The 61,558-nt window shown below is 47.8% G+C and overlaps 4 protein-coding genes across 4 annotated transcripts in view; 1 reads left to right on the top strand and 3 right to left on the bottom strand.

Annotated features, from left to right (window-relative positions):
- Positions 1-676: 676 nt before the first annotated feature.
- ITPRIPL2 (ITPRIP like 2) lies at positions 677-2,759 on the bottom strand. The gene has a single exon (XM_060261035.1). It carries the CDS (start codon positions 2,757-2,759, stop codon positions 1,347-1,349), a length of 1,413 nt encoding a protein of 470 aa, XP_060117018.1. The 3' UTR covers positions 677-1,346.
- An 11,478-nt stretch (positions 2,760-14,237) lies between these two features.
- On the bottom strand, positions 14,238-37,775 carry LOC132588602 (carboxylesterase notum2-like). The gene is made up of 12 exons (XM_060261033.1): positions 37,468-37,775; positions 32,963-33,077; positions 32,006-32,120; positions 28,699-28,794; positions 28,553-28,613; positions 27,994-28,052; positions 27,816-27,918; positions 22,848-23,042; positions 21,817-21,917; positions 17,764-17,911; positions 16,671-16,718; positions 14,238-14,448 (listed from the first exon to the last, which is right to left on the bottom strand). Exons 1-12 carry the CDS (start codon positions 37,773-37,775, stop codon positions 14,238-14,240), a joined length of 1,560 nt encoding a protein of 519 aa, XP_060117016.1.
- Positions 37,776-46,588: 8,813 nt separating this feature from the next.
- On the bottom strand, positions 46,589-57,400 carry COQ7 (coenzyme Q7, hydroxylase). Its single transcript, XM_060260886.1, has 6 exons — positions 57,239-57,400; positions 53,870-54,069; positions 51,712-51,826; positions 51,471-51,610; positions 49,963-50,031; positions 46,589-46,735 (listed from the first exon to the last, which is right to left on the bottom strand). The coding sequence occupies exons 1-6, from the start codon at positions 57,309-57,311 to the stop codon at positions 46,658-46,660; spliced, it is 675 nt and encodes a 224-aa protein (XP_060116869.1). The 5' UTR covers positions 57,312-57,400; the 3' UTR covers positions 46,589-46,657.
- A 1,036-nt stretch (positions 57,401-58,436) lies between these two features.
- LOC132588601 (uncharacterized) overlaps positions 58,437-61,558 on the top strand; it is a 10,337-nt gene continuing 7,215 nt past the window's right edge. Inside the window, exons 1-3 of the mRNA XM_060261032.1 lie at positions 58,437-58,510; positions 60,701-60,791; positions 61,382-61,558. The exon at positions 61,382-61,558 is cut by the window's right edge and continues 3 nt beyond it. Of these exons, the coding sequence (XP_060117015.1) occupies positions 58,440-58,510; positions 60,701-60,791; positions 61,382-61,558 (339 nt within the window). The 5' untranslated portion in view covers positions 58,437-58,439. The remainder of the gene's footprint in view (positions 58,511-60,700; positions 60,792-61,381) is intronic.

Genomic DNA, 61,558 nt, shown 5'->3' with positions numbered 1-61,558 from the left:
TTAGAATCAAGATGCAGGGCTAAATATCCCCCCCTTCAGGGGTGGACTTCTAGCAGGAGCTCCTTTGCATATTAGGCCACACACCCCGATGTAGCCAATCCTCCAAGAGCTTACAAAAAAAGAGCCTTGAATTGGCTACATCAGGGGTGTGTGGCCTAATATGCAAAGGAGCTTCTGCTAGAATTCCACCCCTGCTCCCCTCCCTTATGGGTACTGCTCCAGTGAGGAATTCAGATTAGCTCTGCATAGACTGGATGCGACAACACTCACCATCGCCACATTCCAAAGCAAGTTTGAATGATAAGAAGGGCTCAAGACCTTCTAAGTTTCTTCTGAGATTTATTTTAATATGCAACCTCTGGATAGCTTGATCAAGGAGACTAGACTGGTGGGGGAAGAGAGGGAAGGCCTCCCTGCAGTTTTCTTACTGGACAAGCCTCCCCTGAGCTGGTTTTACCCCACTGAGGGGGGGATATAAAAAAGAACTGGTTTTTCAAGCAAGAAAAGAGCAGGGGAAGATAGGGTTAAACTTCTTCCTCCCTCATTGTTCTATTCCTTAAAGCAGAAGTTGCAAGCTGTAAGGAGGGGACACATGGAAGGAATTATAATGTGCTAAAGCCACACGCAACAGCTGTACCACAACTGGCAGGCTACGTCACCTGCTCTTTCCTCCATAATACCTTCATGAGACCACTTATCAGACAAGAAATATCCAAGCAGAAAGCACATATGAAGGTACAAACTTATGATGGTTAAGGCCACAGCTTCCCACAGGTTAATCAACTGGATGAAATAAATTGACAAAAACCATTCTGATCAACGAGGAAGATGCCCTGAGACTGGATTCCCACAAAAATCCATTTTTAACTTATAAAAATATGGCGGACTGCTGCTGAAAAGAGGCATTCTCTGAGAGAGAGAGAGAGAGAGAGAGAGAGAGAACAAGGCGTGCCTCTTGCGCTTACTGCAGTTGCAAAACAAATGTCTCTTTCTTCCTTTGGAACTATTCTTGACTTTTACACAAATGGATGGAAACAGTGCAAAAGCAACACATGACAAATCACACCTGGGAAGAAGCATTTCCTCCTGGGTGGGAGAACAAAGATTGCCTCTTCCCATGTAATCCTTGCTCCAAAGAAGTGCATTCATCTTCTAAAGAGTATATTTTTGAAACTACTCTTCTGATATGTAAACTATGTAGGATTAAGAACAGATTAGAACAGGTACAACAAACCCACAGAAGGTCAACTATGTGAATGTGAGAGCTCTTCTATATATGAACATTATTCTTTCAAATAAAGCTACGGGCTTCTATTCAGTTGTACCCAAGAGTCCAGGCCACGGTTTCAGACCGGATGAGTCCTCCTGTACCTGTGGCCGCTGTACATGCTGATGATTTGAGGCGCATGTTGCCAGGTATTCAGGAGATGGGCGGCCACCTTGTCTAAGGTGGGCCCCTCAAAGTCAGCCAGCAGATTGACTGGAGCCGCTTCCTTGACAAACTTGGGGAGGCTGACAGCTTCGGGGAGGGCCGGGTTGCCCAGGAAGACGTGCCGCAAGAGGCGCCTCCGCAGGCTCTGGGCCAGGAAGAGGATCAAGTCCTCCAGCCTCTCCACCAAGAACTGGTCGGCCCAGGCCTCCAAGGGTCCCCGCAGGAGGAGGACAAAGATGGCCGTCTTGAGGACATAGGAGGAGAGGACGCGGCCCCACTGGGAAGCCAGGGGTTGTTCCAGATCCCGGCCCCCCAGGTCGCGTAGGCCCTTGAGGATCTGCAGGCCCCGAAGATGGCAGGAGTCGGCGGGGCTCTGCTCCTTGAGCCAGGCGAGCAGGCGCTGCTCCAGCTTGGACACGTCGAGGGTCCAGAAGGCAGGCAGCTTGCCCGGGGAAGTAGGCCGGGCGGTGAGGAAGAGGGTCTCTCCAAAGGGGACAGCCGGGACGAGGCGGACGGTCAGCGAGAGGTGGCAGCAGACGTAGTCGGAGCGCGGCACGACGTGCAGAGCCAGGGGGCGCCCGGGCCCGACGGCCAGGGTGACCCGGACGCGCTCTTGCAGGCGGGAGCGCACGGGGCCCAGGCAGCGCTGCACGTGGCCTTGGAACCAGCGCAGCAGCAGGGCGGCAGACAGGTGGCGCCCGCCCCCCTCTTCCTCGACGCACAGCGCCTCGCTCAGCCCGCCAGGCGCCGCCACCTGCAGGGCGCACACGAAGGCCCCCCGCCTGCCAGCCGAGCGCGGCTCCACCCGCACAGCCAGGCCGGGCGGCAGGCGCAGGGGCACCAGCACGTCGAAGGCGTCGGGGCTGCGCACCTTGTGTTGCTCGTAGGCGCTGCCCACTTGCACGAAGTCCCCGCGCAGGGCCAGCCGGCCGGCCGCCTTGCCGGCGCGCACCAGCTCTCCAACCACCAGGCTGACGTGCGCTTTGCTGTGGCCCAGCACGTGGGGCGAGAGGCGCAGTTGGCGCTCGTAGAAGTCCTCCAGCAGGGCCCGGCGGCGGCGGCGAGGCTCCTGCCCGGCCCGGGGCTCCCCCACGGGGCTCTCCTGTTGCGGGCTCGGCGGGCTGCGGCGACGGGGAGGGCGGCAGCGCAGCGCCAAGCAGGCCAGCAGCACCAGCGCCAGCAGTGCGCCACGCAGCAGCGCCGCGGGGGCGCCATCCCAGGCCGCGCCAGCCTTAATCCTCAGCGCCGGCCAGAGGCCCAGCAGCGCCGTGCAGCCGCAGGTCACCAGCGGCCAGAAGACGCGCAGGTTGAGGCGGTAGGCGGTCATGGAGCGCGTTCACACACACATTCACGATATAATCCGGTTTTCATGCAGTTTTTCTATTAGATTTTACTAAGTTAAATGGAAAAATCCACCGACAAGCAGTCTTAGTGTCAACGCGCCTATGGAATGCGCTCATGCACACTCAACAATCCTTTTCAATGCCATTCGCGATTAGATTTTACTATGGAAAAAATTGGAAAATTTTACTATGGAAAAAAATCCACGTACAAACTGTCTTAGTGCGAGCGCGCCTATGGCCCCGCGGGGGGGCCAGCGGGTCTCTGAGCGTGCCGAGAGCGCATCGGAGGAAGCAGCCCGGCACCAAGTTTTCGCGCTCCGTCCCGTCGCCAAAAAACGGCTGGAGGGAAATCTCTGTTCAGCCCATTCTCTGCCAAAGCGAGGGAGGCCGGGGGAAGACCGGGCCCTACTTTCCAGCCTCCCGCCGCCGGCCGGGATCTCTTCGCCTCCTTCTGGAGCCGCTCCTGGTTGTCCCGCTGTCCCTCCTCGGGCCTCTCCCCAAAGCCGGTGCGATTTCCCCGCCTTGCTTGGGATTCTTCTGCTGGACGGAGGGCGGCACCTTCCTGCCCGCTTCTCCTCCCACCCCGGCCCGGGACAGGCTAGCGCGCCGCCCCCCTCGCCGCGCTCCTCCAGCTGCGCCCCCAAGGCGGGCTCGCCCGGCCCCCCTCGGAGGCGCCTTCCTACCCCCGGCAGTTACTTCGAAGTTCAAGCCCAGCTTCTTCCTTCCCCTTCCGAGCAGGGCGGGGGGAGGAAGGCAGGAGCCCGCCCCACTCCCTCGCTCTGTGAGCTCAGAGGAAATGCCAGAGCCCGGCATGGGAGAAGGAGGGGAGGAACGTTTGGGGAACTGGCTCAGAGGCCTTTCCATACTGGGTGGGAGGGAAAGGGGGGAGAGCAACGTGGGAAAGGAAGTCAGTCAATCAGGGGTAAAATTGCACTTGATTTTAGCTCTTTCCCCTCCCCCCATAGGAAGCAAGCCCCTGCATTTAAATTAAAAAGTTGCAATGGGTTTTAGTTAATTTGCCTGTTTGTTCTTTTCCACCAAGAACCAACATCTTCCTGTTTAAAACACTTCTATCGAAAGACGTTTGCTTGCACACGAAAGCTGTCCCCATAATTTAACTTTGTTGGTCTTAAAGGTGCTGCTGGAGTCTAACTTGCTTCAAGCCAGGGTGGCCAAACTGTGGCTCAGGAGCGGCATGTGGTTCTTTCACACATATTGTGTGGCTCTTGAGACCTCCGCCAACCCATTGGCTGGCTTGGAGAACTCATTTGTCTCTTTAAATCGCTTCTCCAACGGCTTGGAGAATGCATTTAAAGTTGTTTTCTTTCTACCTCCTCCCTCCCCTATCTTCCATCCTTCCTTCCTTGCGACTTTCAAACATCTGACATCTGGTCTATGTTGCTCTTATGTTAAGCAAGTGTGGCCACTCCTGCTTCAGACCAACACAGCTGCCCGCCTGGGTCTACTTAACTGCTGATTCAGGCTTTGGGTGACCTGGGTTTCACGTCACAAACAAGGGGGGTGGCATTGGGCATTTGACACCCAGGGAAATTTATTGGTGGGCCAGTGCCTGAGTAGCAACTTAGCCAGAGGCTACTGGGTGCCAGATATATCAATTGTCCTGTTTGGCCACCCCTGCCCTGAAGCATCCCTTCAGGATTTCTCAAATATGTAGTTGGCTGGCTTGGAGAAGGCATTTCTCTCTTTAAATCACTTCTCCAAGTCAAATCACCTGAGGACTTGAAGAATGCATTTAAAGTTAAAGTTGCTTTCTTTCTGCCTTTCTCTTCTCTCCCTCTCCATCTATTTGTCCTTCCTTCCTTCCTTCCTTCCTTCCTTCCTTCCTTCCTTCCTTCCTTCCTTCCTTCCTTCCTTCCTTCCTTCCTTCCTTCCTTCCTGTTCTTAAACATCTGACATTCATGTCTTGCAGTTCTCAAACATCTGGCTTCTATTTTGTGTGCCTTTTATGTTAAGCAAGTTTGGCCCCACAGCCTCTCAGCTTGGCATAGCCCCACTTTCATTTCCAGTCTGCTTCTGTCTGACACTCAAATTCTGTGGGGAGCGGGGAATCAGAGCACCTTTAAGTACGTGCAAATTTCTTATCCTGGACGTCTGGGTTAACTAGTCCCTCATAATATGCAGTTAACAAATGCAACCATAGCCTAGGCGCCACAGCAGTGTGACACTTTTTATTATTAGGATAGGCCAACATGTCACAAAGCACTGAACATGTTCTCAGATTCCCCAAAAACCTGAAGAGGAATGGATCAAATGATTCAGAGGAAAGCCTGAAGCCTGCAGATGAAGACTGTGCAGGTATAATTAGATTGCGTCAGGCACAAAACAGATTTCAAAGACACAAGAAAACTGGTCTGGGAAAAGGAGCAAAAAAAGACAACTGTCTTGATGAGAATATAAAAGCCGGCAGTGAATCAGGTTCCTCACCAATGCCCTCACCAAATATGTAGTAGGGCTTGGGGAAAAAAGCAGCGGCCTTGCAATTAATGGATTGAACAGTCAATAGAAGCCCCCTCCCAAGAATAGGGTTACAACATGCCAGAACAATAGGGTGGGACCTGGAGATATCCTATAATTATAGCTGATTTCCAGACTACAGAAATCAAGTCCCCTGGAGAAAATGGATGCTTTGGAGGGTGGACTCTATGGCTGAGACCCCTCTTCTCCCTCAAACCCCACCATTCCCAGGCGCCACCCCCAAAATCTCCAGGAATTCCCCACCAGAGCTGGCAACCCTAGTATGCAACATCTCATTGTTGGTACCACCCAAGGACCAACAATGGAGAATGCAGCAGAATGCGGTTCTGGAACCTCCTTGTAGAAACAAAATTCACTAAAAATGTTTATTAAAGGTTCATGAGGGGCACCCATGTGTTTCTCCTTCAATTCCTGTTTTGAGAGTTCCAGAAGGGGGAGGAGCCTTAGCCGATAGAAGGAAGAGAGGCTTGACTCAGCATCTCTGCTGTGTGTTGAGAGAGCCTGGGAAAGCAAACTACACTTGATCTTAGCCAAAAGGCTGAGAAGTGAAACTATTCCTCCCCCCTTCCTTCCCAAGGGAGGAGCCTCAGCCAATGGAGAAAATAGTTGGCAAAGCAAACTATTCCTCCCCCGCTTGACTTCCTTCTTCCTCTCTTGCTTCCTTCTGCATCAGAACTTGCTTTGACAGGCTTGCTCAATTGCACAGGAGCTACAGAGCAAAGTTCCTCCCTTGAGGAGAAAGTGTGGGAAGGAGAGCTACCTTTGCCAGGCTCTCTCAATCGCAGAGCTACTAAGCTAAGCTTCTCTTTCTTTTGTTGAGGCTCAACAAACCAGTGAGGTAGATTAGGCTGAGTGTGTATGTCTGTATTCTTTATAACGTTTATATCTCCCTTGCCTGGCATTACATTTTATGACACACATGGCCCATCCCAACAAGATGAAGATCCGGCCCTCATAACAAATGAATTCGACAACCCTGATTAAGTATTTTAGGCCCTGGCCTGGACAGCCCACGCTAGCCTGATCTTGTCAGATCTCAGAAGCTAAGCAGGGTCGGTCCTGGCTAGTATTTGGATGGGAGACCACCAAGAAAGACCAGGATTGCTGGGCAGATACAGGCAAATGGCAAACCACCTCCATAGTCTCTTGCCTTGAAAACTCTGTCAGGGTACCTCGTCAGCTGGGGCTTGACAGTGCTTTACATACATACAGAAGTTCTGTCAGGTTACGGATCGCAAACACCTTTTGAGAAGCTTTCTCCTGCCCCTCACGGGAGGAAGTCTCTTCTACAGTGATGCCTCTTCTGTTGTGATGGGGTAGGACTAGATGGCCCTGGAGGTCCCTTCCAACTCTGTGATTCTGTGCGTGGGACCTGGCAACAGAAAGTGTTCCTCTTCAGAGCAAGTGTGTATTCATGTGCAGTTTTACTCAGGGCTTTTTTTGAGGAGGAACCCACAGGAACGCAGTTCCGGCTGGCTTGGTGTCAGGGGTGTGGCCCGAAATGCAAATGAGTTCCTGCTGTGTTTCTACAAAACACAACGGTGATGTCAAGGATGTGGCCTAATATGCAAATGAATTCCTGCTGGCCTTTTTCTACAAAAAAAGCACTGTGGAACAATGGTGATGTCAGGAGGTGTGGCCTAATAGGCAAATGAGTCTCTGCTGGGCTTTTTCTACCCAAAAAGCCTTGGTTTTACTGAATTGATTAATAATTTAACTCATCAGGTAATCAACTAAAATTTCATCAGCTGGACAGCAGTTTAAGCTTTGGTTCCGTTCTTCACAGGCTAACAGTTTTCCAAACGGTGTGTTTCTGTCTTTGGACAGAGGTCTGTTACCTGCCTGAGAACTCCCCGGGCTTTGCGCACACTCAACATCTCTTGAGGCTGCCCCTCTAGTCACCACGACCCTTGCAACGAGTGGACCAGCAGAGTACCTTTGTGGGATACCAGGGCTTTTTTTTTTGTCTCAGGAACTCCTTTGCATATTAGGCCACACACCCCGATGCAGCCAATATTCCAAGGGCTTACAGTAGGCCCTGCAATAAAAGCCCTGTAAGCTCTTGGAGGACTGGCCACATTGGGGTGTGTGGCCTAATATGTAAAGGAGTTCCTGCAACACATAAAAGAAAAAAAGCCCTGTAGATCTTGACATCAGAGTATCTCAGTTGGCAAGTGCTGAGAAAAAAATCCTCCTCTGTCTAAACCCCTGGGCAGCCACTGAGAGTCAGAGCAGATAATACTAATTTCAGGAGAGATCCAACGGTCTGCCTTGCTGTACGGCAGCTTTATGTCTTCAGGTTCCGCATGGACGTATCTTGTGCCTTCCAGCCAGGGCTGCACGTCATAAATAATGACAATGTTATCCTGTAGACTCTTCCCCCCCCCTCCAGTATGTCCATATAAAGCTCTAAAACTATCCGTCTCATCCCTCACAACAGACAGACATTTTCACACATGCTTTGGAAATCGCTTTAATTATCACCTTGGGCCCCGCTGCTATTTGCGTTGCCTCAGTTGACAAGTAAAAACTTCTTGTCTACAGAAGATGAAGTAGTGAAATATCAAATAATTAAAAGGGCAATAAATATAAATAAAGAAATACAGATGGATACATGGGAATATTTATGGAAGAACTCTATGAAACTTTCAACATGTCAGAGTATTAAAGAGAACTGTTTTAAAATGATGTATAGATGGTATATGACTCCTAAAAATTGGCAAAGAAGAATAACAAGATGCCAGACAGATGTTGGAAATGTAAAAAACATGAAGCTTCTTTCTACCATATGTGGTGGACTTGTGAAAGAGCAAAAAAGTATTGGCAGATGATCCAACAAGAAATTTCTAGGATCTTGGGATATGAATTCAAGAAAGCTGCAGAGACTTTTCTGTTGGGATTACAAATGGAAAAATTTCCAAAAGAAGATAGAACTATAATTTGGTACTTGCTTTCAGCTGCTAGGACACTATATGCACAGTTATGGAAGCAAGAAAAAATACCAGAAAAATGGGATTGGATTGTAAAAGTTATTACATGGAGTGAGATGGACAAATTAACAAGAACTTTAAGAGATTATGATTTAGAAGATTTTAAAAGGGAATGGAAAAAATTTAGAAGTTATGTAGAAGACGAGTGGAAAATAAAAGGACATTGAACAATTTTTGATAATGATTAAACTTTAGAAGAAAGAAGAATATTAATTTTAGTTCTTAGGAATTAAGGGTACCTTTTAATGTTAGTATTTTGAGTAAATAACACTGGCGGGGGTCAAGTAACGGGGGAAAAGGTGATTAGAAAGAAGCATATGGGATAGATGAAAAGAAGTTATTAATGGAAATTATTACCTTATGTTATCAATAAAATTGTTTAAAAACTAAAACAAGTGAAAACTTCTCCCGCTTTGAAGTTCCTGCTGCCTCTTCCTCTGGCTGCTGTGGGAAAGGATGTACACACTTCTTGCCCCTCACACGCCTTCGCCTAGACCTAAATGTCTACAGTTTTGTGCCAAGAACATTAGATGGAAAACCGGTAATCCAGGTAGAGCACACCTGCTCTCAGGTGACATGATAAATGCATGATTGTTGAAATGGGATAGAAGACATGGTGGTGCTAAGCCATTGAGGATTTTATTGTGCTTAGCCAGAAACAGGAAACTAGTGATCCTTTCACTGTGGGTTGCTGTTTCTGAACCGTCTTTCAAGGACACCCCCACCTCATAACTCAACACACAAAAGTAACCTATGTCAGGGGTGTCAGATGTGTGGCCCAAGGCCTGAATCAGGCCCCTGGATGGCTTCTATCAGGCCCCTGAGCAACTGGCTGCCTCCTGCTTCCTTCTCTCTTGCTTGCTTGTGCATCACAGCTTGCTTTCCCAGGCTTGCTCAACCACAAAGGAGCTACAGAGCAAAGCTTCTATGTTTTCCATTGGCTGACCAGCACGTGAAGGAACTTATGTACAAAAGCTCGCAATGCCCAGCCATTTCATGTTTTCCTCTGGGTCTTAGGCTCAAAGCACTGGCCATGAGATTTCTGCAATGAATGTCAGTAAATCAAAAGTAGGCTTGCAACTTGCAGATACATACCTGAACACAGGGCTATTTCTGTAGGAAAAGCCCAGAAGAAACTCATTTGCATATTAGGCTACACCCCCTGATGTCACCATTGTTCTGCATAGGGCTTTTTTGTAGAGAAGGCCCAGTAGCTCATTTGCCTATCAGGCCACGCCCCCTGCCACCAAGCCAGCCAGAACTTTGTTCCTGTACGTTCCTGTTCAAAAAAAGCCCTGCCTGAACAGCATATTCAAGATTGCTATAGCACATACATTGTCACCAGATTTTGATGCAATAATTCATAGCAAGAGGTGTCAGTTATCAGAAACTGTTAAATAAACAAAATATTGCAAGAGTGCTAATGTTTTAAGCATGTTTTATTTTAAGGTTTTTGTCTGTATCCTTTACAAAGTTTATATCTCTGCTACCTGGCATTATATTTTATGACACACATGGCCCGGCCCAACAAGGTCTCATTTATGTGAGATCCAGCCCTCATAGCAAACGAGTTCGACACCCGTGGCCTAAGCTATCTCGTTAACAAGATGACCCATAGAATAGAAGAGGGGAGTTAACAAATAGCATCCAACTACATGCTGGTTTCCCTCTTCATTCAAGGCAGCCAGTAATTATCCTCCATGCATAAATACTGATTAAGCAGTGGCACGCCTTAACATCGTTCCATAAGATCGCCTTAAGTCTGCTGGCTAGCAATTATGCTTTTTTTGGTGCAAGATGTTAACTGTTTGCCCTGGACAAATAGCACTGTGCAGGCTAATCCCTTAGCCAAGGAAAAAAAAAGATACCCCCCTGCTTTGCTTATTATCTTTGCCACTCCCCTTCCTCCAAGAATGTTTGCAATTATGCGCCAATACCCTGACTTGATTACCCCAAAGATGACAAAATCTGGAAGGCCTTGGAAGCAGCTGATACAGCACATACCCTTAGGGTTGCCAATCCCCAGGTGGGGGCAGGGGATTTCCCGGTTTGGAGGCCCTCCCCCTACTTCAGGGTCATCTGAAAGTGGGGGGAGGAGAGGGGAATGTATGATGGGCACTCCATTATTCCCTATGGAGACTGATTCCCATAGGGCATGATGGAGAATTGATCCGTGGGCTGGGGGAGGGGGCTATTTTTTGAGATTAGAGGCACCAAATTTTCAGCATAGCATCCAGTGCCTCTCCTCAAAACCGCCCCCAGATTTCAAAAAGATTGGACGAGAGGGTCCATACACACACACACACAGCTTGAAGACCAAGGACATACGTTAGAGACCTTCAAGGACCTGATGGGAAAATGGGGATTGCTCCAAGAGCAGTTTTGACAGAAGATGTGCATGAAAGATTGACTTTCAAACAGGTCCCTTCCAGTGTTTCCTCTAAGCTGAATTAGTGCGAGCTAGCTCACAGTTTTTTAGCCTCTGGCTCACACGTTTTTTGTCTTAGCTCAGGAAAAATGGTCCCAGTGCAAACTAATTTATGCAGTAGTTCACAGCTTGAATGCCAGTCACTCACAAAGCAGAATTTTTGCTCACAAGACTCCACAGCTTAGAGGGAGTATTGTCCCACGTTGTTTTTCAGATTTCCATCTGCTTAATTCCAGGGCTGGTGGTGACAGAAGCAGCCTGGATTGAGTGTTACAAAAACCATTGACTTTCAAGTGAGCCACTTCAAGTTAACTTGCCACTGTCCGGTGTATACACAACACATTCCTGGTGCTCATTCCTTTTCAAGTACATCAATAGGGCAATCCTAGGCAGAGTTACTGCAGTCCAAACCCGTGAGTTTGCCCTGACATAAATGGCCTAGGCTAGCCTGATCTCATCAGATCTCAGAAACTCAGCAGGGTCAGCCCTGGTTAGTCTTTGGATGGGAGACCTCCAAGGAAGTCCAGGGTTGCTCTGCAGAGTCAGCCAATGGCAAACCTCCTCTGAACGTCTCTGGCCCTGAAAACCCTACACTGGTGGTGTCAAACATGCGGCCCGAGGGCCAGATCAGGCCCTCAAGGGCTCCTACTAGGCAGTGCCGGATTAAACCCTGTGGAGGCCTCTAGGCAGTTGAAATCTTGGGGGCCCTCTCCCAAATTATTTCAGAGTCTGAGCACCCACCCCACTGCCCATGGCCCCCGCTGCAGCCTGCAGGCACCTTCTCAAAAGTCCCTTTTACTAAGATGTAGAGGAGAGGCAGAGAGAGGCAAACTTGGCAATAGTGCCAGCAGCAGCTGCACCAGACAAGTTGGGAAAACAACAGCTCAGTTGCTGGCTGCATGTGTAGGCTGGGAGAGCTGCAAGCAGGGGGGAAACTGGGGAGTGGGAAGCTGGTCTGGGGCCCTTAAGGCATGGAGGCCCATAGGCCAGTGCCTACTTGGCCTAATTGTTAATCCGGCTGTGCTACCAGGCCCACAAGCAACTTACTGCCATCTGCTTCCTTCTCTCTCTCTTTTGTTTCCTTCTGCATCCCAGCTTGCTTTCCCAGGTTTGCTCAATCACACAGCAGAGCTACAGAACAGAGCCTCTATTTTCTCCATTGGCTGACCAACAAATAAAGCAACAAGTACAAAAGCTCACAATGCCCAGCCTTTTCATGTTTTCCCCGGAGTCTTAGGCTCAAAGCATTGACCATGAGATTTCTGTAATGAATGCCAATAAATCAAAAGTACGTTTGCAACTTGCAGACAAACACCTGAACAATACCTGAACAGCATACTCAAGATTGCAACAGCACAAACATCATCTCCAGAGTTGGATGCAATGATTCAGAGCAAGAGGTGTCAGTTATCAGAAACTATTAAACAAAATATTGCAAGAGTGCTAATATTTTAAGCACCTCTTTTTAAAAAAAAAATATTTAAATCTTTGTGTTTGTGTTTTTTATAACGGGTGGCCAACGGTAGCTCTCCCGATGTTTTTGCCTACAACTCCCATCAGCCCCAGCCATTGGCCATGCTGGCTGGGGCTGATGGGAGTTGTAGGCAAAAAACATCTGGAGAGCTACCGTTGGCCACCCCTGCTTTATAAAGTTTATATCTCCATTACCTGGCATTACATTTTATAACACTCATGTCAGATGCAGCCTTCATAACAAATGGAGTACGACACCCCTGCCCTGCAGTCTACTGCAACTTGTCAGCACTCACCACCACCACCACCAACCCACATGTTCAGCAGCAGCGTGTGAAGTTGTTGTACGAGCTGAGCTCAAAGTCTGGGATAGCAATAGAGGAGACCCAACCTAACAGTCAATTGGCTGCCTTCCCCCGCCATGTCCATCACAAATGAAGACCACCTGTACGTGAGGGGGAAGAAAAGAGTATCTAGTTGGGAGACTTCCCAGGGCTCTGGGAAACCACCATTTTGTAAAATAACCAAAACTAAAACTAAAATAACCAAAATGTTGTTTCACCTGCAGCTACCAGAAGACAGACGCATCATCTGCACATTGTTAAGGGGAGAGATAACGGTGCATAATTTGTGTAAAATACGCTGTCTTGCTGGGTTTGCAAAGCCACAACAGCTTTCCACATGCCCAGCCACATACAGTAGCCTGAGAGCCAAGTCAGGAAAGCACCTGGGAAAGGCTGTGCAGCTGTCCTGGCAGAAAGTCAAAATTCCTGATTCCGGGGACAAAATTTCCTGGCTGATATTTCCCTATGTTCTGGCTAAAAGGCACGCCTTCATCTGTAATGACAATACTTTACATTTATAGAGTGCTTGAGAGAGTTCGGTGCATTTTGCAAGCATTATTCTGGCCATCTTTACAACAACCTAGCAAGGTAGGCCAGTAACAATTTCCATATCGCAGTCAGGAGTGAGCTGAGGCTGGGGAAAAGTTGATTTGCTAATGGCCACCAAGTGGCTGCTGTTAGATTTTAACCATCATCTTTGCAGATCCCACATTTTATGACCATATCACATATGATATAAAACAGAGGTGTCAAACATGGTCCGGGGGCCAAATCAGGCCCCTGGAGGGCTCCTATCAGGCCTGAGAGCAACCCAGTGTTGTCTGCTTTCTTCTCCCTCTCTCTTGCTTCCTTCTGCATCACAGCTTGCTTTGTCAGGCTTGCTCAATCACACAGGAGCAACAGAGCAAAGCTCCTCCCTTGGGGAGGAAGTGGGGGAAGGAGAGCCAGCTTTGCCAGGCTCTCTCAATTGCACAGCAGAACTACTGAGCCAAGCCTCTCTTCCTTCCGTTGGCTGAGGCTCAGCAAGCCAGTGAGGTGGATTAGGCTGACTGTGTGTATTTGTTGGCTCAGTGGCAGAGCATCTGCTTGGGAAGCAGGAGGTCCCAGGTTCAATCCCCGGCATCTCCAAAAAAGGGTCCAGGCAAATAGGCATGAAAAGCCTCAGCTTGAGACCCTGGAGAGCTGCTGCCAGTCTGAGTAGACAATACTGACTTTGATGGACCGAGGGTCTGATTCAGTTTAAGGCAGCTTCATATGTTCATATTTGTCTGTGTCCTTTATAAAGTTTATATCTCCCTGACCTGGCATTACATTTTATGACACACATGGCCCAGCCCGACAAGGTCGAGATCCGCACTCACAGCAAATGAGTTCGCCACCTCTGAGAAGAGTTCCATATTTGGAACCCCAAATGCAGGGCTTTTTTTGTAGCAGGAACTCCTTTGCATATTAGGCCACACCTTCCTGATGTAGCCAATCCTCCTGGAGCTTACACCAGGCCCTGTAAGAAGAACCTTGTAAGCTCTTGGAGCATTGGCTACATCAGGGGGTGTGGTCTAATATGCAAAGGAGTTTCTGCTACAAAAAAAGCCCTGCCCAAATGTATTCTTTGACCTTACAGAAATAGCTGGGGGGAAGGGAATAGTAAGGATTGGAGATGCAGTGCTGGGAAAGAGAGTTGGAACTCCTCCTCAGATGCTGCCCTCCTCCCCCAAATTGCAAACAACAGTTTTAAGCTTCTTGGTCTCCAGCAGGGTCCTGCAGGGCCGGGCAGGTAGGATTGCAGTGTGGCCACAAGCAGCTGTCAATCAAGCGAAAGGGGCAGCTGCTGCTGCTGCGAAGAGGTGCTTTGGGAGGCTGGGCTGCTTTCTGGAGGCTCTTCACCCAGCACTGCAAGGCGCGCGGCAGAGGGACTCCTTTCACTTGGATTTCTGTCCAGTAGCTGAGAGGGTGGGGAAAGAAGACAAGACAGGAGAGGATTGACTGGCAGGTATGAGGACCAATCATGTTGAATTCCCATGGCATTGACCTTCTTCCTCCCCTCACGGCCAGGCCTGCAGGCCCTTCTGGACTAGGGTTGCCAGCCTCCAGGTGGGACCTGGAGATCTCCCGCTTTTACAACTGAGATCAGCTCCCCTGGAGAAAAAGGGCTGCTTTGGAGGGTGGTAAGGTTGCCAATCCCCAGGTGGGGGCAGGGGATCCCCCAGTTTGGATGCCCTCCCCTAGCTTCAGGGTTATCAGAAAGCGGGGGGTGGGGGAAATGTCTGCTGGGTACTCCATTAGTCCCTATAGAGACCAATTCCCATAGGGTATAATGGAGAATTGATCTTCAGGTAACTGGGGCTCGGGAGGGGGCTGTTTATTGCAGCCTAGCATGCAGTGCCTCTTCTCAAAATACCCTCCAAGTTTCAAAAATATTGGACCAGGGGGTCCAATTCTACGAGCCCCCAAAGAAGGTGACCCTCTCCTTCATTATATCCCATGAAGGAAGGCTTTTAAAAGGTGTGCGGTCCCTTTAAATGTGATGGCTAGGACTCCCTTGCCACTACCTTGCTCCTGGCCCCATCCCCAATGTCTCCTGGCTCCACCCCCAAAGTCCCCAGATATTTATTGAATTGGTCTTGGCAACCCTAGCGGGTGGATTCTAGGGCATTGTACCATGCCGAGGCCCCTCCCCTCCTCAAACCCCGCCTTCTCCCAGTTCAGAAGCCCTGCTGGGCAAAAAGCCCCACCCTCTTTCTACTCACAGCCTGAGCCAAGAACGGTGCTGACAGGACCCACGTCTGGGTGGGACCCCTGGATTCTACCCACAGTTAACTAAAATGTTCAGTTTTGCCCTGTTTGCAAGGGGGAAAGAGGCAACGGCTGAATACATATTAAGCAGGGTGGGAACAAAAGCAGTCACACCGCCAGGTTGTGGGAATGGACCTGGAAGTGCCTCTTCTGATGCAAAACATTTCCCACTGTCCAAAAGACCATTTTACACCTTGTGCCAGAAAACTGTGTGATAGGAGTGAAGCCATAACACAGTCTTCCCACCTTGGCCATTAAGAAGAAAAAAAATGGCAGTTATCTTGTCAGGTCTTGTGTAAACCCCGTCCACAGTCATCTGAACTACTATATCTGGACCACTGATTATACTCCAACCACACTATGAGCCCGCCCGCCTTTGTTATACAGTACTGTGTCGTGTTGCTGTTTTAATTGTATTTTATTGGTTTTATTGTATTTGACTGGTTCTATCTGGATGTAACCCGCCCTGAGCCCGTCTGGGAAAGGGCGGAATATAAATTTACTAAAATAAATAAAGCAACATCCCATGAAGAAATCCCAAGGAAAGAACATTTAGTTAAAAGATTAAAAGAGCCCCGTGGCACAGAGGGGTAAGCTGCAGTACTGCAGTCCAAGCTCTGCTCACGACCTGAGTTCGATCCCGGTGGAAGCTGGGTTCAGGTAGCTGTGCATGTTGCGTTTTGCAAAAAACAAGGTTGGATCGAACCAGCTTTTTTTGCTCAGTGTCACTGAATTCTTTTCTTTACTACAGCCCCTGTCCATGTGACTTTTGTAAATTCAAGTCCCGTGATCTTCAGCATAGCCTTTTTTGATGATAAGATTGGGTGAAGAGCCCTGTGGCGCAGAGTGGTAAGCTGCAATATTGCAGTCCAAGCTCTGCTCACGGCCTGAGTTCAATCCCAGCAGAAGCTGGGTTCAGGTTGCTGACTCAAGGTTGACTCAGCCTTCCATCCTTCCGAGTTTGGTAACATGAGTACCCAGCTTGCTGGGGGGTAAGTGTAGATGATTGGGGAAGGCAATGGCCACCCTGTAACAAAAAATCTGCCAACAAAATGTCATGATGTGACGTTACCCTATGGCTCAGTAACAACTTGGTGCTTGCACAGGGGACTAACTTTACCTTTAACAGATGCATGGGTATCTAACCTTCTAGGAACTGACACCCGGCAGCAGAATGTTGGCTGATAAATGAGGGGGTTGGCTGTGCCTTGTGCCCAGAAGGTCCCAGGTTCGATCCCTGACATCTGTTGATCAGAGGATCCAGGGGCATGTGAAAGAAAGACCCTTAAAAGCCTTTGCCAGTTAGAGCAGACAACACCAAATGAAGGTCTGACCGGTAAAAGGCAGCTTGGCGTATGCATTTATACTTACCTTTTAATTACCAGCGTATGAGCCAGACAAGAAGGCGCAAACACAGCACTACAGGAAAGAGAAAAGCACAACATTGCTGCTGTCTGATTTTCCCCACCCTATGTGTTCTCTGATGCAGCGATTTTGAACAGATTTTAAATGAATCAGCTGTGGATTTGATGAGTAAAGAGAACTTTAAATTTTAGAAAATAAGAATGATTGGTAGATTAGTTATGAGTAAGTGATCATGCGTTCACTGTAATTGTAACAATAAGCAAATATGTTTGATTTTGTCACTGAGAAAATTTTTGAAATGTTTAAACATATGTTTTTCAGATTTTCTATTATTGACTGTCTCCTCTTGTCTTATCCAGCAGGGCTACTCTGATGTCCTTGGAAGTTTTTTCTAATCCTCATTCTTCAACAGCCAATGCTGGAAGCTTCTCTCTGCAAACATGATTGCCTACTCAAATGTTTAACTTCAGCATCTGTACTACTTACGGCAGGGGTGGGGAACCTCCATCCCGAGGGCTGTATGCGGCCCTCTAGGTCACTTGGTGTGGACCTCAGGGATTGCTGGGCTGAACCGAGCCTTGTGGCAGCCTCTCTGGGGCCTGGCTGACCAGCGAGGATCGTGGGGCCCAGCCGCGCTGTGCAGCAGCCTCCCCAGGGCCATGCAGAGATCACAGGGCCCAGATGTACTGTGCAGCAGCCTCCCTGGGGCCTGGCTGGCCAGAATTGCTGCAGGGCCTGGAAAAGTTACTGTCACAGTTCAGTTTGCACTTGATTATCCCAGATGGTGTGGCCTACTATGCTAATATTAGGGGATGTGGTCTAATATGCTATTGCATTCCTGCTGGGCTTTTTCTACAAAAAAGCCCTGGACCTATGCATTTTCCTATGGCGGCAGGCCGTGTGTGTGCGTGCCAGATTAGGCTCTCCCCATATGACTTCAAATAGAAAAACAATTATTTGCATTAATTTTGCTGGCCTGAATCATTCTCCCTCAGCGGAGCACTGTTTTTTAAGCTGATAATTTTTTATGGCTCGCAAATGATGTTATAAATATCCATATGGCCCTTGGCAGAAAAAAGGTTCCCCACCCCTGACTTACGGGATGTCACGCAAAGAGCTCTTCAGCTCCCTCCCAAGGTTCTGGATGTCACCGCGTTGGTTTTCCAAAATGCTTGTGCTCCCGAGGCGGACATTTTCTAATTTCAGTTGTTCCTCATCAAACAGCCACTGAACGACAAACACCGGAGCTGCAAAGAGAAGGAAGAAGGCCTCAGCTTAAAGGAAAAAAAAGAATGATTATACATCAGAGGCTGAGAACAGAAGAACAAGGTTGCCAGACTGTGGCCCAGAGATTTCGTTGGACCTTTAATTCCCCTACCGCAGTACAAGCTGCCCCCTGGTAGGGTTGCCAAGTCCAATTCAAGAAATATCTGGGGACTTTGGGGGTGGAGCCAGGAGACACTGGGAGTGGAGTCAAAAGCAAGACTCTGACAAGCATCATTGAACTCCAAAGGGAGTTCTGGCCATCACATTTAAAGGGACTACACACCTTTTAAATGCCTTCCCTCCATTGGAAATAATGAAGGATAGCGGCACCTTCTTTTGGGGTTCATAGAGTTGGATCCCCTGGTCCAATCTTTTTGAAACTTGGAGGATGTTTTGAGGAGAGGTACCAGATCCTATGCTGAAAATGTGGTGCCTCTACCTCAAAAAACAGCCCCACCCCTAGCCCCAGATACTATGGATCAATTCTCCATTATACCCTATGGAAATCGGTCTTCATAGGGCATAATGGAGTGCCCACCAGATGTCTCTGTCCCCCCTCCCCTGTTTTATGATGACCCTGAAGTGGGGGGAGGGCCTCCAAACCAGGGGATTCCCTGCCCCCACCTGGGGATTGGTGACCCTAGTAGCAGAAACCAGGTGGGAGGGGTACAAGCTGCAACTTCTCCCACTCAGTGAAGATTTCTGTGGGTTGCAAACTGTTTTGGAGCCAGCAAACCTTTCTGGAACTTTAAGAAAGTGGAGTGGGTACCACAACAAAATGGTTGCCATGACACACTGCATTTACTTCAAGAAAGAGGTGGAGCCAAACACAAAATGGCTGCCATGGGTGACTGACACACTGCTTTGGAAATCAGATGCTGTTGGACTCCGTGTTCTAGAAAAGGGGGAGGGATTTGCTCCCTGTAAAGTCACAGGGAGTGTGCGGCAACAAAAATGGTTAAAAGGGGTCTTAAGACAGATTGCCAGAGGTATAAGGAAGACCTTGTCTAGGGCCAAGCTGTAATGGACCTGCCTGGAATGATCTCTGCAGTTTGCTCATTAGCAGAGATGGAATTCTAGCAGGAGCTCATTTGTATATTAGGCCACACAGAGCTTTTTTTGTAGAAAAAGCCCAGCAAGAACTCATTTGCATATTAGGCCACACTCCCTGACATAACCATTGTTTTGCACATGGCTTTTTGTAGAAAAGGCTTAACAATAACTCATTTGCATATTAGGCCACACCCCCTGGCCCCAAGCCAGTCGGAACTGCGTTCCTGTGCTTTCCTGCTATTACAAAAAAAAAAAGCCCTGAGGCCACACCTCCCTGATGTAGCCAATCCTCCAAGTGATTACAAGGCTATTTTTTGTAAGCTCTTGGAGGATTGGCTACATCAGGGGTGTGTGGCCTAATATGCAAAGGAGCTCTTGCTAGAATTCCACCCCTGCTCATCAGTCAGCTGGTAGGTAGGGTCTGAACTGAATCATCCTTTCTCCCCCTGCTGTTAAAATTAAAGTTTCTAAAATCAAAACATGAATGAGATCTGGCCTGAGATTCACCTGTCTGTGATAGACAGCAACACGTGCAGTTAAACAGGTCTGAACTAGTTCATTAACTGCGGGGAACGAAATGCCACATGCCTAAGCAACAGCAGAGACCACCAGGTTATTAACCAATCATATGTTTTCCTGCCAAAAGGTCTAGGTTGAAAGTTGTAACAAAGATCCTTTCTTATTTCTATTAATTTATTGTGTAAATGCAAATCAGGGTCCTTGAGCCTGCTTCTCTTGGACCAGTGAGCATAAAAATATATTGTTTTTCTGTTAAAGAGTCTCTGGTTTGGGGTGTGATTCTTTCCAGATTCAAGCTTTAAGGTGACTCAGCGTGTCCAAGAAATCCCAGGACACTGCCCCATTCAGGACTCTTTAGGTCAGAGCTGTCAAACATGCTGCCTGAGGGTCAGAGTGGCCCCCAAGCAACTCACAGTCATCTGCTTCCTTCTCTCTCTCTTGCCTCCTTCTGCATCACAGCTTGCTTTGCTAGGCTTGCTCAGTTGCACAGGAGCTACAGAGCAAAGCCTCTATTTTCTCCATTGGCTGACCAGTACATGAAGCAACTTGTGTACAAAAGCTCACAATGCCCAGCCATTTCATGTTTTCCCCTGGGTCTTAGGCTCAAAGCATTGACCATGAGATTTCTGCAATGAATGCCAATAAATCAAAAGTAGGTTTATAACTTACACAAATATACCTGAACAACGTCTGAACAACATGAATGTTGTCTCCAGATTTTGATGCAATCATTCAGAGCAAGAGATAGTTACCAGAGATTGAACAAACAAAATATTGTAAGAATGCTAACCTTTTAAGCATGTTTTAAGTTTTTTAAAAATCTTGAATTGTGTTTGTCTGTGTCCTTCATAAAGTTTATAAAGCCAGTTTGGTAAAGTGGTTAAGTGTGCAGGCTCTTATCTGGGAGAGCCAGGTTTGATTCCCCACTCCTCCACTTGCAGCTGCTGGAATGGCCTTGGGTCAGCCATAGCTCTCGTACAGCTGTCCTTGAAAGGGCAGCTGCTATGAGAGCCCTCTCAGCCCCACCCACCTCACAGGGTGTCTGTTGTGAGGGGAGAAGATATAGAAGATTGTAAGCTGCTCTGAATCTCTGATTCAGAGAGAAGGGCGGGGTATAAATCTGCAGACTTTTTCTTTTATCTCCTCTACCTGGCATTACGTTTTATGACACCCATGGCCCAGCCCAGTTCTCATTTATGAACTTATGAAGCTGCCTTATACTGAATCAGACCTTTGGTCCATCAAAGTCAGTATTGTCTTCTCAGACTGGCAGCGGCTCTCCAGGGTCTCAAGCTGAGGCTTTTCACACCTATTTGCCTGGACCCTTTTTTGGAGATGCCAGGGATTGAACCTGGGACCTTCTGCTTACCAAGCAGATGCTCTACCACTGAGCCACCGTCCCTCCCCGATTTATGTCAGATCCGGCCCTCACAACAAATTACTTCGACGATCCTGCTTTAGATTTTAGCCCCAGAAAGCACGGGTATCAGGAGGGAAACACGATAGCAGGTGCCATGTCCCCCATGCGTGCCAAATCAGGACTGGTTGGTCTAACAGAAGTAGGGTTGCCAAGTTCAGCTCAAGATTTGGGGGTGGATCCTGGAGCAAGGGTGTGACAAGCATAATTGAACTCCAAAGGGAGTTCTGGCCACCATATTGAAAAGGACTGCACACCTTTTTAAATGCCTTCCACCCATAGGAAATAATGAAGGATAGGGGCATCTTCTTTTGGGGCTCACAGAATTGGACCCCCTGGTTGAATCTTTTTGAAACTTGGGGGGGTATTTTGGGGCGAGGCACTAGATACTATGCCAAAGATTTGGTGCCTCTACCTCAAAAAACAGAGCCCTAGATATCCGCGGATCAATTCTCCATTATTTCCTATGGGAATAAATCTCCATAGGGAATAATGCCCAGCAGACATTTCCCTCCCCTCCCCCCACTTTCCGATGACTCTGAAGTGGGGGGGGGCCTCCAAACTGGGGGATACCCTGCCCCCACCTGGGGATTGGCAACCCTAAACAGAAGAGAAGGAGCATCAAGTATAAGTTGACAGCACAGAATAAACCCAGCAGTAGGGAAAGATCAGATAAGGAATTTAAAAGGTGTTAAACAATCCAACAGTGTTAAAATGCCAGGGGGGAAGAGTGAGGATTTGGACTGGGTGTTGGAAAATCAGCTGGTACCTGGTTGCAGGCAACCCTATACCAACCAGGCTCACAGGAAGAACAATAGCCGCTTGGGTAAAGCTGCTACTGATATCACTGTGGGAAGGAGGCCCTGCAGTTCAGTCTGTGAGTGTGACCTGCCTTACTTTTCAGGGATGAATACAGCTTATGTCCCAGGAAGCATTGCCACTCCTCGCCCCGTTTGAATTGCTGCTTGCATTTCTCTGGAAGGAGTCCGTTCCACATTCTAGAGGGGAGAGAAGGAACACATAACCTTGGCATTTGTCACATGGGAGATCTTTTGATCTTGCTTTGCGTGGGGCCATTTTCTGGAGGATGTCTGGAGCTCCCATCTCACAGGGGCCCCAAAGCTGTTGGGCGTTACATGGGCGCTCGGTTGGACATAACAGAGAATGGAATCCCAAGCATTCACACAACACTAAATAATCCATTTTGCAACTGGATTTTTTTTTTTACTGTGTAAGAATAGCAAAAACCCACTTGCAAAATGCACTGTTTAGTGTAGTGTGAGTGCACCCTTAGGCAGTGGAGTGTTCTCCAGTTGCATCAACACCCAGGGCCGGCCCACCCACTAGGCAAACTAGGCATTTGTTTAGGGTGCTGGCAGGACGGAGGTGCCGAAATCGGCCCTCAACCCCTCCCCGGCCCCTAGGCAAATCCCTATTTGCTCCCCCCCCCCTCACAATTTTAATGCCCGGAAATGGGTGGTGAAGCTCCTGGGGCTCTTTAAAGGCTGCCCCTCCCCCTGCCGATGAGCTAAGTGTCACGGAGGCTGGCAGTTCCTATGCCGGCCTTCTGGTGCGCTCAGGACAATCAGCGCTGGAGCAGCAGTGGCAGGAAGGACGAGCGAGCCACTGAAAAAGCCACTTTACCCACTGATCAGCTGATCAGCAGAGGGAGGGGGCGGCCTTTAAAGAGCCCTGGGAGCGTGGCGCTTCACCGCTCATTCCTGGGCATTAAAATTGTAAGGGAGGGAGGAGGAGGTGCCACCATGGAAAGGGGCAGGGCAAGTTGCAGGGCACAGCACAGGGGCGGTGGGCAGCGAGACTGCCTGGGGCACCATGCACCCTAGGGCCAGCCCTGTCAACACCCATAATCCCCCCTATCTTATGTGTGGGAGGGAGCCCCACTGCCAGGTCAGCAGGTCAAGGTGTACCGGAGCCCTTTCTTGAGAGCATCTGCTGGAGAGCAAGTCAAAGGATCTGAACATCCTGGTGGTCTCGGCCGCTTGGTGCCGATCAGGAACCAGCCGGAGTCGACAAGTCCCTGGACTTGAAGAGCTTCTGCTTTGAGCTCCGCTAAGAGTTCTGCGACCCGATCGATGTTCAACAGGACACCTGTGGCTCCAGCACTGAAAAGGAAAAGGCATCATGGCAGGCCCAGTATCTTCCACACCGGATCTTGGTGTGGTAACTAAATCTATCTACTGACAAGTTTATCTCACTGTTCCTCCAAGGAGCTCAGAATGGCATCCCCCATTTTACCCCCACCTTACAACACCTTACAAAAATAGGGGTTTGCCTGGTGAGGTAGGACAGGCTAAGAGTTGGAGACTGGCCCAAGGGCTCTGACGCTGACTCACTCCAGCTCTGGACCACTAGTTGAGTCACACCACCAGCTCTCCTGCAGAGAATTAATGCAGGAGTAGGGTGAGGCCTTGAAACCTTTTCAAAGAGAAAAGTGAGATAAAAGTATTTCAGGTAACAGTGCAATTCTATGCAGCATCTCTGAGATCTAAGGCTTCTGAAATAAATAAACTACAGTAACTCTGCTTGGGTCAGTGTGGTGTAGGGTTGCCAAATCCAATTCAAGAAATATCTGGGGACTTTGGGGGTGGAGTTCTGGCCATCACATTTAAAGGGACAGCACACCTTTTTTAATGCCTTCCTTCCACAGGAAATAATGAAGAATAGGGGCACCTTCTTTTGGGGCTCATAGAATTGGACCCCCTAGTCCAATCGTTTTGATACTTGGGGGGTACTTTGGGGAGAGGCACTAGATGCTATATTGAAAATTTGGTGCCGCTAACTAAAAAACAGCTCCCCCAGAGCCCCCGAAACCTCCAGATCAATTCCCCATTATACCCTATGAGAATCAATCTCCACATAGGGAATAATGAAGTGCTCAGCAGATGTTTCCCTCCATTTCTGGCGACTCTGAAACAAGGGATTGGCATCTCTACTTACAAGTTGCTGCCAACTTCTTCAAAGTAACACAGACACACCATCCCAAGAGGAAGCCTTTCTCAAGTAGAGACTGAAGCCTCCGGGGCTGGAAAGGCACATGGTACTCTGGGGGCGGGGCTTCCCCCCGCTGGCCAGCTGACTGGGGGCGGGAAGGAGCCTGGGAAAGTGGAAGAACCCCCGCTGGGACCTGGGGATTGGCAAGTCTACTCCACCAGGATATGAAGCAAAAAGGTAAAGACAGGTCTGCTTTTCCAAGGGGTTTTACCACAGCCATCCACCAATGTGGGAAAATGTGCAGGACTACACAAGGCATAAATTGGGACTGTTAGACTTTCTCCTTCCTGGAGACTCTGGCCATAGAAAATCAATCTTGTTCTCCTTTCATTCGGCCTCCTTCTGGGTTGCTTATAACTAAATGGGTCCAGGGTTCCTCCAGGACTAAATTTGCCAGGTCAATAGGCTTCGCAATCCCCAGTTCCCAGTGGGGGATCCCCTGGTTTTGCAGGCTCCTTCCCACCCCCAGTCATCTGGCCGGGAGGGGGGAAGCCCTGCCCCAACAGTCACCACGTGCCTTTCCACGCCAGAAGGCTAGAAACTGCTTGCTTTTTAGAAGGTGTGTGTGTGCCTTTAAATCTGTAGGAGTAAGGCTGAATGGGGGCAGGGTAAGTCAGCAGAACAACATGGCTGCTCCCAGTGAACTGCTAGAAAGGAAGAGGAAACCAGCACAACAAACAGAGGATTGTTCCTTTCAGAAGCTGTTTGCACAGTAAAATAGAGAGTAAAGAGTAAACTAGAACCTTTGGTTGCTCTGTGTTACTCTGAAGAACTTGATTGAATATACAACAGATGGTTACATTCAACAATTCTATGAGTAAATTGCTCCAATAAAATCACAAAAGTGTTTTGGCTGTTCTGTGTGTGTGTGTAAGAGAGAGGGGGGTGGGATATGCAGCTGCTGGGGGATGAAGAAATGAAGACTGTATTCAGGGGAACTGCACTGCTGTATTCTAATTTATTTAAGGGAATGTAAAAGCCTCCTGGGTCTACCCGCAAAGCCCTCAGATATTTTCTGAGTTAGACTTAGTAACTCTGCAGCTCTATGTTGAGAAATACCTGGAAATTTAAAGAGTAGAGCCTGGGGAGGGGGGGCGGGCTTGAGGACTGGAGGCACCTTAGCAGGATACAATGCCATACAGTTCACCCTAGTGTTTTTCTCCAGGAGAACGGATCTCTATTGTCCAGAGATCAGTTGGAATAGCGGGAGATAATTAGGCCCTGCATGGAGGCTGGAAACACTAGCTTTCTTCCACCTGAACTATCTCATTCTTTGAGATCTTCCCCCAACTCTTCAATGTCAAGGGAAGACTACATGGGACAGAGTCTTTTCTGCTGTTGCACCCAAAAGCATGGCACTCCCTTCTTCCTCCAGAGGATTTTCCTCTGCCCCTTTAGCTGGGGACTTGACACAGTGGGCAAATACAGTTTTCTCCCAGAAGCTATTTTCAGGGGTATCGTCATGTTGGACTGCAGTAGACGAGCAACGTTTGAGTCCAGAAACAACGTCAAGCACCTTAAAAAACAGTAAGATTTCCAGGATATAAGATTTTGAGAATCAAAGCCCCTTCATCAGATACTGAATCCTGTTCTTCTCAACTCGAATTTTGCTCTTCTTCCAGAAGGCATTTGGTAAAGTAATTTGGTAAAATATATTTGGTAACACCTGCTTGATTTGCTATTAATTTTGTTTCTTCTGACTGTGCTTTCAGGACCATTATTATATTTTGTTCTTTTATGCTGGAGTTGAATATGTTATTTAAAAGACGGGCTATACCGGGGTGGCCAAACTTGCTTAATGGAGGAGCCACAAGACATAACATCAGATGTTTGAGAGCCGCAAGACGGGGAAAAATATTGCTTACCCTTCAGTGTTGTCATAAGAATTGTAGAAAGATCACATATATTAAGTGCTTGGACCACTGAAACCATTATATCAGTATTATCAACATGGCCCATCTTGCTCAATATTGTGTTTTCTGACTAGGAATGGGTCTGGTCTGGTTTTCTCCCTGACATACTAGTTTTCTATATGCAGGGAATGCTTTCTGAATGGAACAGCATTCAATCGTGTGAACCCCCACTTCAAATGACCTCCATGGAAGTTAAATGTCAGATGCAGCCCTAAGTGTTCAGTGCTGAATGTTGGGGGTCTTGATTCATTTTAAGCTTCCTCCCCCATTCACACTGCACAAATAGCTGGTTCAACACCCCTCCCTCCCCGTACAAGCACACACCCTGAAACTTTCTGTAACGAGAGAGAAAGATCCTTCACTGCAGTCAAGATTGTTTTCTTTGTATTTTAATTTGGGGACTGAGACTGTCCTGCCCCTGCTTTGGAGCAAGGCCCTATTTCAACCCAGGGGCATTTGATAGAGAAAGTTTCCAAGTCTGGTGTAGTGGTTAGAGCAGGGGTGGCCAAACTGTGGCTTGGGAGCCACATGTGGCTCTTTCATACATATTGTGTGGCTCTTGAAGCCCCCACTGCCCCATCAGCTGGCTTGCAGAAGGCATCTGTCTCTTTTTTCTTAAAGCCAAGCCAGCTGATAGCCTGGAGAATGCATTTAAAGTTGTTTTCTTTCCCCCTCCCCTACTCATCTTCCTTCCTTCCTTCCTTCCTTCCTTCCTTCCTTCCTTCCTTCCTTCCTTCCTTCCTTCCTTCCTTCCTTCCTTCCTTCCTTCCTTCCTTCCTTCCTTCCTTCCGGCTTTCAAACATCTGACATTTATTCTATGTGGCTCTTACGTTAAGCAAGTTTGGCCACCCTTGGGTTAGAGCATTGGAGTCCCAGGTTCGAATCCTCATTTTGCCATTGAAGCTGACGTGGTGACCTTGGGCTGGTCACACTCCCTCAGCCTAACCTACTTCACAGAGTTGTTGTGAGGATGAAATGGAGTGATATAAGTTGCTTTGGGTCCCCGCTTTGGTGAGAACTGTGGGGTATAAATGCAATAAATAAATAAACCACAGGATTGCATATAAATATGCAGTGTCAGTAAACTACAGGGGTGGTCAAACTTGTTCAACATAAGAATAAATGTCAGATGTTTGAGAGACACAAGACAAGAACATCAGAAGTTTGAGAGCAGGAAGGAAGGAAGGAAGGAAGGGAGGGAGGGAGGAAGGAAGGAAGGAAGGAAGGAAGGAAGGAAGGAAGGAAGGAAGGAAGGAAGGAAGGAAGGAAGGAAGGAAGGAAGGGGGGAGGGAGGGAGGGAGGAAGGAAGGAAGGAAGGAAGGAAGGAAGGAAGGAAGGAAGGAAGGAAGGAAGGAAGGAAGGAAGGAAATAGATCGGGGAGGGAGAGGTGGAAAGAAAGCAACTTTAACTTTAAATTCATTCTCCAAGCTGCCTGCTGGCTTGGCTTGGAGATGTAATTTATAGAGAGAAATGCCTTCTCCAAGCCAGCTGATTGGGGGAGGGGTTTGGAGAGCCACACAATATGTATGAAAGAGCCACATGTGGCTCCCGAGCTGCAGCTTGGCCACCCCTGGTTTACTGGACTGGCTGGCGGCAGCATCCCAACATCTCAGGTTCTGCCAACTGGACATCCTTTTGAATACAGGGATCAAATCTGGGCTCTTCTGCATACAAAGCTGATGCTCTTCTATTCAACAAAAGTTAGGGCTTTTTTTGTAGCAGGAACACCTTTGCATCTTAGGCCACACACCCCTGATGTAGCCAGTCCTCCAAGATCTTACAATAGGCCCTGTACGAAAAGCCCTGAAGCTATTGGAGGATTGGCTACAGCAGGAGTGTGTGGCCTAAGATGCAAAGGAGTTCCTGCTACCAAAAAGCCCTGAAATCTTCACTCTAACATTAGTAAAGTGGAATCATACCCTTATATCAAATAGATTTAGCCCTCGCAGTTCTCAGGGTCTTTCGGCTTACCTTGAGCCAGCAAGCAAGAGTCCTTTAGCTTGCTTAATTCCTTTGGGGACAAGGTCTTTTATGACTTCCTGGATAATCAAAGAGCCCATGAAAGTATAAGGCACTAGAAGAAATAAGGCAAGGTTGAAAATGACCTGAGATGAAAAGGGGCCAGAAGGTACTGGGAATCGGCGTATACCTTGTCGTGATTTGGGCAGAGTTCCAATCCAAAGGTCACTAGAGCAATAAGGCACAAAGCTGGAGAGAAGCAGCAAAATCATGCAATTAAAACAATTAAGTATTATAAGCTACATTGTACTGAGTAAACAGAAAGCAACAATTGCCATGACATTTGTGTGGTGCTTTTGCTCCCTCCCCCAGCAGAAAATCTGTGGATATCTGCATTAAAAAGAAAAGAAAAGACATATCTTGCTTTTTTACCCTACACAGAATATACAATATAAAAACAGGACTATAATCTACAACAAAATAGCCAGCTAGGTCAGGAAAGAAACATCACCACCATGAAAATCACAAGGCCTGAATGGGTATCCCTGCCTTTGAAACTCCATAGTCCTAATGCCATCACTAAGAAGGCCCTGCCTCATATAGCCCAGGATCTCTGATGGTGCAGGGATATGGAAATGAAGATTTACAGAAGATCTCTGTATGCAGATAGGCTGCTGAAGAAGAATGCAGTCTTTAAGGTGCCCTGCCTTTGGTCTCAGAACATTTAGGGAATGGAAGAAACATCTTACACTGCATTTGCACTCCACCAGTAAGGGTTCTCCTCCATGTGAGCTGACAAAATGCCTGTCCCTAGGACAACAAGCAGAAAAAGAAGACAGTGATGGATGATCGTCCAACAGCTCTTATGCTAGTGTTATCTCTCAAATCTCAGTACCTTTTCTTGTTTGTGGCCACTCCAATGAACTTGTCAAGCGACGACTATTCTTGTGTCTGCTCTCACACGTTTCGGTGTTATAGCAGCACCAGCCACCTGGCAAAGAATGGGAAAGAGGGCATTGACTACAAAGCAAGCAATTGCCTTAAAACTCACACTTGAGGCTGCATTTCAGAGGGGGTGTCTATTTCTCTCCTTGGATCCCTAAGTTTGTTTTTTTAAAAATTCAGAAATGAAGTACAGGGGCAAAAACATTCCACAAATACATAAATATAACATTTTAACAACCAAACATTTAAAATGGTAAAAAAAATCCTTATAAATAGCTCTACAAGGGATTGTTATCATTTTCTGAAAGGCGTTGCAAAATCGGGTACCAGATAGTGGAAAATTTAGTGTGATAATTAGCATTAGAAAGTTATGTCATGTGATCCGCTAACTTAGCCATAATAACATGCTCTGAGACATTTTTGTACCAAAGCTCTATGCTAGGAGCTTTAGGGTTTTCCCAAAATGCTGCCACTGTTAGCTAGGTGGTTGCAATATGGACACAAATGGTTTGGTGTAATGGTTAAGTGCATGGACTGTTATTTGGGAGAACCAGGTTTGATTCCCCACTCCTCCACTTGCACCTGCTTGAATGGTCTTGGGCTAGCCATAGCTCTTGCAGAGTTGTCCTTGAAAGGGCAGCTTCTGGGGGAGCTCTCTCAGCCCCACCTACCTCACAGGGTGTCTGTTGTGGGGGAAGAAGATAAAGGAAATTGTAAGCTGCTCTGAGTCTCTGATTCAAAGAGAAGGGCGAGGTATAAATCTGTAGTTTTCTTCCCGCAGCTGTAAATCTGGCCAATATGTCAATTAAAAATGATTCTAAGAGAAACGGTAAATCTATCCTCATGATATATAATTTCAAACAGTGAAGCCGGCATCAAAAAGATTCAATCACAGGGTATTCCCACCAACAATGTATATAAGAACCAGGGACATTGCTTCCAGCAAAGAGCTGAGCTAGACATGAAAATATGAGAAAAAAGTTTCAGCATCAGGTGCCACCTTGTATACAACTTAAAACATTGCATTATAACCAGAGCTTTTTTTATAGAAGGAACTCCTTTGCATATTAGGCCACACACCTCTGATGTAGCCAATCCTCCTGGAGCTTACAGTAGGCCCTGTAAGAAGAGCCCTGTGAGGTCTTGGAGGATTGGCTACATCAGGGGAGTGTGGCTTAGTATAAAAAGGAATTTCTGCTAAAAAAAAAAAAAAGCCCCAATTTGAACTGAATACTCTTTTTGGATCCCTAAGTTTGTCAAGACTTGGGCCAGACAGAACCCTGTTGCAAATATAAGAGGAAAATTTGGTGCCCTTTGTTCATCGGTTCATAAGTCATGGCCTGAAAAAGGAATTCCAGGCTTTTGCACAGAAGAGACTGCTTTGGCTGTGTGTCAATGGGACACCCCCACAGCCAGCGTTGGGCCTGGTTTGGGGAAAGAGCCCCCTGCAGGACACACAGAGGAACCTTCTGGTCTGGTCATCCAACTATATTCTTACTAGCTTGCAACCAGGAGCTACGTTTGGGCACTCATGAGAGGCCTGAAAGGGACTTCCATTGCTCCTGACTGTATGTGCTTGGAGCTGTCCCGTGTGCTGCCCAGTCCAGCCCAGCCTGCGGAACTCATGAAACAGGTTGGTATTCTGCTGAGAAGATGATTGGATTTATATCTTGCCCTATACTCTGAATCTCAGAGTCTCAGAGTGGTCACAATCTCTTCTACTTTCTCCCCCTCCCCCACAACAGACACCCTGTGAGGTAGGTGGGGCTGAGAGAGCTTTTTACAGCAGCTGCCCTTTCAAGGATAACTCTTATGAAAGCTATGGCTGACCCAAGACCATTCCAGCAGCTGCAAGTGGAGAAGTGGGGAATCAAACCCTGTTCTCCCAGATAAAAGGTCGCGCACTTAACCACTACACCAAACTGGTTCTCAGGTTCTCGGGCTCACAGAGTGTGCCGGAATAAGACAAGGAGCAAAATGCTGCATTTCGATGTGGGAAACCCAGACTGTGAAATACCCCACTAGAGATTAAGTTCCTTAAATGATTTTGAGCAAGTCTCTATCTCTACAGCCAGGCCAAGCTTACCTTGCAGGACTCTTGGGATGCTAAAAAGACACTCTGAACTATTGGAAGAAAAGGTCTGGCACAGTCAGATGTGCTCAAGGAAGAAGGTCTCAGTCTGACAGCCTGACAGATATAACTATAACCCATACATCAATCCTTCCAATTCCTCCAGGAGATACTAAGGTAGTCGTTGTGTATGTTTTGATGCCAGCAAACACAATCCATCTCTCTCTCTGTGATGTATTTAAACTATACCATAAGAACATAAGAGAAGCCATGTTAGATCAGGCCAATGGCCCATCCAGTCCAACATTCTGTGTCACACAGCGGCCAAATATATATATATATATATATATATATACACACACACACACACACACACACACACACACACACTGTGGCTAATAGCCACTGATGGACCTCTGCTCCATATTTTTATCTAACCCCTTCTTGAAGGTGGCTATGCTTGTGGATGCCACCACCTCCTGTGGCAGTGAATTCCACATGTTAATCACCCTTTGGGTGAAGAAGTACTTCCTTTTACCCCAGCATCTCCATAGAAATACTGATGAGACAGTTTACAGCCATGAGAATTCTTTATAAAACAAAATAAAGTGATAAAACAAGTTGCAAACAAGTTGCAAACAAGAACATAACGGAATAAAATGTGTAACAGCAGCAAAACTAGAGAAGGAATGCAAAATATCACCAGATATAAATTTAGTAAGTTCTTGAAATCCTAAAGCAGCCAATATAAAACAAGGGAAAATCAATTTAATGAACTGTTTATTTCATTTAATGTTATTTAAAACATTTTTATGCAGCCTTTCCATCCAGTCAGGGTCTTCAAGGCAGAGATTAAAAAAACAGGACAAACAAGTAATGAAAGTGCGGGGGGGTGGGGGAGGTTGTGGAATCTGAAAAATCTTGGAGAATAAAAGCAACTTTGCTTGGTATCTGAAAGCCTATAAATTCGGCGCTGAGGAGCTTCTATAGGGAAGCCACTCTGACGCTTGGGTGCCACCACAAAAAAGGCCCTGCACTCACCTCCTCATCCCAGCCTGTGAAAGTGCAGACTCACAGAGCAAGAGTCCCTGAAGAAAATATCAGGCTCATACTTGATCGATGAGAGATTCAAAAAATAGACAGCTTCAGTTCATTGTTGTAAGAGGCGATTTTTCCTCTTACTTACCTTCTAAGAAAACAATCCACCTCTTGCTATTTCTCTGCTCCCTTATGTAGTATCTGCAACGAAAGAGGAGGGAGTATTGAATACATTTCTTCTCTTCCAACACTAATTCCAAATTCTTCAAATGGGGACTCACAAAGACGGACAGCAAATTCTCATGCATGCCCCTCTAGCTCTGTTCTTCTTCACCCTTGCTGTCGCTCCCCCCCACCACCACCTCCAGCTCTTCTTGATGCTGGCACCTCTATTCAGGGGTCATTTTGTAGAAAAATAGGTGGTGGAGCTCATCCAGGCATTGTTATGCAGCTGCACCTACTGTTCAATGGACAAGGTGGGGGAATCCTCAGAAAGGTTCAGGAGCTGCGCTCTTGTGAGCTCCTGCTGAATCGGAGGCCTGCCCCTACTTCAATGCCAGGCGCAAGACATCCCCCTCTCCCTCCCTACAGTCCGTATATGTGATCAAATAGAGATTAATTGACATGGAGATTAAAGACCTTAGAAGTCTTGCTTCTGGGCACTGCTCTGCCATGCAATGGGGGATTCCTTTTAATGGTTCACATACAGAGTATTTGTCTTGTTTGATTGATCCCCATATTCGAAGGTAGTTTATGTTGGCCCATTTTAATCTGCTTCCTTCAAAAAAATACCATTCTTTGATAGGCTATGTTCCTATGGGTTGAAGGAAATTGAAGGAACGGACCAAGCCCACCCCACCACGTGGGCAGGGTGGATGCAGCTGGCAGGAGAAGTTGAAACAAACATGAAGCGCATAGCCCTGCAACAGCAGCAAGGGGGAAAGGGGTGACGTGAGGCTCGGTCGGGCACAAAGACCGAAGCAAAGAAAACGCCAGCCCAAGGAGAGACCCCAAAAGCCACCATGGGTCGAAAGTGCTTCTGATGCGGCAACCTGGGGCACCTGGTGGCAAACTGCCCTGAGAAACCTCAAGCCCACCCCCTTACCCCGAAGCCGATGGCGGTGAGACCAAAGAAGACGCCAGGGAAGTCCAAGGAGTCCAGTCGGGGCAGCACCGCCACCTCGATGGTGCTTGACGAGGATACTATAATTGTGGACGACCTAAGCGAGGAGTCATGGAAGCCCGAGCCGGCGGGAAACGAGAGCAACCTGCACTGAGGGGTGCCGGGAGGCAGGTCATGGATCTAACGGCGCCATTATGGGTGAGAATAACTGGGGCCCTATTCTTTGTCCCCTTGACTTTATTGAACCCAAAACTCAAGCGATTTATGCACGCCCAAGCCCTAATTGACTCCGGGTGCACGCGGGAGATTATCACCCCACAACTGGTGGACGCCCTTGACTGTCTCGAACCCCCCTACCTCGCCCGATCCAGTTCAAGCAGATGGACGGGTCCGTAACGCAAGGGGAGCCATGCGTAGAAGAGACTCAGGGCCTGCCGGTGGGGATAGACAAACACTGGGAGGTAGAAGTTTTTGTCATTGCCCCTTCTTCCTCCTTTGATGTGATGTTAGGGCACCAGCTGGATATACAGTGGGGAGCACAGACCACAGATTGCACCGACAAACAGTACACGCACTACCACTGGCTAGAAAAATGCGGGCCAAATCCACCCCCTAAGAACGAAAAGATGTGCATGTCGGTAGAAGAGGTCTGATCAATCCCAAGGGAGTACCGGGACTTACGCAAAGTGTTTAGCGAGGAGGAAGCAAATGAACTGTCCCCCCATCGCAGTACCGACTGCGCTATCAAACTGATCCCGGGCCAAGAACTACCAAAGGCCAAACTGTACTCCATGTGGTGGGCGGAAAAGGCAGAATTACAAAAGTTCATTGACAAGAACTTAAAAAGGGGTTTCATTAGGCCGGCCACCGTGCCCCACACCGCGCCTGTCCTCTTCCGGAAAAAGAAGGACGGAAGCCTTAGGCTTCGCACAGACTTTAGTGGGATAAAAGGGATTTCTATGTCCAACACCTACCCCATCCCCCTAATCAGAGACTTACTAAGCACGGTGTAGGAAGGGTCCATCTTCACCAAGTTCACGCCTACTTTCGAGTAAGGATCAAGGAGGGGGATGAGTGGAAGATGGCGTTTAACACGCCGATGGGACAGTTCGAATATTTGGTGATGCCCTTCGGACTTCAAGGGGCCCCGGGAGTGTTCATGAAATTTATCAATGAAGTGCTAAGAGAATACCTGTACAAGGGGGTGGTGGTGTATCTGGATGACATCATTATCTATTCGAAAGATCTACCCTCCCATGTAAAACTGGTGAAGAAAGTGCTCTTCACCCTGTATGAGCACAAGCTATACGCAAAATTGTCCAAATGCAAATTCCACCAAACGGAACTTGACTACCTGGGATTCCGGGTCTCTGGGAAGGGGTTGGCGATGGACCCAGCCAAAATACAAGCAGTGCTAGACTGGGAACCCCCGAGGACACATAGACAGTTACAATCATTTCTCGGATTCGTGATTTTTTACAGGGGGTTCATTCAGGGGTTTGCCCAGGTGATGTTGCCCCTAACAGACCTACTTAAGACTAAGGGAAAGGGGCCGGAAGCTAAGAGACCCGGGGCCAAATTACCCTGGTCGCCACGGTGCCAAGAGGCCTTTGACAAACTTATGCGCTTGTTCACAAGCGAGCCGGTCCTTGCCCACCCAGACGAACTTAAGGACTTCGTGGTCCAGTGTGACGCCTCCGACGTGGCCGTAGGAGCCATATTAATGCAGAGGGATGAGTAGGAGAGGTTGAGACCCTGCGCCTATATCTCTAAAAAATATTTGCAAGACCAGCGTAACTGGTCAGTCTGGGACAAAGAGGCATTTGCAGTGACTTTCGCTCTCAAGACCTGGCGGTCTTGGTTAGAAGGGGCGGGTGTCCCGTTCGAGATCTGGGCCGATCATAAAAACCTAGAAGTGCTCACCGGCTGCTGAAAGCTGACTGCAAAACAAATTCGGTGGGCCAGATTCTTTGCTAAGTTCGACTTCACCCTCAAATACATCCCGGGGTCGAAGAACTTTATGGCTGACGCCCTCTCCCGATTGCCTCAGCACGAAAGCCAGAGGGAGGAGGTGATAGACTCCATCATTCCCCCCTCTGCGGTAGCGGGAGCAGTGATGACACAATCGGGGAAAAGAACAAAAGCTCCAGAGCCGTGGGGGGGCAGTAAGCTGATTGAGGAGACCGAGGCTGAAGGAGCAGAAAGGCCGGAAGGGATTGTGAAAGGAGAGGGGGGCGGGGTTTGGTACTATGAGGGGAGGTTGTACATTCCCAAAACCCTCTGCAAAGAAGTTTTACAGCACTGCCATTGTAACAAACTGGCAGGCCATTTTGGTTACGTAAAAACGTTGCATTTGATCAATAGACAATTTTGGTGGCCCCACATGAAAAAAGACATCTCAGAATTTGTGGCCACCTGCCCTATTTGCATCATGGCGAAGTAACGGGGGGGGGGGGGCGCCGGGACTCCTTCAGCCCACCCCCACGGCCAATTGGCCCTGGTCAGTAGTGTCGATGGACTTCATAGCAGAAGTGTCCCAGGGAAAAACAGTGATTTTAGTGGTAGTGGACACCTTTTCAAAACAAGCCCACTTTATTCGATGCAAGCAACTCTCGACAGCAAAGAAATTGGCGTACTTATTTTTCCAGCATATTGTTAAATTACACTCATTCCCTGACAAAGTCATTAGTGACCGCGGGCCACAGTTCGTTGCCAACTTCTGGCGGGAGTTTTGCAGACCGACATGCATAGAGCAGGGGCTGAGTTCTGCCTACCACCCACAGACAGACGGAATGTGTGGACGCCCTTCTGGAACAGTGCCTTCGGTGCTATGTAAATTACCAGCCATCGAACTGAGTGCAGCTACTCCCATTTGCTGAGTCTGGATACAATAACAGCTGGCATAGTTCCACTAAAGTGACCCCATTTCAAATTGTGAATGATTATGAAGGGAAACCTTTCCCCTTGCTGCCCAGCAGTAAAGAAACCTCTCCCCGCACCTCTTGCGAGCAATGGTGGGAGACACTAAAAAAAGGATGGGTCATTATTCAGGAGAACTTGGAAACGGCCAAGAGAGACTATAAAGCCCACTTCGATAAGAAGCATTCACCCGAATGGGATTTCAAAGTGGGAGAGACAGTTTTCCTATCCACCAAGAACTTGCCACTACCACAGACTTGCAGGAAACTGGCTTACAAATATCTGGGGCCATTCAAAATAAAACGAGTAATAAACAAAGTGACAGTAGAACTGGAACTGCCTAAATTGTTTAGTAAAATTCACCCTGTTTTCCATTGCAGCCTTCTTCGAAAAGATCCTGGAATTACATCTTGGCACCCCTGCCCTCCAGAGCCCAAACCTATTCAAGTGAGGGGTCAGAGTCATCATGAGGTGCAGGAGGTGCTGGATGCCAGACTGAAGAGGGGGGTTCTGTACTATCTAATACGGTGGAAATACTCTCCACCTAGCTGTGATGAATGGGTGAAATCATCAGATCTGCGAGTCCCCCTTCTTCTCAAAAGATTTTACCTACTGCACCCAGAAAAACCCCGAGCAAGAGCTTAGGGGGGGCAGTATGTCAGGCAATGTAACTATTCCTGAAATAAAATGCTTAGCTTAATAGCAGCCATATTGAACCGCTGTTACTAACCATGAGAAAGACCTTGCCTATCCAAGTAGAATGTTGTAGATAGTTGCCAGTGCTTAATGTGAACCTCTCTCTCCCCCTAATACTAACAAAGGCAAGAATTCCCCTTTGAAGATAAAGTGCCTCCAGGGACGAGCCTCTTGGCCATCCCAGGAAGACAAACCGTAGGAATAAGATAAGAGAGAGGGCCCATGTGAACCTTCACACCTCAGCTCAGCAATGTTGAAAATTGTGGCTTTTGTTTAGAAACCTTTGATGTAGCCCTCTTAAGTATGCGTTGCACTGTTACATGGTATCAGTCCCAATTTCTTCATTCTAGTGCATATGGATTATCAAATAAAGCCTAACTCTGTATCAATTCAAGGTCTGGTTGCTTTGAAACCTTATTGCCTGACACTGTGAGGTGGGTGGGGCTGAGAGGGCTCTCACAGCAGCTGCCCTTTCAAGAACAACGCCTGCGATAGCTATGAAAGCAAGATAGTGAGTTTACTAGCCTCAAATAAGGCTGAAACCATCAAAGTGGTGGCAAACTTCCTTTACTGTGCTTACAGGAGGAGAAGTCTATTTAGAATGTTTAATGAACCACCTTTCCCCCTGCTTCCTTGATTCGATATGTTGTTGTTATGTCAATAAAGGTTCTGTGACTGTATACGTGCAGATGTCTCAGCATTTTGGAGTAATGTCCAAATTCTTTTGCCATGAACTGGGTTTCTCTGTGAATGTGGAAGTTTGCAGGACTTTACGTCGTGATTGTGGCTGGCCCCACCATGCGGATTTTTAAATCTGTGCACGAGTCAGCCCTTGGCTATCAGATATGAAGACATTTGGGAAGGTGTCTTACCCAGCGGTTGTCCCATCGTTGCAAGTGACTTTGGGGTTCTTTAGAAAGGCGAGTTTCATGTCACGTGAGGGTTTAGAATGGGCCAAAGTGCTCCTTGCTGGTGGCGCTGCACTTTCCCCACTAGGAGACGCTATTTGGTGCACATCTTCCACCATGGCAACTGAAGGACGACCCCTTTGTTTCCGAGCGGGAGTCGTTGCATTAAGTTTGGGGAAGCGCTTGCTGTGAGACAACGCTTGCCCCAGCAGCAGCAGCAGCAGCAGCAGGACCACTAGCAGTGACTTGGAAACCTGTAGCAGCAGCAGCATCTCTAGTCTGAAAGGCTAAAAAGATGAACCTGACATCAGAGCAGTGGGAGGAGAAAGGAAACAGAACACGAAGGGATTATTTAGGAAGAGCGGGGTGGCTTCTGCCCCTATCCTTCTGCTCTTCTGAGCAAAATTCATTCATTCAATTATTAAAATAGCTATACGACAGGAGTGGCCAAACGGTGGATCGTACATTGTGTGGCTCTCAAAGAAGAAGAAGATATTGGATTTATATCCTGCCCTCCACTACGAATCTCAGAGAAGCTCACAATTTCCTTTATCTTCTCCCCCCTCACCACAACAGACATCCTCTGAGGTGGGTGGGGCTGGAGAGGGCTCTCACAGCAGCTGCCCTTTCAAGGACAGTCTCAGAGCGGCCTACAATCTCCTTTCCCTTCCTCCCCCACAACAGACACCCTGTGAGGTGGGTGGGGCTGAGAGGGCTCTCACAGCAGCTGCCCTTTCAAGGACAACCTCAGAGTGGCTCAAAATCTCCTTTACTTTCCTCCCCCACAACAGACACCCTTTGAGGTGGGTGGGGCTGAGAGGGCTCTCAGCAGCTGCTCTTTCAAGGACAACCTCTGCCAGAGCTATGGGTGACCCAAGGCCATTCCAGCAGGTGCAAGTGGAGGAGTGGGGAATCAAACCCGGTTCTCTCAGATAAGAGTCCGCACACTTAACCACTACACCAAACTGGCTCTCCAAGCCTCCACTGCTCTGTCAGCTGGCTTGGAGAATTTGTCTCTTTAAATCACTTCTCCAAGCCAAGCCAGCCAGTGGCTTGGAGAATGTATTTAAAGTTGCTTTCTTTCTACCTCCCTCTCCCCATCTATTTTCCTTCCTTGCTTCTTTCCTTCCTGTCTTATAGCTCACAAACATCTGACATTTATTGCATGTGGCTCTTAAGGAAGTTTGGCCACCCCTGCTATATAATATACCCTATCTCGACTCAGGTTCGAAGTCTTCCTCCAGTTTTAGGAGTCCTCCTCCAACTTCAACTGGAGGAAGAGTCACTTAGAAGATGGTTGGATTCAAGCCAGTGACTTAAACTTGCAGAAATAGAGAATTCTGCATGAAAATGGAGCTCAGACTGAAATGTTGCCCATTATCAAATTGCTGGGCTCTTGCTGCAAGATTCTTTGAAGTAACTTTTAAATTTCTATTTTAGGTCTTTGTACTCTGCTTTCCTTCCCTGTGGAACTCCGTGGACAGCGTCACCCTCTCCTCCCCATTTCATGCTCCCCACCACCACCCTGCAGTGTAGGCTAGCCTGAGATAAAGTGACTGGCCCAAGGTCACCCAGCAAGCTTCCAAGGCAGAGTGGGGATTCAAATCCAAGTCTCTCACATTCTAGTCTAACAACTACACTGGCTCCATAGTTCAAATGCCAGTGACTACTTCCTGGATAGGAGACCTATGGTGCAGAGTGATAAGTTGCAGTACTGCAGTCCAAGCTCTCTGCTCACAACCTGAGTTTGATCCCAGTGGAAGCTGGGTTCAGGTAGCCAGCTCCAGGTTGACTCAGCTTTCCATCCTTCCGAGGTCAGTCAAATGAGTACCCAGCTTGCTGGGGTGGGGGGGGAGTGGAGATGATTGGGGAAGGCCATGGCAAGGAAAGGAAAGGTCCCCTGTGCAAGCACCAGTCGTTTCCGACTCTGGGGTGACATTGCTTTCACAATGTTTTCATGGCAGACTTTTTACGGGGTGGTTTTCCATTGCCTTCCCCAGTCATCTACACTTTCCCCCCAGCAAGCTGGGTACTCATTTTACCGACCTCGGAAGGATGGAAGGCTGAGTCAACCTCGAGCCGGCTACCTGAAAACCCAGCTTCCACCAGGGATTGAACTCGGGACTGCATTACTGCAGCTTTAACACTCTGTGCCCCGGGGTTCTTTTTAGGCCATGGTAAACCACCCTGTAAAAAGTCTGCTGTGAAAACGTCGTGATGTGACTTCAGCCCAGAGTCGGAAATGACTGGTGGTTGCACAGGAGACTGCCTTTATCTTTACCTTACTTCCTGGATAATGGACTGTGTGGCTCAGTGATGACAAGATACCTTGTTGGAGGAAGGTACAGAAAGTCTGAGGATCAACCCCTGGCATTGTCAGTTAAAGGATATGGGGCAGATCATACTAAGAAAAGCCTTTATGTACTGTATATACCTTGTGAAACTTTTTTACTGTAAGACTTGTCCAACAGTGGAATCAGCTACTGAGGGAGGTGGGGATCTCCCCCACACTGGCTGTCTTTGAGCAGCGGCTGTACAAACATTTGTCAGGGATGCTCTAGGCCAGGGGTGGGGAACACTGGCTCTCCAGATGTTTTTTGCCTACAACTCCCATCAGCCCCAGCCATTGGCCATGCTGGCTGGGGCTGATGGGAGTTGTAGGCAAAAAAACATCTGGAGAGCCACTGTTCCCCACCCCTGCTCTAGGCTGATCCTGCATCGAGGAAGGGGTTGGACTAGATGGCCCACATGGCCCTTTCCAACTCTTATGATTCTATATGATTCTATGTCTGGAGAGCCATCACCTGTTAGATCAAGGGTGGCCAAACTTGAACATATGAACCTATGAAGCTGCCTTATACTGAATCAGACCCTCGATCCATCAAAGTCAGTATTGTCTACTCAGACTGGCAATGGCTCTCCAGGGTCTCAAACTGAGGTTTTTCACACCTACTTGCCTGGACCCTTTTTAGTTGGAGATGCTGGGGACTGAACCTGGGACCTTCTGCTTACCAAACAGATGCTCTACCACTGAGTTACTGTCCCTCCCAGCCTGCTTAATGTAAGAGTCACATAAAATAAATGTCAGATGTATGAGAGCCACCAGACATGAACATCAGGTATATGAGAGCCACAAGAGGAAGGTAGGCAGGCAGGCAGGCAAAAAGCTGGAAGAGGGGGGAAGGCAAAAAGAAAGCAACTTTAAATGCATTCTCCAAGCTGCCAGCTGGCTTGGCTTGGAGAAGTGATTTAGAGACAAACACCTTCTCCAAGCCAGCCAACGGGGCAGTGGGGGCTTCAAGAGCCACACGTGGCTCCCGAGTCAAAGTTTGGCCACCCTTGTGTTAGATGATGGGACATTAGGTACAAGGCAGCCTCAAATGCTCATAAAGGCCAGAAACTGGGATAGTTCTCACCAGCCACAAGTGCCATAGTTCTGTCTGCCGCAGTTTTAAAGTCTCTCCATTTCCGCTAAAACATTGCATATCAAATATCCGTATGCAGCGGGGCTAGCAAAAACACTGACTGAAGCATGCTGCGCTGGAGCTATTTTCAAGACATCTCTGTAGAGTCCTTGCTAACTGTAACAATTCATGGGTGGGCAGGAAATTGGGCCCCGGGTGGATTACAGAGCTGTTTCCTCCCATGATAATCTGGGATACCAAAAACCACCACTCCCATCCCTGCCAAGAGACTAAAAGAATTATGTCTGGGCTGTGCCTCCACCAAACCCAATTCTCTCCTCCCTTTGTGGATCCTCCTGGTTAGCAAAGGGGCCACACACATCCCAGCAAGCCGGAGGACACAGAGATGGCCTCCCACAGTCGCCCTGCCCAGCCTCTTGGGGTTATTTCACCCGCTTCCCTTGTAGGTGTTCCTCTTTCATGACTTGTTATGCTACCTTAAGGTAATTTTGACATTTTGGGGTGCTGTGCATCAAAAGAAGTAAAACATAATGTTGGAAACATATGCATTAAACCGGAAAATCTGGCACAGTGGCAAGGAAAATGGTGTGGGAATAAAGGCTCGATAACTTGCAAAAGGGAGAAACATTACTGAACTTTGTGTGTGTGTCCAGATCAGGGGCGGCCAAACTGTGGCTCCTTAACACATATTGCAGGGGTGGCCAACGGTAGCTCTCCAGATGTTTTTGCCTACAACTCCCATCAGCCCCGGCCATTGGCCATGCTGGCTGGGGCTGATGGGAGTTGTAGCCCTAAAACATCTGGAGAGCTACCGTTGGCCAACCCTGACATATTGTGCGACTCTCAGAGCCTCTACCGCGTTGGCCAGCTTGGAGAAGACTTTTCTCTCTTTAAATCACTTCTGCAAACCAAGCCAGCCAGTAGCTTGGGGAATTCATTTAAAGTTGCTTTCTTTCCACCTCCCCCCAATCTATTTGCCTTCTTTCCTTCCTTCTGTGGCTCTCAAACATCTGATGTTCATGTCTTACAACCAGGGCTTTTTTTGTAGCAGGAACTCCTTTGCCTATTAGGCCCCGCACCCCTGGTGTAGCCAGTCCTCCAAGAGGTTACAGGGCTCTTAGCACAGGGCCTACTGTAAGCTCCAGGATTGGTTACATCAGGGGTTAAAAAAAAGAAGGTAAAGGTAGTCCCCTCTGCAAGCACCAGTCGTTTCCGACTCTGGGGTGACGTTGCTTTCACAACGTTTTCACGGCAGACTTTCTACGGGGTGGTTTGCCATTGCCTTCCCCTGTCATCTACACTTCCCCCCCAACAAGCTGGGGACTCATTTTACTGACCTCAGAAGGATGGAAGGCTGAGTCAACCTCGAGCCACCAACCTGAACCCAGCCTCTGCCGGGGTCAAACTCCGGTCGTGAACAGAGCTTGGACTGCAATACTGCAGCTGACCACTCTGAGCCACGGGACTCCTTCACATCAGGGGTGGGGGGGCCTAATATGCAAAGGAGTTTCTGCTACCAAAAAAAGCCCTGCTTACGACTCTCTGACATTGAACATTTATTCTATGCGGCTCTTCCGTTAAGCAACTTTGACCACCCCGGTCCAGATGCTTGCAGAATCCAGTGCCCGTCCTGTGCAGAGTTCCTCAAGTCCGAGCCCAGGAGCACAGCGCAGGGTTTAACTCTGCACAGGCTTTCATGCCTAGTTTGCAAAGACTGAGGTGGTGTGTCTCGAGGAAGCCGCAGAAGTCCTCTTCGATCCCGAGGGGTGCTTGCTGCCAAGAAACCATCCTTTGAATCGCAGCCAGGACACGTTGCTTAGGTATACGGCTTTGCATTGTTGATTCAGCACGGCCGGTTTCTTAAGGGCAGCAACCCGGGCTTCCTCAGAAGACTATCGCTGTGGACCGGTGTTCCCTCTAAGCTGAATTAGTGTGAGACTAGCTCACAGTTTTTTAGCCTCCACCTCACACTTTTTTTGTCCTAGCTCAGAGAAGATGGCCCCAAGAGGAAACTAGTTTATGCAGCAGCTCATCACTTTAATGCCAATAGCTTGTGACGTAGAATTTTTGCTCAGAAGACTCCACAGCTTAGAGGGAGTACTGCTGCAGACTAGGATCTGGAAGACCCAGGTTCGAATCCCGAATCTGCCACAGCTCACTAAGGGATCTTGGACGAGTCACTCCCTTGAAGCCTAACCTGCCTAACAGAATTGTTGTGAGGATAAAATGAAGGGGGGAGAGAATGGTGTTGCAAGCTACTCCCCCACAGGAGAGAAAAAGAAAGGCCACTGAGAAATAATTCAGAACTGAAGACCTTTGCTGAGAACGGAGGATGTCTTGAGCTAAACTTCAGGTTCACTCACTACCAGTACAGTGAGATTTCCCCTGCAGCCCTGCTCCACATCACACAAAAGGATGAATAAAAGAAAACAGCTCTTACCGTAAAGATGGCAGAGGACCGAGGGAATAAGCATCACTTACCAAAGAGGAGACTGAACCCGGGGAAATGGAAGGCTGCCTATTTGAAAACAACCCGGCATATTTTTCAAATAGCACTTGAGTGACTCATGAATCCCGAAAGGGACTTCTGAGTCCCAACGTCCTCTCCCTTTCCTTCGTCAATGAAATGCCATCTGTCAAAAGGACACTGCTGGCAATTGTGGGGATGCTTCATGGGCCAGACAATCTCTTGACGCTAACCCTCGATTGCAGTCCTGGGAGTTAACTCTGGTCCGGGCGTATCAGTTTCAATAGGCTTCGACTGACTTTTCACAGGATTTCACTGACTGTCTTGCAAATTTTTCAGACAGGCAGCAAACCTCGGGCAGGATGCAGTAGTACCAGAAATAATAATGTTGGTTAAGAGTTTTCACGGTGCAACGTGTATTGGCCGTATCCCGTTGCTGCTGTCTTCACAATGCCTCTGTAATGTTGGCCACTCTCAAGGCCTTTTTTGAAGCAGGAACTCCTTTGCGTATTAGGCCACACCTCTGTGATGTAGGCCAATCCTCCAAGAGCTTACAGGGCTCTTAGTGCAGGGCCTACTGTAAGTTCCAGGAGAACTGGTTACATCAGGGGCATGGCCTAATATGCAAAGGAGTTCCTGCTCCAAAAAACCCCCTGGCCACTCTTATTTCTCCATGCTTCGTAGTATATTCTCAGCCCTCAGAACATCATCTCTCTCCCTTTTTTTTTTAAAGTAGTCTTTTCCTTTGGTTTACAAAACCGCAAGGCTTTTTTTGAGCAGGAACTCACAGGAACGCAGTTCCGGCTGGCTTGGCATCAGGGGGTGAGGCCTAATATGCAAATGAGTCCATGCTAGACTTTTCCTGGGTGGGGGAAGTCCTGCAAAACCATATTTTTCAGCTTACCTGGGCAGACCTCCAAATATGTAGAGACCCCTCCCTTGCCTTTGGGTGGCCTCGCCATGTGGTTTTTGTGACCTATTGCGGGGGGGGGGGAGGGCTGACAGTTTATTATTAGATGCAGTGATGGTGATTAATATATGGAGGTAAAACATAAGCCACTCATATCTCCCACCCCCCTTAGAGCTCTTGTTTTACAAAACATGCACCATAAAGCGTCAGCGCTCTAAAGCTCCCGTCATGCAAAAAGCATGTCTGCCTTTAGCTATGGCCTCAGAGTTATGCTGTCCAAGGAATCTAACCCAAACCCTCAGAATTCTTCTTTTCCAGTCACTCCAATGGCATTTTTACAACCTTCGCAGACAGACGACAGGTCAGCCTCAGAGACGTCCACGTTACAAAATGAACTCATGCTCCTGGCAAGCCACGCTGTCAATCTGGCACGGGTCACTAGGACTGCTGTTGGAGCAAGAAACCATCCTCTACTAACCCCATTTCCATATGGAGCTCTCGTTTGGAATGAACCAAGCGAGCAACAGACTGGAGAAGCTATACACGCTTTTTCTGCCCAATACGTAGGGCTGCGGTCACACTGTCCAATATGTAGGGCTGAGAGAACTCTCCCAGAAGCTGCCCTTTCAAGGACAACTCCTTGAGAGCTATGGCTGACCCGAGGCCATTTCAGCAGGTGCAAGTGGAGGAGTGGGGAATCAAACCCAGTTCTCCCACATAAGAGTCCGCACACTTAACCACTACTCCCCAATGTTCCCTCTAAGTCTTGTGAGCAAAAATTCTACTTTGTGAGCTCCTGCAAAGATTATTGTGCTCTGGGGTCCTCCTTCCTGAGCTAAGACAAAAATGTGTGAGCTGGAGGCTAAAAATCTGTGAGCTAGCTCACGCTAACTCAGCTTAGAGGGAACACTGCTCCAACCAGGTTCCTGGCAGAGGAGAAATTCAAACTGGTGCTTCCTATGCCATGGTATGTTCTCTGTGCCACCACACCACTCCAACTTCCACAGTTCCAGCCCCAGCAACTTTACTAGCAGAATGTGCATCCCGATCCTAAATTTGGGATTAAGACTGAACCTCAGATTCATGTCTACTGGTGTAGTGGTTAATTGCGCGGACTCTTATCTGGGAGAACCAGGTTTGATTCCCCACTCCTCCACTTGCACCTGCTGGAATGGCCTTGGGGCAGTCATAGCTCTTGCAGAGCTGTCCTTGAATGGGCAGCTGCTGTGAGAGCCCTCTCAGCCCCACCAACCTCACAGGGTGTTTGTTGTGGGGGAGGAAGATAAAGGAGATTGTGAGTCTCTCTGAGACTCTGATTCAGGGTGGAGGGTGGAATATCAATCCAATGTCTTCTTCTAACAATTTATCCTGGGCTCCTGGATTCAAGGGGGAAGAACGGTGTTACCTCCTGTAGAAAAAAATGTGATGTGAAAGAGCATTTGGCATCTAGGAGAATCAGAACTGGGCCTGCAGAGTCTATTATTGTTCCTTGCAGAAGTGAATGCTGGATTTAAACTCGCCATGGCAAGCCTGAGATGTATATTTTTAGGGGATGTCAATTCTCCTCCATAAATATAATGCATGAAAATAGCTCAATTAGGGCAGATGTGCTGGCTCATTCCCCCCTAAACTTTCTGCATGTCCTTCACGATGAACATCGTTTTGTGATGGCTTCTGGTACAAGTCCTCATCTGATGCTGCCTTCCTTCAACTGGAACAAAAGCTGGCCGTTTTAACAGATCACACTTGATTCCTCTGAAGTCCTATTGATTATGATGAAGTTTACTTCAATTTAACGTTAGCGGTGATGTTAAACTACTTGTGTTAACAACGGTAGCATTACATTCAAGCAAGGCTCTTTTTCTAGCAGGAGCTCCTCTGCATATTAGGCCATGCCCCTCTGATGTAGCCAATCCTTCTGGAGCTTACAGTAGGCCCTGTATTAAGAGCCCTCTAAGCTCTTCGAGGATTGGCTACATCAGGAAGCGCGACCTAATATGCAGAGTTGCTCCTGCTAGAAAAAGAGCCCATTTCAGAATGCTTTCAGAAGTGACATTTTCTCCCACAATACTGGCATCATGGCATTAGATGCTCATGCTATACTGGCAAATCCAGACTGTGAACATTCATGTGGACTTCCTTTCCAAAATAAAAATTGCAACTAGAGTGGATGCAGAAAGAGAAACCATTCCCATGGCCATACATTTCTTTGGTGCTAGCACAAGTAACAAGAGGATAACAGAGAACCAAATGTATGTGTGTGGAAAAAGAAGCCAGAGAGAATATGGTCTATTTTTTTTTTACCTTTGCATTATTTGGAATATCAGTATCAAACCACTGCTCAAAAGTCTACTATATTCTTTCTGATAAAAATATGGCCGCTTTACATCCAATCTGTATTGCGTTCTTCAAAACAGAATACGCTGGAGCCTATACAAAGGAAAGAAATACAATATTTGTATTGTGTTGAAATACTTATATACAATAACTCCAAGAATGATGCTGGTACAATAAAGTTGGGATCCCAAGAATTACACCCACAAGACACAGGAAAGCATCTTTTATTGGGTTAAAGTATTTACCTGTCCCTTTGTTTTGTAACATTTCTGTCCCACATTTCCTCATTGCTTAAAGCTGTTTATAATAAAACAAGGAAATTAAAAGCCAACTGGAAACCTGGCACATTAAAACACTAACACAATGAAACGACTGTGAAAGCCAAGCCAGGACAAAGCTCACCTGAGCAGTACAGACTTACATCTGCTACCTGAACCAAGTGAGAAAAGAGGCCGCCCTGCCCTGCCTGGCCCTGGATAGCCCAAGCAAGCCCGATCTTGTCAGATCTTGGAAGTTAAGCAGGGCTGACCCTGACTTGGATGGGAGACCTCCTTGGAATACCAGGACTAGGAGGCAAAGGCAGGCTGTATCAAGCCACTTCTCTAAATGTCCTCCACGCCCAAGTAGAAGTTGCCAGAAGTCACCATGACACACACACAGGAAAAAAATTACAAAAAGAAAAGAAAGTATTTGAAGGGATGCCACTTAGAGGGGAAGGGCAGGGAGCTGTTCTGTCGACAGCAGAGAAATGAGAGGACTCGCGAGAATGGGTTTAAATTAAGGGTGGGAAGGTACCAGCTGGATATTAGGAAATATTAGGAAATTGACAATTAGAGTTGCTTATTGACAATCAGAGAGCCAGTTTGGTGTCGTGGTTAAGCGTGCGGACTCTTAACTGGGAGAACCGGGTTTGATTCCCCACTCCCCCACTTGCACCTGCTGGAATGGCCTTGGGTCAGCCATAGCTATTGCAGGAGTTGTCCTTTAAAGGGCAGCTGCTGTGAGAGCCCTCTCAGCCCCATCCACCTCACATGGTGTCTGTTGTGGGGGAAGAAGATACAGAAGATTGTAAGCCACTCTGAGTCTCTAATTCAGAGAGAAGGGCAGGGTATATATCTGCAATTCTTTTTCTTCTTAACAGTGAAATCAGCTCCCAAGGGAGGTGGTGAGCTCCCCCTCCCTGGCAGTCTTGAAGCAGCGGCTGGGCAAACAGTTGTCAGGGACGCTCTAAGCTGACCCTGAATTTAGCAGGGAGTTGGACTAGATGGCCTGTAGGGCCCCTTCCAACTCTTGTGATTCTATGATTCTAAGTGGTTTGCTTTGCCAGGCTTGCTCAATCACATAGCAGCTACAGAGCAAATCACAAAGCCTCTATTTTCTCCATTGGCTGAGGCTCCTCCCTTGGGGAGGAAGGAGGGGAGGGACAGCTTGCTTCAAAGGGAGCTCTGGCTCTTTCCTTCCTTCCCTAGGGGGCCAGGATGGGGAGGAGCCTCTGCCAATAGAAGGAAGAGATGCTTGGCTCAGTAGCTCTGCTGCGCAGCTGAGAGAGCCTGGACTGCACAGGAGAGATAACAAAGAAAACACCTTTAAGACCAACAAGTGCTAATGTGTTAAGCATGTTTTACTTTAAGTTTTTAAAAAATCTTAGTTTCTCTATGTCCTTTATAAAAGTTTGTATCTCTGCAACCTGGCATAACATTTTATTACACACATGGCCTCATTTATGTCAGATCCGGCCCTCATAACAAACGAGTATGACACCCTTAGTACACCACCCTGAGTCCTTTGAGGGAAGGGGGTCTTTTTTAGTAGGAAAAGCCCAGCAGGAACTCATTTGCATATTAGGCCACACCCCCTGACATCACTATTGTTTTCTACTAAAAAAGCCCAGCTGGGACTTATTTAGATATTAGGCCATGCCCCCAGATAACAAACCAGCCAGAACTGCGTTCCTGTGTGTTCCTGCTCAAAAAAAGCCCTGCTAATAATACTAACACTAACAACAACAAACAACAAAAATAGAAAGGCATGCTCCTCTGCCTCTGGACTATAGGCCCTTTTTGTGTTAGAAGAATCAAATGGTATGCTTTTATGTGTGAGATGTCCTTTTATTGGCATGTTTTTATTGGCTTGGTTGGTTTTTATCGTCATAGCGGTCAGCTGCCTCCAGCAGGTCTGGAAAGGTGCCATACAAGCACTCTGAATAATTGAATAAATGCAAGGAATGAGTGGAAAAGCTGTTTGGCTAACATACAACGGGTGTTCCCTCTAAGCTTAGTGTGAGCTAGCTCACAGATCTTTAGCCTCCAGGTCACACATTTTTGTCTGAGCTCAGGAAGGATGACCCTAGAGCATACTAATTGATACAGCAACTCATAACTTTAATGCCAGGAGCTCACAAAGTAGAATTTTGGCTCACAAGACTCTGTAGTTTAGATGGAACATCGCATACAATGCGGACTAGATTACACTGGAGAAAAAGATTACAAGATTATGCCTGGGATAGAGAAGGTAGAGAAAGAAGTACTTTTCTCCCTTTCTCACAATACGAGAACTTGTGGGCATTCAATGAAATTGCTGAGCAGTCCGGTTAGAGCTGATAAAAAGAAGTACTTCTTCACCCAAAGGGTGATTGACATGTGGAATTCACTGCCACAGGAGGTGGCGGCAGCTACAAGCATAGACAGCTTAAGAGGGGATTGGATCAACATATGGAGCAGAGGTCCATCAGTGGCTATTAGCCACAGCTTATTGTTGGAACTCTCAGTTTGGGGCAGTGATGCTCTGTATTCTTGTTCTTGGGGGGGGGGGGGCACCATGGGAAGGCTTCTAGCCCCACTGGTGGACCTCTTGATGGCACTTGGGTGGTTTTTTGGCCACTGTGTGACACAGAGTGTTGAACTGGATGGGCCATTGGCCTGATCCAACATGGTTTCTCTTATGTTAAAAAGACAATTTAGTGCCCTTAAGAACACAACACTAGGGGGGCAAAATCTATCCCGTGACAAGTTAGCAGAGGAAGCTGCAGGACTGGAATTAACAAAACGGGCCCTGCCATCTGCTTTTAAGAAGGCTCTGCAGGCAGCCAACACTCCCCCTTGTGTTAAGAACACCACGCAAGCAGAAATCTGGCGCAGTTAGTGACGAGAAGGGAATGGACTGCTGGACTCGTTTGGTAGAGGCAAGGAAGGGGCGGGGGAAGAAGACACGAAAAAAACATAAGCACATTCCAAAGCAGGATGCTCACTCGCAGTCACATGCTCCGTATTCTAACACCACAGCTAGGCGTGTGCCTGTCCCACATTTCCTGGGATGCTTACCAGTTCTGCATCATGCTCAAGTCCGATGTCATGATGCTCTAGCTCCTCATCCCGGAATTTCTTGATTATCTGACGTAAAGAACAAAAACGGAAGACGAATACCTCAGTACCAAGCTCATTGTGAGATGTCCAAAGACACGTTTTTAGATGACACTACCAGCGTCCCCTCGAAGCTACAGAGTCTTGTGAGCAAAAAATCCACTTTGTGAGCTCCTGGCATGAAAGCGGTGAGCTGCTGCATCAATTAGTGTGCTCTGGGGGGTCCTCCTTCCTAAGACAAAAATGTGTGAGCTGGAGGCTAAAAATCTGTAAGCCAACTCACGCTAGCTCGACTTAGAGGGAACACTGGACACTACTGCTTTCCTGACTTCCTCCTTGAGGCCTCCTCCTCCTCCATTTAATCTCTATTTTGTTAGCTTTTAATGTAGATTAGCTGGAGCAGTGTTTGCCCCAAGTAATGCCCATCAGTCGAAAACAAATCTTGCTGCACAGGTTGGCAATCCCCCCTTCCCCTATTCAGCAGATCATTTTGCTTGGTCCTCAGCAGGGCTTTTTTGGTAGCAGGAACTCATTTGCGTATTAGACCACACCCCCTGATGTAGCCAATCCTCCAAGAGCTGACAGGGCTCTTCTTAAAGGGCCTACTATAAGCTCTTGGAGGATTGGCTATGTAAGGGGTGTGTGGCCTAATATGCAAAGGAGTCCCTGCAACCAAAAAAGCCCTGGCCCTCAGGGGCTCTGATCTCTCTGCCCAAGCCACCAAAGCACTGGCACAGCTACTGCATGCCCTGTCTCCCCATCCCAGGCCTGAACAGCCTCTAGCAGAGGTGAAGACAAATCCATGAGAAGAAACTGGATTTATATTCTGCCCTCCACTCAGAGTGGCTTACAATCTCCTTTATCTTCCTCCCCCACAACAAACACCCTGTGAGGTGGGCGGGGCTGGAGAGGTCTCTCACAGCAGCTGCCCTTTCAAGGACAACCTCTGTGAGAGCGATGGCTGACCCGAGGCCATTCCAGCAGCTGCAGGTAGAGGAGTGGGAAATCAAACCCAGTTCTCCCAGATCAGAGTCCACGCACTTAACCACTTCACCCAACTGACTCCACCAAACTGGCAGTACCAGTGCAGCTTGGTTAGCTCTAAGAAAAGGCTTTTTTGTAGCAGGAACTCCTTGGCATATTAGGCCACACACCCCTGATGTAGCCAGTCCTCCTGGAGCTTACAGTAGGCCCTGGAATAAGAGCCCTGTAAGCTCTTGGAGGATTGGCTACATCAGAGAGGTATGCAAAGGAGTTCCTGTTACCAAAAAAGCCCTGGCTCTATGTATGTCTGGCCAAATATCCACCTCACTCCAACTGCACCAACCCCCACTGTTTTTGCAAAAACACTAACATCTTCTCAAGTATATGGCAGATTTTCGCACCCAGTTCTTGGGCTAGAAAAGGCGGCCTACCCTTTCCCGTCCCTTCCTAATTTTAAGCAACTTTCAAGCACCGTGAAGAGGCACCTCTAATAATTCTTTGTACTTTTCCGGATCTTCTTCCATCAGCGTTCGGATCTGGTTATTGTAGTGATGAGAGATACTCTCCTCCACTGCCACCGTGCAAGCCATGGCGGCCTTTTTGCCGAGCAAGGCTGTCCCCGCGCCTGTTGTGAAGACATTCCTATCAGATGGGGTGCCCCCATCTCATTCGTCCACATGTTTGAATTTTAAAAGGAAAACGCTTTTTAAAAAATTCAAGCCTCACCTAGCACAAACCCCGCAACATTCCAGAAAGGCAACAGAACCGTGGGCCGGACTCGATACGAGACCATTAAATCGTTGAACTTTTTCAAATGTTCTTTTTCCTGATTCCACATTTGCTGTGTTTAAAAAAATATATATGCAGGGGGTAAGATTGGCTGGAGGTTGGGAAAAGGTACACAAGGGTCAGCGATACCCTCTTCCATCAGTGACAAAACCATTCTGTGGCTTTTAGCTGGACGTTTGATCCGAGTGTTCAGTTAACTGCTTTGATTCCCCTGGGAGCTCACAGGCAAGAGCATTTTTACTCTACCCTTTCTTCCGATGAGCTCAAGGCAGGGTACACAGTTTTCTTTCCCCACTTTGTCTGTAAAACATGTTGGAAAGATTCTGAAAAGCTATTCTTGCACCTGTGCCTGCTTCTTTAGAGAGCCAGTTTGGCCTAGTGATTAAGTGTGTGGATTTTTATCTGGGAGAACCAGGCTTGATTCCCCACTCCTCTGCTTGCAGCTGCTGGAATCGCCTTGGGTCAGCCATAGCTGTGGCAGAGGTTGTCCTTGAAAGGGCAGATGCTGTGAGAACCATCTCAGCCCCACCCACCTCACATGGTGTCTGTTGTGGGGGAGGAATGTAAAGGAGATTGTGAGCCACTCTGAGACTCTTCGGAGTAGAGGGTGGGATATAAATCCAATGCCGTCTTCTTCTTCTACTTGCAGCTGCTGAAATGGCTTTGGATCAGCCAGAGCTTCTCGTAGGAGTTGTCCTTGAAAGGGCACCTGCTGTAAGAGCTCTCTCAGTCCCACCCACCTCACAGGGTGTCTGTTGTCAGGGAGGGGAGGTAAAGGAGACTGTGACTGCTCTGAGACTCTGAGATTCAGAGTATAGGGCAGGATATAAATCCAATATCATCATCTTCTTCTTTACTGAAACATTCCACTATTATTTATTAACTTACACATACTCCATCCTACTGAATTGCTATTACACCTTATTGGATTTACTCTCTGTATTTTTTCTGAGTTTTGTTGTATTCCATCCCTTTCCTGATTTTTACCTGAAGAAGAAGACTGAAGATTTATACCTTGCCCTTCTCTCTGAATCAGAGACTCAGAGCGGCTTACAATCTCCTATATCTTCTCCCCCCACAACAGACACCCTGTGAGGTGGATGGGACTGAGAGGGCTCTCACAGCAGCTGCCCTTTCAAGGACAGAGTCTCAGAGCGGCTCACAATCTCCTTTACCTTCCTCCCCCACAATAGACACCCTGTGAGGTGGGTGGGGCTGAGAGGGCTCTCACAGCAGCTGCCCTTTCAAGGACAGAGTCTCAGAATGGCCTACAATATCCTTTACCTTCCTCCCCCACAACAGACACCTTGTGAGAGCGGTGGGGCTGAGAGGGCTCTCACAGCAGCTGCCCTTTCAAGGACAACCTCTGCCAGAGCTATGGCTAACCCAATGCCATTCCAGCAGGTGCACATGGAGGAGTGGGGAATCAAATCCAGTTCTCCCAGATAAGAGCGCTTTGGCTGACCCAAGGCCATTCCAGCAGCTGCAAGTGGAGGAGTGGTGAATCAAACCCGGTTCTCCCAGATAAGAGAGCTATGGCTGACCCAAGGCCATTCCAGCAGCTGCAAGTGGAGGAGTGGGGAATCAAACCCGGTTCTCCCAGATAAGAGTCCGCACACTTAACCACTACACCAAACTGGCTCTCTTAAGACCTTAGTAAACCAACTTCAACCCTTGGTTTCAAAACCTAGTTTGGTAAACACTAACTGACCATACTTAGTGGAGTGGGAAGCATTTTGACAGTTGCATTTATCTATAGTTAGTTGCAGGGCTTTTTTTGGTAGAAAAAGCCCAGCAGGAACTCATTTGCATATCAAGGCACACCCCCTGATATTACCATTGTTTCACACAGGGCTTTTAGGTAGAAAAGGCCCAGCGGGAACTCATTTGCACATTAGGTCACACTCCCTGGCACGAAGCCAGCCGGAACTTGTGTTTCTGTGCTTTCCTGCTCATGAAAAGCCCTGATTAGTTGAACTAAACCATGGTTTCACATTGTGATAAAGCAACACGGAAAGTTAGCTTCTATCAAGCTTGGATAATAGCAAAGCTGACTTTAAAAAGTGCAAAGAACATACAGGCTAGAGATACTAACCTGGATCACTGGTCCAACCGACGTCCGACCTAACACTGCCATCTGGCCTGCATATATGCGGTTTGCCCCATATTCTCCTGCATGATCCACTCGGATTATGCGGTCGATAACTGGTTTGTTGATGCTTTCAAAGGCTGTTCCAGTGCTACAAAACTTGTTAGTGGCATGCATGCATTGCAAATCCCATCCGCTTCTTGGTCCTGGCATGGAGAAAACATTCATTAGAGAAAGAGAATGAGATTTCTATCATGGTTTGTTATGACAGAAGCTGATTTTAAAAGGTGATCTGCAATAATAAACAGATGAAGATTGCTAGATTTTTATAGTCCTATTGGGTACATAAATCCCTTCAGAATTCATCCAGCTTTGTGACAGCATGAGTGACACGCAGGTCAGTATCAAGAAATTAACAGGCCCAGTAGTGGCAAAGAAGAACCTCAGACCACAGATTCCATAGTAATGATACTGAAATTGATCTGATCGATCCAGGGATGGAAGACCAGAGGAGCACTGCTATATAAGCAGAAAATAGCAGAAGTATAAAGTAGAAAAAAGTAAGAAAAACCAGATGTACTTTGTCTGTGTAATCCTGAACAGTTGCACTGACTTTCTTCTTCAGTGTGTTTAGAAAGTTGTAACTGTTTAGGATTTCACCACAAGCTTATGTTGACTTTACAGAGCATACACTTTTGTAGGTCATTACCAGTGTCACCAGATCTTAGAACTGTTAGCTGCAAGGAGGGGAAATCAGTTAGGCCAAGGCCAAAATTGCCTAGGCCAAAATTGTGCTTTTTTAAATTAGGGGGAGGGAAGCCTTTTTTAAAATCTCTAAGTGTTGCGCTTGTGTTCAGCATCAATGCTCAAATGCTGGCTGTAACATTTCAGGGAACAGGACAGCTCAGCTTTGCCAATGGGTACTCAATTTCAAGCTATGCTACTTTAAAAATAAATGCATAACCCACCTTTCCACCAGATTAGCACTCAAAAGAACTTAATTCTAATCTTTCACCATGTGTGGTTGTAATAACTGCTGCCGTTTAAGGAAACTGCAGAGTATTGAAAACAGATGGGGGCTGCAAACTTTCACCTAACCACCTTGCCTGTGCTAAAGAGAGGACATGAGGATCCAGCTATTCGAACGGTAACCAAAGCAAGCTTCTTTCTTGTTTGCTTCCATTCCTCTCCCCCACCCTTCTGGTTGTTGCAGCTACACTTCTGCGTAAGGAATTGATGGGCGCATGCTACTGAGGCCAAGCAGTTGACTGGCAACTCCAGTCGCCTTATTTTACAACAAGCAGCAAGGAAATTTTGAGAGAAATGGTGTTGAATAAAAGATTACATTATGACCAGTATTCCCTCTAAGCTGAGTTAGTGTGAGCTAGCTCACAGATTCTTAGCCTCCAGCTCACACAGAGCAGCTAATTTATGCAGTAGCTCACAAAGAAAAATTTTTGCTCACAAGACTCTGCAGCTTAGAGGGAACACTAATTACGACTACTTCAAAAAACAGGACAAATATTTATTTCACTTATTGGGAAGGAAGGTGGCATGGTACAGGCTGGTCTTGGAAGCGAAGCAAGGTCGGTACTTGGATGGGAGACCTGCACCAAGGGAGATTTTGCAGAGGAAAGCAAAGGGCAAAACAACTCCGCTTCTCACTAGCCTTGAAAACCCCTTGCTGGGGTCACCATAAGCTGCGACTTGCTAGCACTTTACATACACATTTCATTTACTCCCTGTCTTTCTCCCTGGAAGCAGCTCACATTGTTCTTTTCTTTAGAGCTGCCGGGTCCTCTCTGATCCCCAGCAGAAGATGGGTGGGTAGGGCTGCCAGATCGTTTCCATCCCTCTCCTCAACCCTCCCAGCTGTTGCAGCTCCACTTTTGCCTAAGGTGTTGATGGGCACCTGCTGCTGAGGCCAAACTGTTGACTGGCAGCTCTAGCCCTCCCTAGTCCCCTTGTTCCATGACAAACAGCAAGGAAAACTTGAGAGAAACTGCTGGAGATCTGGGGCTGGAGCCTGGGGAGGACAGGGACCTCAGCGAAGCACAGTGCCATAGAGCTTGTCTGCAAAAGCAGTTATTTTTCTCCAGGGGAACTGATCTCTGTAGTCTGGACTGGAGATGAGCTGTAATTCCAGGGCAGGGGTGGCCAAGCTGTGGCTTGGGAGCCACATGTGGCTCTTTCATACATATTGTGTGGCTCTTGAAGCCCCCACCGCCCCATCAGCTGGCTTGCAGAAGGCATCTGTCTCTTTAAATCACTTCTTAAAGCCAAACCAGCTGATAGCTCGGAAAATGCATTTGAAGTTGCTTTCTTTCCCCCTCCCCATCCATCTTTCTTTCTTCCTGTCTTGTGGCTCACAAACATCTGACATTTATTCCATGTGGCTCTTAAATTAAGGAAGTCTGGCCACCCCTGCTATATAATATATCCCACCTTGACTCAGGTTCTAAGTCTTCCTCCAATTTAAGGAGTCCTCCTCCAATTTCAACTGGAGGAAGAGTCACTTAAAGAGAGGAAGGATAAAAGACTGCTGGATTCAAGCCAATGACTTAAAACTTGCAGAAATGGAGAATTCTGCATGAAAATGGACCCCGGACTGAAATGTTACCCACTATCATACTGCTGGGTTCTTGCTGCAAGATTCTTTGAAGTAACTTTTAAATTTCTATTTTAGGTCTTTGTACTCTGCTTTCCTTCTCTGTGGAACTCCGTGGATAGCGTCACCCTCTCCTCCCCATTTCATTCTCCCAATCACTATCCTGCAGTGTAGGTTAGCTTGAGATAAAGTGACTGGCCCAAGGTCGCCCAGCAAGCTTAGAGGATTTTCTTTCCTTCCTTCCTTCCTTGTGGCTCTCAAGAGTTTGACATTTATTCCATGTGGCTCTTATGTTAAGCAAGTTCAGCCGCCCCTGTTCCAGGGGATCCCCAGGTCCCACTTGGAGGCTGGCATCCCCCCTCTCCTCCCTGTTATCTCTGTGGTGAGGCGGAGGGTGCATGACTGGCCCCAGGTAATCTATGTAAAGGTGGGGATTCGGCTCTGGTGGAGCATTCACACTACACTAAATAATATATTTTACATTTGTATTTTTGCTATTCTTACACAGTAAAAATCCGGGTTCAAAACGCATTATTGAGTGTAGTGTGAATGCAACATAGGTCTCCCAGAAGCCAGTCCAACCTCCTAACCACCCCACCCCACCCTGGCTCTCCTACTAGAGAGGCCAGCCTCCCTCCTCGCTTCTCCCGTCCTTCCCTGCAGGGGGCGCCTGCACGGCCCTCAGAGTGGCAAAGAGGACCTGAAGGGCAAAGAAACAGAAGCAACATCCGGGGGGAGAAGGCCCGAGGCCCCTTCCCTGCCCGTACCTTCCCTACAGCGGAGGCCACGGCAACCGGCGCGCAGCCCTCTCCCGGCCAGAGCCGCAGCGACCTCCGCCATCCCTGTTGTACCCTTGCCGGGCGCGCCTCGGCTCCGGCAACATGGCGCGCATTTATGGCGTCACAGTCAGCGCCCCACATGGAGAAGCTACACACGCATCCCCTACAGTTTAAATGACCACTTCCGGCTCTCATTGGACGTTGGGAAAGGAGAGGTTCCCTGTGCAAGCAGCAGTCGTTTCCGACTCGGGGGTGACGTTGCTTTCACAACGTTTTCACGGCAGACTTTTTACGGGGTGGTTTGCCATTGCCTTCCCCAGTCATCTACACCAGGGGTGGCCAACGGTAGCTCTCCAGATGTTTTTTGCCTACAACCCCCATCAGCCCCAGCCATTGGCCATGCTGGCTGGGGCTGATGGGAGTTGTAGGCAAAAAACATCTGGAGAGCTACCGTTGGCCACCCTGATCTACACTTCCCCCCAGCAAGCTGGGTACTCATTTTACTGACCTTGGAAGGATGGAAGCTGAGTCAACCTCGAGCCGGCTACCTGAAAACCCAGCTTCCGCTGGGATCGAGCTCAGGTCGTGAGCAGAATTTAGGATTGCAGCTTTAACACTCTGCGCCACGGGGCTCGACCCGCAGAGCAAGGGAAAGAAAAGAGGAAACGGGTTTCACAAGCCATACCGCGGGCATTCCCACGAGAAGCGCCTCAGCTTCCCAGGCCTCCAAAAGAAGCTCCAGAGAAGCTATGGGTGGTTGATTATGTGTATGAGACCTGGATTCGAGGTCCCATTCTGCCAAAGAGACTCTCTGAGGCTAGTCACTCTCTCTCAGGCTAGCCTACAGCCCAGGGTTGTTACTGTGAAGAGAACAATGCGGGAAGCCCATCTGGCTCTCCACTGGGGAGAAAAACGGGGACTGGTGCTTTCGATTACTAACCGGACGTTCATGTCAAGCTTGCCTGCGATACTTTCTCTACCTCTTATGTGTTCTGCCGGCCGCCTCCAGGCGGTGTTTTCTCCCTAAGGAGTTCCTCCCCACCTCCTTATTTCCATTGGCTGGTTAAGACACGCCCTCTGGAGGATTCCCACTCACATTGGGGGAGCGCGCGTCCGTTTCCTCCGGCGGTTGCCATGGTGACCAGGATGCCCTGGGCCTTGCCCGGCGGCGAGAAGGAAAGAAGAGATCATGGCGGCCGGAGGGGGCGGCGGCGGTTCGGTGTCGGCCAGGGCTCTCGCCCGCTCGGTGGCCCACAGGCTGTAAGGGAGGGAGCGGGCAGAGGAGGGATGGTGACTTAGTGGGTAGAGCATCTGCTTGGTAAGCAGAAGGTCTCAGGTTCAATCCCCGGCATCTCCAATTCAAAAGGGTCCGGGCCAAATAGGCGTGAAAGACTTCAGCTTTGAGACCCTGCAGAACCGCTGTCAGGCAGGGGAGGGGGACGGTGGCTCAGTGGTAGAGCATCTGCTTGGTAAGCAGAAGGTCCCAGGTTCAATCCCCAACACCTCCAACTAAAAAGGGTCCAGGCAACCAGGCTGTGAAAAACCTCAGCTTGAGACCCTGGAGAGCTGCTGCCAGTCTGAGTAGACAATGCTGACTTTGATGGACCCAGGGTCTGATTCAGTAGAAGGAAGCTTTCAGATAGGAGGAGGTGGGCTGGCAGCTAGCTAGTTGAGGCGTGGAGGGAGGCGGGTGGTTGTTGGGAAGCACTGCTGTTCTACCCGGCAGCCCATCAATATTTGATGCAAAACTAATAATAGCACGAAGTGGGCATAAATAGTTAATGCATTAATAAGAATGCAAATTAAGTGTGCAAGTCAGTGACTTCTGAATGTCACCTGAAGATCTGGCCGGGCTTCTAGACACTCCTGAGGCTGATTCCCAGGAAACAAAGTTTGAGTCCGGGGGCGCCTGTAAGACCAACAAAGTTTTATCCAAGGGGTGAGCTTTTGTGTGCACACACGCTTCCTCAGACACATGCACACGGAAGCTGTATACCAGGGGTGGTTAATGTAAGAGCCACAGAGAATATGCTTCAGATGTTTGAGAACCGCAAGATATGAGCATCAGATGTTTGAGAAAGAGAGGAAGGCAGTTAGGAAGGAAGAGGAGAGGTAGAAAGAAAGCAACTTTAAATGCATTCACCAAGCCAGCCAATGGGGCAGTGGGGGCTTCGAGAGCCACACAATGTGTGTGAAAGAGCCACATGTGGCTTCCAAGCCGCAGTTTGTTCACCCCTGCTATATACCCAGAATTAAACTTCGTTGGTCTTACAGGTGCTACTGGATTCAAAATTTGTTCTACTGCTTCAGACCAACACAGCTGCCCACTTGGATCTATCTTATTCCCACGAAAGTGGGTGGCCAAACATGCTTAATGTAAGAGCCACACAGAATAAGCATCAGATGTTTGAGAGCCACAACTTGTGGCCCACAAGACCTGAACATCAGATGTTTAAGAGCCGCAAGATGGGATGGGAGGGAGGCAATAAAATGGTGGGGAGAGGATAGAGGGAGAGATTGAAAGAAAGCAACTTTAAATGTATTCTCTGAGCCATCAGAGAAGTGATTTAAAGAAACACCTTCTCTAAATTGACGTGTGGGCACTTTGAGAGCCACACAATATGTGTGAGAGCCACATGTGGTTCCTGAACCACAGTTTGGCCACCCCCGCTCTAGAACTGAGGAGAGTGATCCCAATCAGATTTTCTCAAAATCCTACTCAAGGCTATTCAGTGGATCTTATTCCCACAAAACCCTTCTTGGCATTGCACTGTAAATCTGCAGAGCATTCTGTGTAAAAGGTGGACAAAAGGTCTGAAGAGTAGGGCTTCAAAATACTATTTTTACCCCTCCCCTTCCCCTGTTAAAAACTTCCAGCCCGATTAAGAGCTGTGGAACCCTTGTATTAAGGAAATATCATTCATTGTTTGTTGTCGCTGACCGTAGCAATAAATACTGCTGCTACTTGGAAACTTGTATGCTGTTTTGTGTCATTTTGGGTGATCCAACATGGCTGCCTAGAAACTCCACTTGTATACAAGAGTTTAATTAGGAATGTTCAAACAGCACCACAAAATCTTTTTTTCCTCCTCATGTACAGTTTGCAACACTGCAGGTTATAACTTTTTTAAAAAGTGACTTTAACCCTCAGTACTGACAGAAACTATGCTGTTTGTTGACCCTGTATGGATTTCTCAATCCAATACTTGCTTTTTGCATTGCAGTTGGATAAGAAACCTGGTGCAGCAGAATATGACTATTGTTTTTATATTTTTAAATCTGCCTGAAGTCTCAGTTTTCAAAGTGCGCTGAAAAGAAAGTAAATCAATTTAAATTTGTAGTTTTGTCTTTTTGTGGCAGCACTGCACATTCAGTAATTGCTAGGAATGGAAGATGATATGACCTTTTAAAATTATTATTAACCAGATACATGTCTTTTTTCTTTTTCAGAAAATATTACATTGATGTGCAAAGAAAAGAACATTCCTTTGATTCATCTGGATTAATCAGAGATGAAATAGAGAGCTCCAGTTGTCATACAGTAAGCACTGCAGGATTTGGTCTGGGTTTCCAAATCACATCTTAGTGAAACACTGCCTTTTACACGGTGGTTTTCCTAGAATGGCCAAGTGTACATCTACAGTAAGATATTACCAATCAAGCAAGAAAAGCAGTCCAGTTCCTAAAAATCAAAATTGAGTTAAAGTTGTTCAGACCTGGTTTTAAAGGAAACACTGATCTACCTGAGAGCCATTTTGGTGTAGTGGTTAAGAACACAGACTCTAATCTGGAGAATCAGGTTTGATCCCCCACTCCTCTACATGCAGCCAGCTGGGGAACCTTGGGTCAGGCACAGCTCTCTCAGCCCCACCTACTGCACATGGTGCCTGTTGTGGGGAAAGGAAGGAAAGGAGATTGTAAGCCACTCTGAGTGAAGGGTGGGGTATAAATCCAATCTTCTTCTCTTCCCTCTAACAATCACTGTTGCCATTGGAGCGAAAGAAAGTCATTGAATTCATGACCCTTGGCAATGGGCAGAAAGTGCAGGAGCTTGGCCTGATTTTTGCAGCTTGCCAGTGGCTGTTAATTGCCTGGGGTGGGGCCATGTCAGAATGTTTTGTCTTCTTTCAGCATCCTGCATGTCTGATTGAGTGGCAGCATGGCCGACCACTGGAACATGATTTTGCAGAGATTAAACTGGAGGCATTCCTGCGCACATACTTGGGCAGCACTGATGAATGTTTCCAAAGAGTGCAAAACAGCCCAGAAAAGCGAAAGGATTTGGAAAAGTTCATTAAAAAGATGGCA

The sequence above is a fragment of the Heteronotia binoei genome, chromosome 20 (assembly GCF_032191835.1).
Source record: "Heteronotia binoei isolate CCM8104 ecotype False Entrance Well chromosome 20, APGP_CSIRO_Hbin_v1, whole genome shotgun sequence".
NCBI classification, from domain to species: domain Eukaryota; kingdom Metazoa; phylum Chordata; class Lepidosauria; order Squamata; family Gekkonidae; genus Heteronotia; species Heteronotia binoei.
This window is presented reverse-complemented; position numbering and strand designations above follow the sequence as displayed.

Bases quoted from the DNA above. Each gene is read 5' to 3' on its own strand.
- COQ7 (XM_060260886.1), bottom strand. From the start codon at position 57,311: ATGGCGGAGGTCGCTGCGGCTCTGGCCGGGAGAGGGCTGCGCGCCGGT. The intron at 51,827-53,869 runs GTTAGTATCTCT...TTTTAAACACAG, and splicing joins CGGTTGGACCAGTGATCCAG to CAAATGTGGAATCAGGAAAA. The intron at 51,611-51,711 runs GTGAGGCTTGAA...TCTTCACAACAG, and splicing joins TGTTGCGGGGTTTGTGCTAG to GCGCGGGGACAGCCTTGCTC.
- LOC132588602 (XM_060261033.1), bottom strand. From the start codon at position 37,775: ATGCTGCTGCTGCTACAGGTTTCCAAGTCACTGCTAGTGGTCCTGCTG. The intron at 17,912-21,816 runs GTAAGGCAGGTC...TTCTCTTTGCAG, and splicing joins GCTGTATTCATCCCTGAAAA to CTCCGGTGTTTGTCGTTCAG. The intron at 14,449-16,670 runs GTAAGTATAAAT...CCACCCTCTCAG, and splicing joins CATACGCTGGTAATTAAAAG to CTACTGGACAGAAATCCAAG.
- ITPRIPL2 (XM_060261035.1), bottom strand. From the start codon at position 2,759: ATGACCGCCTACCGCCTCAACCTGCGCGTCTTCTGGCCGCTGGTGACC.